This window comes from Homalodisca vitripennis, chromosome 5 (assembly GCF_021130785.1).
Source record: "Homalodisca vitripennis isolate AUS2020 chromosome 5, UT_GWSS_2.1, whole genome shotgun sequence".
Taxonomy (NCBI): domain Eukaryota; kingdom Metazoa; phylum Arthropoda; class Insecta; order Hemiptera; family Cicadellidae; genus Homalodisca; species Homalodisca vitripennis.
The window spans coordinates 54525929-54598017 of NC_060211.1; the positions used below are offsets into that span (position 1 = coordinate 54525929).

Genomic DNA, 72089 nt, shown 5'->3' on the forward strand with positions numbered 1-72089 from the left:
TACCCAGGCTGCCAGAGAGGGCTTCTTAGACCCAACTTCGCCTGGATTATTAAAACGCTCTTTAGGCTACATTTTTTTTATAATTTTCGGAATAAATCCTAAACAACGTTTCTATGTTTAGTTATATCTATGGTATGTCATATAAGTAACTTGATTCCACGTACTATTTGATTTGAGCTTTTTTATTTTAGAAAATTGTTTACCCTCTAAGGGATAAGAGAATAAAAATTATAATCGCCCAACTTCGTTAGCGTGAGTCAGTTCTTACTCCCAGCGATACATCATTCCTGCATTACATCTGCATGGAGGGGTCTGCTAACACCCCATTACCCAAAAATCTATCATTAGCTTACGGACCCCTTCCATTTCTATCCGACCCTCACGTTTGGCTTGATGGATGCCACGTCAATAACAAATACTCCACCAGTTCCCAGACAAAATGGCTTCCGGTAAACTGCCCCATTGGGTGCACAGAGCTTTACATGACAATGGACTGTCGCAGGGGTCGGTGCTGGCACCCTCGTTGTATCTAGGTCGCAAGCATTGTTTGCCCGAGCATTAGCCCTATCGAATGGCAGCTCTGTGCAGCATTAGTCATATCGAACGCGCTCGGCTACGCTCCCAATCGATTGTTTTTCAGTCGTTGGCCACGCATAATGGAGCCCTAACTTTCTTTAAAAGAGCCCATGTGGAAAAGTCAATTTATATCATGTATTTATAGTTGTCACTGTTTCATTATCGACAGAGCGATATATCGATATATGAATCAATAGTTGCACTGTTCCAAAAGTATGGGTTGTTCCGTTGATACTGTACTAAAATACGAGTTTTATAAGAGTTTTTAGGGTTATGGAGCTTTATTTTATTTTATTTTTCATGTAAAAATGATTTTATTCCGCAATATTAACAAAATTCACAAGATATTGACACAAACCACAAACAGTATAAAACCATCAATCATGAATTATTTACAAATTTCAAAATAATAATATAATGTCCGAAGAAACAAAATGTAAATTTGTAAATGAAAAACGAACTTACGGCCACAACAAAGGTCAATAATTGTGAAATAAATTGAAACATCTAATAGGCAAAAAACCCGATGAAGGGTGCTCATCACATAAAGCTAACATAGTAAAAAAACTCGAGAAGGATTGAATTGCTACATAAATAATATATTAATAAGAAATCTATACACGATATAAAAAACAAGTCATAGGTGTAAAAATAAAAAAAATATTAATTTGGATTAACTAGAAAAGGTAATAGAAAACGAACTAAAATATAGACTGTACTATATTATTCGTGATTTAATTCAACAATTCTCAGAAAGTAATAGCAATCATCCAATGATAATAATAACATTTAAAAACTGTTAAAAACGATTTAATGGTGCTAGATGATCTATTTGAACAGAAATAAGATTAAGGGGAGTCCGACTCCCATAAGAACGCAATGTTAACTATATATTGCATAACTTAAAAACTATTTAAGATAGCTTACTGCTTTTGGTTTTATTTTGAAGATCGTGTATTTTCCTAGTGCCCTAGGAAAGGTTTTTAGTTTTTTTCTTTTAATAAATAGATTATGAATTTTTAAAATTTTTGTGTTTAAAAATTTAAAATTTTAATATATAAATATTTTTAAATCAAATTAGGATAATTATATCTCAAAACCCTCTCCTAGGGCACTAGTATTTTAGCCAAGGAATGTGTGTTAAAAATTTCATTAAGATATCTCAATCGTTGTAGGTTTTATACAGTTACAGTTTTAAAAATTTAAGTTTCGGTAAACAGCAAAAAACAAAAAAATATGTAATAAATAAATTTTCTTACTTTTAATAATGTCCAGCACAGTAACTAGGATTGTCTGGATCATCTTCTGCCTCATAAAAGTACTCTAACTTCCTTTTGGCATCATTTCTTGACTGTCTAATTTTTTTTCCATATCGGAAACAGCTTTTTCAGCTTTGGAAACACGGTCGAAATCGAGACGTCTTGCAGTTTGAAGTAAATTCCTTCCAATTTGTAGGCCTAAGTGTTCCATTAATTTTACTTTAGCTAAGTGTCCACTGTTGAATGTCAAAACAGCTTCAAATACACCAAATTTCAGGGTTTCAAGATTTACAAATGTTCTTTTAGGTATTTTACTCCAGATAACATTGTTCAAAGATTCATTGGGGTTTTGGGATTTACCTCTGAGACATTTTTGCAACAGTTCTGGCTTGGCAAGATCCCTGAATATAGGTTTGATCTCTTGAAGTATCACCTCAGGCAAATGGAAGTGCTTGGTGTGGTCATAGGTATCATTTTCACAGGTTGCTTTTATGAGTCTGACTATAGTAGCGGGGCTGGATCGACTTTTTGGTGTGCAAGGTTATTTTAAATAATTTTTTTCACTTATTTAGAATTTTCTGTACCATATGTGTTATATATCATTAGAAAGAGGAGATTCCAAAGAAAAATAAAGTGTTATAAACTAAAAATCACACACAAAAATTTCTTCGGTCAGACTGCCCTTTTAAACAATCCTGGAGCATTAAAAGTAAACAAATGTTTTAAACAGTTTGGTTAGTATATGAAAAATAGTTTCAATACCTTATATATGTAAATATTTTGCAAAAGGAGCATTTTTAATTTAAAATAGTGGCCAGTAATGATCGGTATCATTTGATTTATGTGAATCATTAAAATTAATGTAAAGGATTTTTGAAATGTAATGAGAAAATAAAGCGTAAATATACACGTACCTCCCCAGCGTACAAATCCATAACTTGGAGTGTATTAAAGCGTGGTAAAAATTCAGCAGCAAGTTTGGAGGACATACACCAAGCAACGTATAAACACGTTTCAAACTTCTATAAAACTCTTTTTCAGTGAATTTACATACCTTTCCAAGATAAATGTGATTCAATGATCTGTCCAAGGTATTTGAATCTGTCCACTCTCTCAATATTTATACAACTGCAAACGTTACCTGCAGAGTACGTACAATGATCACGTAATTAAATCGTACGTACATCATATTCAAAGTTACTTGTACCTAGTAGGTTAAATATAATGAATTTAGTTTTATCACTTTGAAGCATTGCATTTTTACTAAACAAAAAGTGTAAAACTTTTAAATCTTCGTCCATTTGTCTACGAATAGTTTCTAAATTCTAATCAGAGTACGTCAGCGCTGTATCATCTGAAAAACAGTTGCCATTTAATCCTTCATTACATAGGTAATTAATGTAAACAAGGAAAAGAATTGGATCCAGAACTGTACCGTGATACACACAGTATTCAACTATTTTAAAATAACTATACTTTCCCTTTTATCACATGCTTTCTATCTTTAAAGTAACTTTCAAACCATTCATGGGGCACACCCCTCACATCCGCTAATCTTAACTTTTATAATAACATCTTATCATCAACTGTATCATAGGCCTTTGTTATGGCAATATGTTAGCTGCAAAGTTTTTGCCATCATTAATACATCATACATTAATTAATCATAAATATCCCCAAAAAAGCCAAAAAGCATCTTCTGTACCCATTCTTCTCTAAATATAAATTGTTTTGTGGTTAAATATGCATTAAAAAAATCAGTGAATTCGCTTTAGCAAAGAAATACATCTATAACAATTACTTTTTGTCTCTACTTCCACGTTTAAATGGAATTGCAACGGACAATTTTATGCAAAATGGTAATTCGGCTTCTAACATGCTTCGATTGAATAAATCTGTCAGAACTGGAAGTATATTTTTAGGAAATCTCTTTAAATTTAACTGCTTATGGTTTTTAAGACTTCAAATTCAGTGTCAGCGGTAAAAAATAAAGAATTTGGTATATTTTTACGTGGAAATAATTGACTATACATAACATGATTTTGAGTATTAATAATTACGATTTTAATGGTTTCGGTGAACTTATGAAAAAAGAGTTTAAATCTGATGCAATCTCATTTTAATCGGTAATTATGTACGAGTTATCCTCCTTTTAAATAATTCACTATTCTCCATTGTTCTCGAGAGTTCCCAGCACAATCTTCATTTTTTTCAAATAATAATCTTATCAATAAGCTTATTTTTTAATGATCTGTAGTAATCGTTTAATTTATAATAATAAGGTCTAGAAATTGTTAGTCTATATAAATCTTTTTCCTTCTATCAGCTCCTCTACATAAATATCAGTTATCCAAGGTATTTGTTTACACAAGCTTTTTTAATTGTGGTCTTCTCTTTGCATTTACTTATAGAATTTTGAAAAATATTAATAACAAATCAAATGTATTTGAGACTGAAATCCGATTAAAAACTTGTTCCCATTGTATACTCTCCAATTCCAATTCCAATTTACTATAAACGGCCTTTAAAGCAATGGTATCATCTGAAACTGTGTTTAACTTTTTGTTTTCAATATTTATTCTTAAAACAGTGAATGATCTGTAATGCCAAAATGCAACATTAAACCATCGTATTTAAAGTCATGTGTGATTTTATTAAATTTCACAAAACAGTGATCAATGCAGATTTTACCTTTGCCTACTATTCCAGTCGGTTCGTAGATAAGGAAACTTAGCCCATAGCTGGCCATTACACAGAAAATATTAATTATATTACAGTGAATATAAAGTATAATCGCAGAACCCCTTTTTTTATAAACATAAAGAGTTTTATTCGTTATATGTAGTGTTATTCGTATAGCTTATTTATATGTTGAAAATTAATGTTTATTGTGTTTCATTAGTTTAATTGTTATACATTTAGAATTTGTGAACTTCTACATGCAAATTTGACATTTTAGTTATATATGTTGTTTTGTCATTATTTATATATTATAATTTATAAAATGTTATGAATTAGTATTAGTTATTATTGATTTACAATAATTATTTATTAGCTTGCATACTATTGAATTTAGTTGAGACAATTATTGGTGTTTCCTTATAGACATAAGTTATTATAAATTTTTATTATTAATTTGTAAGATGTTAGTAATTAATATTTATTTATTAAGCATTGTTATTTTGGTATAGATGAGCATCGCTGGAGCTTATTTCAATTTGCATTTATTAAGCCATTCTTGTGCTGATATTTAGTGGTTTTGCTGTTAGAATGTAATAAATAAATCCGTAAACTACTCATTTAACCATTATTTAGGAAGTTCTGACATTATTCTTTATTTACCTACCTTGATAACGTGTATTGTACGTTAATTGTATTTTATAACGTGTATGTTTTAAAAATATTTTCAGCTTATATAGATGGCATTCCTTTACTATACATAATAGAAAATAGTTATACCTTTACCTTCATTAGTTATTGCATACATTTTCCTAATCATTGAATTGTATGAGTGACGCATGTACATGTTTACCGCTTTATAAAGTCGAGAAAAGTACGATTTGATAATGAGACATACAGGATATTTGCTACAAACCTAAAACAAGACTAAACACACTAAATAACTTTCTGATTTACTGATAAGGATGTGTTTCGTCAAAGCAGAAACTTACTTAATGGCGTCAGCAGTAGAAACGGTAAACTTATACTGCAGCGAACGTAAAAACTAATTATCTCACTCTAGCTTTTCTAAACAGTGAGTTTCACGCATAACGCCAGAAATAAAACTCTAAGAAATACTGTCATTATTTATCATAACAAACGATAGGCCGTTTTAAATTCATCTTCAAACCAGTTGTGCCAAATTAAATACATTTTTTTTCGAAGACAGTCATTTCACAGATGCATAACATTTTGTGTTACCCTTAAATTATCAACGTTCATACCATTTCTCATGCCAAAAGAGAGAAGATGTTCTATAAACTTACAAGAAGTTAAATGAAGTGGAATTTTGCTTAAAAGGACAGTACCTGACCTTAAGGAACTAAAAGAAATAAAATTGGATTTCTGAAATCCCTCTCCGGAGCAAAAGCTCCTAGACCTCCCTGCTCGTCATGGAAGCAACAATCGAGCTAAAGGCATCATGCACAATCGAGCATCAAAAGCGATCGCCGCCTGGGCTATGGAGCGTGTATTGTTGTTCGGTCACAAGCATGCCGTGAATGGCTAGTTATTGTGTAGGTGCTGTCAACAAGTGGACGGGCCATGCCAAATCTGGACCTCCGCAGAGCCCAGGATAACTGGCGTGACGTCTTTACAAAACTGAGGTCAGGACTCAGGATCCTTGCCCAGCTGCTGGCTTCTGGTAGATATCTGCCAAGGCCTTCAGATGTGCAGTGACCCACTGGCCATCATCAGGATCTACCCAAAATCGAGGTGCTCATAGATTTAAATATAATATATTTTATTTTGTAGAAATCAAAATGACATATTTGTGTCTTAGGTTGAAAAAAACACACAAACATACGATTTGCCTTAGAGAAATATTTGGCGACCAACTATTAAGTTGCTACTCAAGTAACGTGTTACGCGTATGTAGCTGTAACGTATCTTCCCACAAGTAACAGTTTTTAAACACCGTGTTCGTGCTGATACTATTTATTCGAACACCTTCCACCAATTCACTTACTAAAATTTAATTTTACTTCCTTCTACATTTCAGGCCCAATGATGATGAAAAGTCAGATAGAGTCAACAGAATTTTTAATATAAACATTGCTTTTTAACGTTTTATAATTGGAAGTTTTGAATTGCAATCTCATTTCAGCAACCAATAATCATTTAATATTAGAAAAAATACGAAGGTTTTAAAATACAAATAAGATTTGAAACTTTGCATTATTGGTAGAGAAAATGAGAAGCTTCCACATTGCTACGTTGTTTATGAATTTTTTGATACCTAATACACGTATTTTCAAGACATTTTCTCCTCGGATAACTAAGCACCAACTGGATTCTCATGATTTAACACGTTTCCACAATCAAGCTAAATATATATTCCATGATATACATGTGGAATACAAGCCACGGTATCCACTAATGACTATTAATTAATAGACTATGTGATTAACCACATTACTGTATTATTACATCTATTTCACTTCTAGAATTTGCATAAAATCCTAGCTAAATTGTGTCAGTTATTCACATTTACGCAGTCAATATATACGCAAACAATTTTAAATTGTATTCTTTTAAACAACCAGGGAAAAATTGTTTCTCTAATATTCTTAAGTGGAGGCTACCCTATAGTAAACGACCCTTAGTAAATTTTGAGCTTTAGTGTGAAAATTCCATATTAGGTTTTATTAGTTTATTCAAGAACAATTACTTCCATGAGCTATTACAATTTCAGATATAACGAAAACGTGATTCAAAACCCATGAGCCGAAAACTTGTATGAAGTAGGATAGTAACGTTCTAGATTATCCTAGTTCACTTACAAAAAAAATAAATAAAAAAAACATAATAATAATAAGGAAATGGACAAAATTGTTTACGATAAATATTGTATTTTACATTTTCCGCATTATCCGTCTTCGCATTTTCATAAAAATTTCATACTTATTTCAAACACCTTTAACATACTTACAACGCATCTAAATTGCAGCACATGATCCATTAAAGTAGCGTAGTCTGTTTTTAGATGTAAAAGTTCGTTATCTCAATCTTTATCGCCAAGCGCTGCCTGTGTCCCGTTATCTCCAGGAATATTGATTGGAGTTTGTTGGCTTTCGTTGTTTGATTTAGTTTGTAACATTGACTCAAACGAGAAAGTTACTTTGTGTAACTTTTTAAGTGGAAAAGTGTATTGCGACAGCTGTCATTAATGACTTTAACGGCATATTAGAACACATTTATCACAAAATATAATTTACCTATTACTTTTAATGCAATTTTAGTATTCACTCACATTTATGTTGAAACTATTGCAACCACCTTTAATACCTAACAAAACCGTAATTACGACAAGTTAACCTTTAGAGGGCACCTCGAACTAAGTATATTAAGTTGAAAATAATAATTATAATCATAACAGTATTACTCCGGCATTGCACATTGCACCAGGATGGAGCTCGATAACACATTACCGCTTCCTCGGCCGACCATTACCTTTCGCAATGACCGGCCTTCCCCGGTATGACTTGTATTTATCATCTGTTAGACCGCTTATCGGTCATCTAGATGCACCGCTCTGCCGTATCAGATGTACGTACAGCGCGGCGGCGGCGCGGCATAGCGTATAGCGCAATACAGCGGCGCGCTTCTCCCCCAGTGAAAGCGCTGATTGCACGTTATGTGCTTCTAATACTCACTCGCGCGAAAGTGCGCACAAATTATTGGTTTGCGCGTTTTCGTGAGCTTTGCGTTAAAGGCGCCTCCGCGTGCGGTGTGTTTTGGCAATTACACCACGCAGGCGTGTTATTACAGGGACGAATGTGTTTTTAAAACACTCCAGGTTTGTGTAAAACAACGGGAATTACAGATATTGGAGTTAATTTCAGAGTTGGGGGTTTTATCTCAAATTTGAGTTTTTACAATAGTACTTTCCCCCCATAACTGAGCTTTATTGTACTAAAGTTACATTATGGTTATTATTGTGTAGGATTGATTCTTACTGTACCGTAAAGTGATTTTTAGATCAAGGCTGTAATGCAATAAACTGTGAGGACAAAGATGGTGTATGGTTAAAGCTAATCTCAAGATAAACTACACCTTTTGACATTATGATGAAATTTGGGTAAGGTTTTCTCTGCACATCTAATTTATTCTTTATTTTTTAGTATTCATTCGTTTATTATGTACATAAAGTCGAGCTACATTTTTTCAAGGCAATATTGTTTAGTAGTTGTTTGTATAAGTATAATTCTAAAATTTGAATTTATACTTTTACTTCACTCATGGAAGTGAAACATTATTTTTATCGTTAAAATTATATTTAACACATAATATAGTTGATTTTCCATAACTTCTAATATTAAACATTTACCCTATTAATGTAAACGTACGTAATGTATAAGTATAGAAGTGGATAAAACACTTTAATAGCCCTTCTGATATTGATGTAGGGTACTGTAGTAAGAACTTATAGCACACTAATTTATTGACGAACTGTTAGTATTTCAATATGTAACTGCACAAAAAGAAAAGGTCTTAACACCAACTTTGATTGGTAAGCTCTAAAAAAAACCTGATAAATACTTTTCAAGATATTTATTTAATGTTTTCATTAACTGTTTTTAAATACAGTTCTTTGCTAACAAGGTTGATATATCCAACCCAACGTAGCAAATCCTATTAACATTTTATAAGTAGTTAAAATATTGGTAACAAATGTATCATATACTAATCTAAGTCTGACTGTATGTGAATGTGTAGAGTATTTGCTGTTTGAATATTCATATATTGACGACTGCTATATAATGTGATATATTATCAAAAAGCAACAAAGATATTATTATTACTATGACCGAATGTTAAAATAATTTAGTCATCCTGTATATTGAGTAAACAATTTGAAATAAAAATATTTATCCTTTGTTGTACATATGCGTGTACATCTGTTACTAAATAATACTATGAATTTAGTTTTGAAGAAAATAAATAAATAATATCGATTGTTATAGATAATGTAGTTGATGTTACAAGAACCTGTTAGTTGACTATAATGGGAAAGTATAGCAATTTTAGGAATAAGATATCTCCTTCTAATGAAAACTATTAAAGGAGCAAATAAAGAAAAATTAATTTGTTTAGCAAAACACAAATTCAAATAACTACAAATATAATTAAATCATGTACAGGCCTCATTGAGGAGAGACAATGAAAGCCCCCCCTATTATTTTGTACAATATCGTAATATAGAAAAAGGAAATTTGGAGAATACGAAAAGGAGGCACTCCAAATCAAACAACTCCCTATGTACTCGTATAACGCTAGATATTGCAGGACAAAATAAATTTTGATTGGAACATTAAAGAGTATTAACTTAAAAATCATAGGAGTTGCAAAGCCGTTTTCAACTGCAAGACACACATTTTATGTTAGCACCAAAAAAGCGGTCATTGAACTGCTGACAGAAAGTTGGAAATCATACATTTGATGTTGTAGTTTCCTTTCTATGTCTATCACTGAACTTTCATTCTAACTATTTCTTTCTTAAGTAATAGCAAAGTTAATATCATACTCTAAAACGCATAAGTCCAGATTATAACTTGATTTCCTTTCAAATTTTCTAGAATGAAATGCGGATAATTTATTTTCTTTACGTACATTTTTTCAAAATTAATGTTTAATTCCATCTAGTAATACCAAATCTAATTTTAATTAGAATACGCAGAACTTTTGAAGCTCATAAAATATTATTTCATGCAACGTAAAACGATAGTTATTTGAATTTGTTCTACTTCATATTTATTGTAGCCACAATTTACCAATCAATTTATTTATTGGCTACCCTTTCAGAATCTTTTGTGAATGACAGATTTCTTTGTTCAACACTCAATCTGATGAAGTATAGACATCATACATTAAAAATGTATACGAACTTTTTATTTAATTAATATCTGTTTAAGAATCCTGGAAAACAGAAAGGATTTTGTACTTTTTGTAAAAGTAGTTTGTTGTTCCATATTTACATACACTTCGCAATTTGGTCCCTCCGATCAGTGTAAATAAAAAATCTTTAATCCATTTTCAACAACGTATGGATGAATGAGAAAAGCGATGCAATTAGTATAAGAACCAGATATGGGAAAATGGGAGTACTAAATTAAAACCCTTTTGGGGTTCTTAACCGATACTAAAGAATATCGAAGAATACAGGTAAAATGCCATATGATTAACTTAACTATTTTATAAATTCTTATTTTTGTATAGTTTGACTCACTTTATTAACAATTATATGGAATATTAATTAAAATTCTTTTTAAGAATATTTAACTCCCTCTGAGATGCCCTTTTTTAGGAGATGAGGTCTCACAGGCGTTAGTAGTCCAATGTAGAGCTGTTGTGTATTGCACGATATATAATTAAACTATTCAAACATTAACAAGGCTTTCCGAGATTAATTTTTGGTATTTAATATGTAAATTTAATATCGTGTGAAACGGGTTAACCCCTATCAGCCCAGGTAATAAAGTAGGAGAATCACATTTGTGAATAAATACTGTACGTACTGTGTCCACATGGAATTTCTAGGGTATTACGCAATTTACTAGCTAGTATTTGCTGTGAATGTTGTGTTTAGCTCCAACCCACTTGCCTCTTAGTGCAGCGTTTGAAATCATACTCCATCACATAATTGACTTCTGGAATCTGGAGTCACATTCGTATGCGTCAGAGACACCCAGACAACAAAATAAATACCAGATAATAAGAATATTTCTTCCTAGAATAAACTGTAGTCTAAGTGTCTCTGATGTCGAAACGATGCAAAGTGATTATTTTGATCTATTATACTCGTATTTGGATCTTTTCAGACAAACATGACTCCAGGAGTCCGGTATTTGATAAAGTATTGTTTAATACGCTGGACTAAAATGAAAATGATGAACCCTTCCCACCGTAGCTACGTTATGTTTAGTACATTATTGTTATCAGTCCACGTAATGAAGAGGGAATCGCATTTGGGAATGAATATTGTACGTACTGGTATGTCCATATGGCAAGTTAAAATATAAAGAATCAAGATGTAATGGTTAAGGTTATTTATTTGTGCCAGGATTATCCGTGGGTTTTATATGACTTTTAGAGCTCACACCTAGTGGGCAATATGTGAATCTATTGTGTGAACATCCGAACTAACAGATTATCGTACACAATGGACACCGTGTGAAAGATACTTTACACACTTCTAATATTACTTGCCCGAAGTAACGGTGCAGGGCGGACTGCGAGAATGCCGGAAGACAGACTGACGGTCTGTCAGTGTGATAAAGTCATTTCCATACTCGGGCCCGACCAGCTGAGCTGGACCATGAATATGGTAATGTTGGGCGGCTCGTTGGTCGCTCAAAGATAACCTGCAATTTGGGTCCCATTGAGGTGCCGAAATCAATACCGTCCTTTAGCGTCCAGGCCCAGACACACGCTCATACACACGCACTCAGGGAGCTGGCCGTGTGATGGTGTCCTTAACAGAGCAAGGAAGGAAAGGATAACGTAAAACATCTGTTAGTTGCGCTCTAAACAGTGTATTTGCTATTAGTGTTTTTAGGGAAGACGGTTGCTGATATTTTCAAGAGAGTCTAAGTCTAATGTGAGGGCGCCTACCTAACATTAATAGTTATCCAGCCTCATTTATTAAAGACCCAACAGTTCCTTCTTAAAATCGTACCGCCCCTTGTCCGTCTGTACGATAACTTTTGATAGAACGGCACTAGAGACGCGAAATTTGGTCAAAAAAGTCCCATCCTCATCCAAAAAAGAGCCTTTTTGATATTGGAATCAGGAGGTCTAATGGCAGCAGTTTCCTTATGACCTTTTGGTTCTGTTAAATTTTTCTGGGTACTCCGATATTCCACTGAATGGTTTGAAGAATGATCACTTGTACTTTCTTTCTCGAACTGCTGCAGGAGAGCTGAAATCTTTTGGAGCTAAAAATTAACGAAATTTTTAATTAACTATGACGAGCTGCTGTCAACTGAGATGATTAAATAATCTAAGGAAAAACTGTATGATATAAATATGGTACAGTTAAGCAGTTTTTCAGAGCAAACCCTCCCTGTTGTTCTCTCTACATCAAAATCCAATTCAAGCTAACGTCTCTTCTTTACTGATTGAAGCCAATGACACAATTCCCAAAACATATCCCAATATGGCTTTCCAGGTTGCTGCATTAAACAAGGGTAAGTAATTCGATGTTTAGGATTTTATATGTAGCAAAGAATACAAGCATTATTTTTATTTAAGCATTTGCTCTAAATTTCAAGCAAATTAGGTTAACGTGATTATACCAACTAAGGAAAGCATCTATAATGAGACAAAGAACACAAACAGAGATTTTTTCAAGGAAATTGAAGTCATTAATAATTTATTACAGGAGTAATTTCAGTTTGAGTAACCTATAGACGAAAACTAACAACCATTTTCTTAGTTGGCAGATAGAGAAAGTTTTTGTGAAAACCATTACTGAAAAATGTCTTCCCTACTTTGGAACGGGTTAGTATCTAATATTTTTTAAGAAGCCAAAAGTTACAGACATCCAGGGAATGCAATTGAATAAAACTGTTGTAATTTTGTAGTACCATACCTGAACCGTGCTGAGTTCAGAATAATTTTTAACGTGGAATAGCATATATTTTTATTTTCCTCGTACCCTAGTTACTATTGGAAATTGATTTCCTCATGCGTAATTTAAATCCATCATTTAGCAATGCCGGAAGAATACACAGACAAAAATGAATTATTAAAAGTCTCTTTTTTTGCTCCGTCTTTCTAGTTGCTTTAGCCGCCATTTAAGTTGCGAGTATCATTAATCATTTAAATTCTTGTAGTATTTTTCCCTTGAATACTTCAATTTTAATCGCAATCCCAGTTGATAATCTAAGATTCTTGTAACTGAGAGTAATTTCCTGTCCGCATACTCACTCTTGGAGCCATTACCAGTACAGAGCATCCATACTATCCACCTGTTCTCCACCCACCTTACCATTGACCTCTGCCCGAGCTGTTGGCCGCCATAAAGCGGGGGACGCGGCGTCTATCGTGCGATCTGCGGCCGCGCGACACCCAGCCATGGCGGATCTAAGAGTGGCCCCCGGCTCAGATCGCATCTCGCCGTATCGCACCATCTCATCAGCGTAGACGTGCCGCCAGGACAACAATTCAATTCCGTGATCCGGCCGGTGACGTGCGCAAGCTTGAGTGAAACGTTAGATAAGCGCCTCTATCGGTGAAAAGCCGCACTTTTTCCCCAAAAACAAGATAAGGAACGTCTAAAAGTCGCAGTTATTCCAGTTAACAGCTGAAATGGGAACATAATAATTGTTCATCCCTTGTTGGAGTTTAGGAATTTAGTTTAAAACTTTATTATTATTATTTATTAAAGATTAAAAGGTAAAAGTCACCAAAGGTAAATAATTTTTAATCAAAGTCACGGCATTGTGCGTGTGGACTTTCACATTATTTCAAATAATATTAATAAAAACTGTTTTGTTCGCCGAATATATAATATATAACAATTAATGTTGTCATACTCGTATGTAAGTACGTAATTCAGAAAAGGGTTTGCTCCCTGTTTTCAGCTCCGCCACATTATTATTAAATGTATTCAAGATCCTCAGACTCCTAATGCTACCTAATAGGCTCTCTCTCCGAGCTTTGATCATTGAAAACTTCAACAGTTACTATTGAGACGTAGTTAACTATATAGCAATGGTTTAAATAACATCTGAAGTTGAATGTTTTATTGAGGTGAATAATATTCTCACCTCAAACAATTTTTGCGTATGAATGAATACTTCGTTGAATACATTGTTTAAATCTATCTAAACACCGATTTCGTGTAATGTGTGTAAAACCGAGTTATCAATGTTTGAAAACTTTACCGGAGTAAGCAATAAAAAATACCAGTTAAAATTATAGTGCTCATTTGAAACTAGACACTATGATTCTGAAACTTTTGGCTTGTACATTCCCCACCCACAAATGTTAGGTCTTATTAAGTACTTATTTAAAACAGTTTTTCTAATGAATATACAACCCACTCTTTAACCTTCGCACGCCGCCGCTCCGGTGTGATTTATTAAGTACCTGACCGATATTTTAGAAATTCGACTAAGGAACTAAAATGAAACGGAGGATGAGGTTCGTACCCGACGAGTTACTAAAACTATGAAAGGATTTTTCGAATGCTTTGTCATGTTGTCGATAGCAATATATATAGAGTTTTCTTTGAAATTCAAATATTTCTTCGTAACCCGAAAGGCTGCACTCTTGTGTACGAATTATTTTGTGGAAAACATTTAAAATCGATTAGAACTAATAACGGTTTTATTTTATAAGGCTGTTTTAGAATTAAAAAAAAATTGCATTAGTTTCTAGGAAAATTTAGATTATATTTCGTAATTTAAATTAGGCTAATGCTATCACATTTAAGAATCGGAATAAACAATGTGTTATTTTAGTAACCAGGGTATTTAGTCATTCTTTACCACAGTATTAAAAAAAAATTCAATTCAATTGGTTAACAGGCTAAAATTTCTTTATTTATTGTCTTGAATAATAGATCAAATAAAAAAATATTAATTTTAAAAGAAACCATAATCTTGTTACACTACAATTCAAAATTACACCAAATAAAGTTTATATATAAGTTGAAAGATTTCTTTTACGATGTAACAAAGTTGATAAAAAGGAAACATCTCCCATAAAATTTGAAAAATAGAGGTTATGTAAATTAATTATCATATGGGAACAGTATGAGTTATAAATTTAACACTATTCAATTTAATAAGGTTTTCGTTATTTAATAGTAGAAAAAAAATAGTAGGTAAGGTTAATATGTATTTCCTGCCTATGTTCAATTTACTATTCATAAAATGAGACATTAAATAAATAACCTGCCTATTTTACGTTGAACCGAGGTTCCCACAGGTGAGGTAGGGAGCCGAGGCCGCCCACCTGGGACGTGATCCATACATCAGCGGTGCGGACAGCGGGCCAGGGTGGTCCCACCCCACTTTGTCAGCCGCCACCTCGTGGTAGTCTATTACATCAGTGCAAACACGGGGCTGGTGGTCCTGAACATCTCGTAGAGGTGATCTGCGACTTCCTCAGAGTACGAACAGAACAAGTGGGTCGCGATCGTGATCGATTTTACATGGATGTAACCACGCGGAGTAGAAGGCTGCTTCTTTGTGGTCCGTTCAAAGTGACATAATGCAAAATATGAAATAATGCTAGGAACTGAAGCCTCACTTTAATAAATGGAAAGTGCTTCTATGTCGGTGCAACACAAGGGCATTCTGCACATGTTTTAGGCTAGAAGAATGAGACAAACTTATTTAATTGTTACTAGGAGTTTTCCTCGCAAAGAGTTCCGATAAAAGGTTGTGGTGAGAAATGCCGTCGACCGAATGAGAAGCTATTGTTTTTGCTATACAAGGCAATTTAATAGGCGTCATCTTCATTTAGGAAAGGAATCGTTTAGGTCTTTATTTAGTTCGATAAAAAGGTGATGGTATTCTATTTGTTTTTTTGTTTATTGGTTGCTCTGAAAATCGCCTATTAGGCAAATTACCTATCATCCACGTACCGTACTTCGCTACTGCAGAAATATCATCACAATCTTCTATCGAATTTTGTAATCATCAACAGTATGTTAACAAATATTTATAGCATAGGACACATCATGCAATAGCAGTTTGAGCTTGAACTAAGCAGCGCAAGTACAAACAAAGGGACTATTACATTTATAACATTACTAGATTATTTGTGATATGAAAAGTTTTCTGTTTAGATAATGGGAATTGTTAGAGTAAACGTACTTTTAAGCCGACTGTGTATTACTGAGTACAACAGTTGGACGAGGTAAAGAGGAATTATGTGCAGTTTCTATTACACCTATACTAAGATAATCACTGAAGATTTCTGCACCATTCAAGATATGAACTTGGCACTCCACAGATGGGAAATCGCACTACTAAATATGTGCAATCACGGCTTTCGTTTCATTAAAGGGCCTTTCCAAGAAGCCCTCGAACCGAACATACACAAAGACTCGATAATTTTAGTCACCTTTAAACGCTTCTAAAACATATAACATTACTTTCAGACCTCTAATTCCTTAGATACCTCCAGCAATTTATGATGCAGCGGGAGGGTATGATGAATGTGAAGTTTTTACTTAAATTAGTTTCAAATTCGTTAGCTCTCAGATGAAAATTTTACAATTCGTTACATCTTAAAGGTTTTAATACATCACACGAAGAAAAAACACTGCCTCTTATAGATTTACTCTCTACGAGAGAAACTTTACAGTTCAACGCAAATAAAATGATATTCTGCAAATAAAATATTACCAAGAGTTTATTTGCAGAAAATGTTCAAACCAGTCCAGTTATGCCATTCCCACTTACTGCCTAACCTGCTCCATTAGTTAGCTAGCACCCGTAATCCAGTTGCCACAAAGCCTAATATCCCAGCTTCTCGGGAGTCGCGACATGCTAATTCATTATAAGCCAAATTAAGTGTCTGTCAAAAACTGTCCAATAGTGGCTGTAAAGTTAAAGTGAGCTTCGTAAGCCTTCGTCATTTGTCGGGTGTAATCGGCTTATCCCCTTTGTACGCGGCAAGGCGGCAGATTATGTCCCAGCCCGTCGCGCCCCCCTCCCACCATCTTCTCTGTCACTCAGGGAGGCTATTAACACCCCTTCACTTTTGGGATTTGACTCCTTACCTTTTTGACTTTCTGGAAATCATCTAATTCGTTTAAAAATTGTAGCTGTATTTCTAATCTGTGATCAACGGGTGAATACGTCTCTTAGTTATAATAACGATTACGCCCGATTAAGTAACCGATATTCATGAAATTGTGCAGGAATGATCAACAGATTTTACGAAATTGTGCAAGAATGATCGACAGATTTTACGAAATTGTGCAAGAATGATCGACAGATTTCATGAAAATGTTCTGTCCAACTATTCTGCACGTCTTTAGTTGCACGGATTTCAATCTAAATTGGTATGGACATTTTGTTAAATCTATTACAACCGAGTATAGTTCTGAAGTGCATATGGGGTAAAGGGGCTAAATCCCAAAGACAAATCAAAGACTCTAGGGCCAGAAACGACTGATGAGGAAGAAGATCTTGTCACTATGTCTATGCATTTCAACCCATAATATTTGGCAGGCCGAGCAACTCCATTGAGTCATTCCAGTGGAACACAACTCCTTATGCCCTGTAACAACTCCGCCTTTGTTACATGGGAATCTTCGAAGACAAGAACAGTGTGAAGCAAGAAGCGTGACACCAATCTCATGGGAGCACATTTAAGATTTGTCATGCAAAATTTTATTAAGTGTTATTCTATGCACATATGTCTATTACGTTCTTTGTGCTCTTGTAGCTGATGCCCAGGTACGAGAGATGGATAGATATGCTGGTCTAAGACCGCTTAAAGGATATATGTCAGCAGGTTGGTAGATAGGACGATCTCAGACTTAGTACTCGAAGGCATTGTTTCGTTTTTTTATCCACATCAATAAGCTCACTTCTGAGAGACATTGGACATTGGATAAGATAACAATCAGGGTAAAAACTATCTTGTTCGCTGATTTTAAATGGGGTCATCAGATAAATGTGAATCATATATAAAGAGTGTTCAGTAAAGGTGTTCCAATAGTTTGGGATTTTGTTATAAAAATAAAAATGACCAAAAAAGTTCATATGAAGGTATGTCCTAAAACTTTTAGTTTTTCGTCTGTCTGTCTGTCTGTATGTGTTTTTTATCAAAAAATTATATCTTTTGAACCAGTTAAAGGTATAAAACCAGTTAGGTAGTTATGAAACTTGAGAATTGTATTAATATTTCGTAGCCCTTTTTAAAATTGAAATATTAAGAAACTCCTTTTAACAGTTTCGAAATGGCGGACGTTTAAATTATTCTATGAAAATAACTCAAAACCGACTAACGTCCGCAATTTTGGAACGTGTAAGGGATTTTGTTAATATTTTATTCACAGAAATGTCTACCAAAGGTTAATACAATTATTAAGTTTCATAACTGTACCTTAACTGGTTCAAAAGATATAATGTTTGGATAAAAACACACATACATACCTACGGGTAGACGGAAAACTAAAAGTTTTAGGACATATAACTTTCGTCATATGAACTTTTTTTTGCAGATTTTTATTTGTAGAGCACAATTCCAAAGTATTGGAACACTTTACTGAACACCCTGTATATATGCGGCGCGTGCTCAGGGCCGTGAGTATAACTCGGCTAAAGCCTTACTTACGTACAAATATCGTATTATTGTTCTATTACGGTAAGAACCATTACGTACCGACTGAAAATTGATTTACTCGGTTGATAAGAAAGCACAAAGAAATCGTAATCGCTCTTGGCATTGAGTTTATGGTTTATTAGCTTCGGTAAGAAGCAAAACACTGGACCCTGAACGTTCTGTAAATAGCACCGCGTCGCACTCTAGTATGACTGGACAGAGCCAGCGTTATTGTGGACTATACTCAGCCCACTGTTTACTCTTACACGATTCACTAATTCGTAACTTTGCATCGATTCTCTTGTCAGAAAAATTTTCTTGATCACCTGCGTAAGAACAATAGCTTGTTTTCTTACAGGCTAGAAGACGGTTAATGCAAGGTCTCTCTTATCATGTGTAGTGCAATCTAAATAAGGTGAGTTACGCAAAGAACCAGGCACGATCTTCATCTTTCTTTCAAAAAACAACTATAATTGTCATAAAAATCTCTATTTCAAATATTTGTGAGGATTGATATTTCCTGAATTACAAATATAATCAAATTTCAAATTTACGTCACAATACCTGAGTGTTCCTAACTGTACTTCTATATGATTGCGCCATGATTAAATAAACGACCTTCCTCGTAGCGTAAGGTCAAGGTTGCCGCTCTCTAACTGAGAGGTCACGGGTTCGATTTCCAGAGAGGTCAGTTGATTCGAACCAGCAAGTGGCTTTGGTTCGTTTTGTTCCCGTACATACGTATAGTATTAATCATCAATTAAAATGGCACTGACGTAGAGAGCATCCCCTTGAAAATACGAGCCGATTCTGAAGAGTTAAGAAACAACAAACGGCCACAAAGAAGGAAAAGAGTTTTCCTTAGATAGCTATGACAGTTATTACAATCTAATTTACAATTGGTTACTTGAATGTCCTGTGCAGACAGGATGAATCCTGCCCGGTGTTAGATGACTTGGCGTGGGCGGGGTGTTGCTTTTAGCATAATGATGCCACTCGCCGACACAAGACCCATTACGTGCAGTTTATACTGTATTGTATTGTGGCCGTCCGTTTGTCATCCTGTAATTGAATTGAAATGGTTCCATTTCCCCGAGCATTGCACTTGGGGTGTCATGACCTACGTATTTATATAAGAGACACAAGACATTTAAAAATTAATTACGTTGTAACATACCTGTAGAGTATTAAGAATAATATTCATTTGTTTAAGAACAATAGTTTCCTTACATTTTGTTCTACTTTATAGCGTACATTCTTAGGAATATGCATTTTATTTAGTTAATAAGAATATGGAATTGAATCGGTTATATTAAGAGTCTGTACTCGGAAATCATTTTAATTTTAAAAACAATTTTACGCTTTTATTTTTTGTCGTGGAACAACAAGAAATGTCTCTAATATATAATTAATAAGCATAAAAAATAATTTTAGAACTTTCTATATTGTACTGGTACTTTTCAGTACTTAAATATTCAAAAACTATACACCACAGCAAATTGAAAGCGTACTAATTATGTACTTCATACGACACATCTCCCGTAATGTTACCACCAAAAATAAGGGCGTAAATTGTTTGGTTTTTAACAATGATCTAATGGGGTTATAAGCAGAGTCGTTCCAATACAGTTGGCTCTTAAAAAGTTTGCACATACTGTATTTCATACCAGAAACAAACAAACTAAGATGGGATCTAGATTATGTTTAGACATATACACACTTGGCAACTACTATTTGGAATATATTTATATTCTTAGATTTTGTACTAAAGGAGGCATATATTTTAAATATACGGATATTTAGATGAACTGTAGCCTATTAGTATTTGGAGACATTATTAGCAGCCTTGATGGATTTGATATGTTAAAAAAGGGTAACACCCCTTTGTTGCCCTTATCTAAATACTCGGTGGACATAATAGGGTTGTAATATTAAACGTCGGAATAAGTAATACTTTACTGTTTTTGTTATAGTTTTTTAAATGTTATTTATAGATGATATTTCTAGACAAAATTTTTTTAAATATTTTTGCGAATTACACTGTTCTATTGATATTACCAGTAACGAATTGTTAACGCTTGTTATGTATACAGAGTGTCTATAAATTACTCAACCTTCGTCAAAAAAAGTCAAAATTAAAAAATGCATTTAAAGTATAGCTCTATCTTGTTTAGTGTAATGTGTGACCATTTATTCGTAGTTGAAGAAAAAAAGTATAATATTTAGTTTATTAAGACCCGTTTAAAAAATCTAATCTCAGGCTTAAAAATGGCGGCAGTACAAAATGTTCCAGATGTAGCTAAAACACGGGTTACCTTTAGGTGAAGGTTTTGATACCAGGTGTATTTTAATACTAAAATTAGTAACAGAGTAATGAAGGCTATAGTGAGCGCCCCCTCGAAATTTATGAAAAATACACTTTATTATTTTACTGTTGATCAATATATCGCTTGTTATTACACATAACAGAATAAATTAAGTTAAAATAGCTCACTTTTACTTATTTAATCCCCTGTAATTTTAAATACTTTTATATATTGGATGAAAATTATGTCATCTTGTTTGGTTGAATATTATGCCGATATTATGTTACTATAAAGAAGTGTGTATATTATACAATATGCTTGAATAAATTCAATCTATTGGAGGAGCGGTTTGAGAATAACCATTAGTTTTACGACTGGTAGCTTTGCTTGTATTAGTTACACAAGAGATAACTCAACCAATTCTACAAATTGAAGCTTGAACTGCCATCTGTAGAGTGAGAAGTCAAGTAGCAAATATGTGAACGATAACAATTAAGTTATGTGGCGCAGCCCTAGAAGTAAAGCAAAGTAAATACTTAATTTACAAGGCAAGTTAGGGCTAAGAAGCCCTCTTGAACAGTTAACCTGGGGTGAACAGCTTAAAGGTAACTTCCAAACCCCCACCAGGCAGGAGGGCTGTTGCAAGAACAAGATCGCTCAGCGATCACTCATCGAAGCAGCAGCCACGCTCGACATTGCTTGATTCGGTTATCTCGGGATAACCGCCGTGCCCGCTACACTTCGTCATTTGCAATTATGTCAGAACTAACTGAAATAATTGCCTGGATCTCAGGAGACCACGTCCTTACAGATGATCGATCATCTCAACTAACGCAATCAAAGACGGTACTGACCCCGGTTGTATTGCCATCTACACGAAACGGAAAATCTGACCACACAGCACCCAACACCGCCCACTCCCGTACCGAGGCCGGCTCATGTTGTGGCACCGGAGTAGATATTGATGCCACCTCATTAGTGCCTAAATGAAATCCCGTCCCGCGGTCCCGGACCACCGGCCTGCAGGCACAATTTGTGGCAGACAAATCGCCTCAGTCCCGATCGATCTTCCTTAGCGGTTACGTGTGAGCCAACAATGTTTATGTGCTGTCAAAACACGTACAAAGCCGTACTGCCATATATCCCGTGAGCAAATCGACGCGTGGTCCACTAGTCTCCGATTTCCTGTTTGGTTAGGATGTGGGAATCCAGGATAATCCCGGTTTCCTAGACGCGACACCTGTGCGCCGGGAGAGGCGCGGCGGCCACCTTTGATGTCCGAGAATGCCGGACATTATGTGAACTTTTTGCCCCGGTCACCCGCGCCGCGCCCCGCCGCTCGTGATTTATCGAATAAAGCGCGTTTTTTCGCGGCCATTCATACTGGATGGTTTACAAGGCCCCGGGTGGTCCCTCACTACTACACTTACATGGTGATTTAATAATCTGATAAACATTTCGCCTCTCGGTATTTATAACTGAGGAATTCAATAAGAGGATTACACCTAATGACTCTCTATCTGAGAGTTATGTCTGTCTGTCTGTCTGCCTTAGTTATTGGCCCCCGCCGAGCCGCGCCACTCCACGCTCGCACTGCCGTATTTATCTTTAATGAGCAACACGGCTTCTTATGAAATTTGATACCTGTTTCCGGAGAGAAATTCATGGGGAATTCAAATTTATCGTCGTTTATGTACTTTTATCTGAATATTTGACAAATATTTAAATTTTCCAACAGTTCGTTTATTGCGTTGACAGTACGTTATAGCTACAAAAATACTTTTAAATGTGAAATAAGTAGTTTGTGAACATAATTTTATGAACCGGTACACTACACGACAGTGACGTCACTACGGATGAAGTAATTGGTAACTTTACTAACTTGTCGCTTGATAACAGATTTAACAGTTCAGGTATAATACCTGTAGTAGTTCAGGAGTCGAGAGCCAATTTTTATAGGTATACAACAGAGTTTTTCTGAAAGTCGATAAGGAAATGTACCGTAAAAACTAAATCAACCGTTGGCTAATCCGGGTTTTCTGGAGGCCGAAATAGGATTGAGTCAAATATATATTTCATATTTAAAAATATGAAAGGACACTTTTCACAGATCATGCTTTTCCTAATTTGACACATTTAAAACCAGCCGTCACAAGCGAAAATAAAAGTATCTTTACCTAGTTGTCTGACAATAATATAAATATTCTTTACACGTCTATCGATCAGTCTAAAGTTTATCAACCCAGAAAAATAATATAATCTGAGAAAAAAATAACGTTTATTATTTTTAACTCTCTTGGTACCCTCCCATTTCGTCTTTTACCAAAGTGTGTGTCCATAGATTAAACATTGGCTCTCGGAACGTATTATTGTCTGGTAATTGTACTGTTTTATCAATAAATTCGCCCTCACCCATTATTTTGTTTGTATTGCTTTCATAAGTGTTAACTCTATATCCTAACTAATATTATAAATGTGAAGATGAATTTGTTTGTTTGTTACGCTTTCACACGAAAGGTATTCAATTATTCAAATTTTACATTGACATTCCTAGGATCTCTGGTTAACATATAGGTCTACTCTTATCTGGAAAATCTCTTCTGGCTACGCCCCACTGGTCTGTAAAGTTATGGAATATCCCATCTGGACTCTACAGTTGTATTACAGTAAACAAATATTAATTGAAATAGACTGTTAAATAATGTAATCAACAGTTCGGCGGAAACATTGTTTTATGGGAGCACAACCATACTCGTACGTCTAATTAATTGAACAACTAATTTCTATTTGTTTACATTTAGAGCCTTGAAAGCATATATTTAGCTTTGTAGTAACAACAATTCATATTTTAACTTTATACGCAACTGCTGATGAACACAAAGTAAGAAAATACCCAGATAAAAAAATAAAAGTTTTAGTAAAATATACATTTTTGCAAATATTAAGTATGCAATGCTTGGAAAAATCAACAATAACACAATAAATAATAAGACCGGAGTAAATGAAATTGGCCATATTTTACACTTTTTGATATATTTTTTGATAGTGGTAACAAGGCAAACTCAATATTAGTGTCGGAAATTGTATTCACTCGAATCAGAAGTGCTCATCGAATATAATTGCGTGCGATTCCGCGGGTAACTGCTAGCAGCAGTAGTTAGATATAGGAATCATATGTATTCATATTTTTATTTTAAATGCCACCCACAAATGCTTTTATAAATAATTTAAAGACAAGAAAAATCTTTGACACGTGATATATTCACGGACACGCAATTTCACATTACTTTTTGTTTGCATGAATAAATAACAACTGTTTTTGTGTGTTGCGTGTAGTAATGATAAATAGAATTATCTTTCGTTTCCAGCAGTGATGAATTCAAACAAATTAGTTTATTCTGGATTTTATTTAATGGACACAATCGTGAATATTAGAGAATTAAATATTGTTTCCTTAGACATTGTGGGATGGCAGATTTACAGTAGCTGAAGGAACAATAACGGAGGAATGGGCATTGACTATGATTCAGGAAATCATTCGCTCAACAAAGTAAACTTAAACTCAAGTACTCGTACACTTGCAAATCCTGCGAAATTGCGTGCAGAGCTGTGGGTAACTGCTAGTATATTATATATGCGAAAATTTGTGAAGATGGATGTTTGATACCCAATCACACAAATCCTAGTGGCCAAATTTTTTACGAAATTTGGCATGTACGTTACTTAAATAATAACAATGAAACATATAATATTTTTAATTTCGAAATATTACTAACAAATAATTTTAAAATTAGTAGAAAGAAATTTTGTTTGCTGTAAAGTTAGGCAATATTTTTTATCGTGGGGTCATAGACATGTAACATTATTTCATATTTGCGTGAATAAATGTAACATCAGCTACCGTTGTGTGATGCATATAGTAATGAGAAATAGTGTCATCTAACTTTTATTATAGATGGCAGCATTGACAAAATTAAACTAATTAGTTATTCTGGATTTGACATAAGAACGGAATAGTTGGGAATGTACGTATACATGTATGATAGTAAAATTAGACATTATGGGACGTAATATTTACAGGAGCTGAAGAAATCAAAACGAAGGGATCGGGAATTAACATGATGCAATGAACAACTCGATTCGTCCCTACAATTTATTGTATTCAACAACCGAGCGCAGTTGACCCAGATTTTGAACCCCATAACAATAATGAAACCACACCGCAATATCCCCAGACACTATATCAACATTTTATTACTAAAATAATCCAGGGGACATCGCATTCGTTTTTCACTGATGATATATTACTGATTAGGTATCTAAACATTGATATAATGCCTAGCATATAAGCCTCAGGTGATATGAAGGAAGATCATATACTGTACTGTATTAGGTTCAGAGATATTCAAAGCTTTAAAAAAAGTTTACCGAAGGCGAGCCTTGTGGCATACATTTAATTTTAGGGAATTAAAGTATCGTAATATTATTATTAGAAAATCGGGACGTGTCTTTGTGTGTATGCCCGTATTCATTTGTCTACACATCTTGAAACCGTATACAGAAGAGATTTAGCACCAATGTAAGTCTATTGAAGAGCAGGACACAACCAGAGTTGGGGGTTTCTCATCCTAAGTGGAATAAAAGCGTAAATATAGACGGTTTTTGATTGTAGTAAGCTTTTTAGTGTGTGTATATAATATTTCAATTTTGTTCCAAAAATTATACTGGCAAAACAATCACTATTTAAGAGTAAAAACAACTAATTTCACTTACGATTTGACATAACCAAAATCATTGCTTCAACTTAAAAGGAATTATTTGTATCTGAACTAATTTAACTTGAATAAATAAATGAGTGTTGCAGTTGCAAATTAGCCAATTAAAAAATCTATTCACCCAAACGATCTAAATATAAGATCGATCTATATTCCTCCTTTTTTTCTTATTTCTTTGTCGAAGCGTATAAATATTTTACATGACAGCTGATGGAAAATCGTTGTAGATTTTTCTGTTAAGTATTGACTTTACATGTAACATTACTTCAAAATTGTTATATATTGTTTGTTGGGATAAAAAGTTAAACTTAAATTTTCAGTCGGAAATATAATGAATTCGACCCAGAAGTGATTCTACAAGCGCAAAACCTGAAGTACCAGCCACTCGCGATTTCACTTAACCACAAAACTTAATAGCATGTATATTAGAAGCTCACGTTTATTTTGGCTGCTTACTATTATTTTATATTTTGTGCTTTGAAAATAGTATAAAAAATTTATTATTTTTCCAAGCATTAAATAACGTTGTATATTACTTCTTTAGTATTTTCAGGATGTTAAACTTACTCTGTTGTACATAACTAACAGAAAAGTATGTAGTTTTGTGTTCATAAGCCACGTATGTAGGAAAACATGTATTTAGACTTAGTTCTTTGTTAACAAGGTATTTTTAATTGAAATTAATTGAACTGAAAAATATTTCCTTGTTACATCCCTACTATCTTTTCATAGATCACAGGATTATGCACTTAAAATATCATAAGACTACCAGATATAATATCATAAGTGATTTCATTAAGAAAGCTAAGTGCTTCGACTTTAGGATTTCTGCACATTGGTAGGCTATTTACAAGGATGAAGTAACACCATGTGTTGTAACGTGCTCTGCTGAGATTGCATGGAAAATTTAAAATCCATAGTTCATTTCACTCTCGAGATATATTGCAGACAGACATACAGACAGAATTATACATAAAATAAGTTGATACAAAAATGACCCATCGTAGAACCCATTCGTACAAATGAAGTTTCATGCAAAGTCCCCATATGATATCTTTTTGACATATTTTACCACAAGGTACATTCAGATTTTTCAAAACTAAATTGGATTTCATACCAGTGTTTAAATAACAAAAGTATACGGACCATGTAACTATAAAATGACTGCGTTTGTTTAAACTCTGTTGTTTTCTCGTTGCCATCATGGTTACCAATAAGGCCAATGTAAAATTATTCGCTAACGCTCAGCCAAATCCTATGGAGTGATATGCACCATTATAGTTTAATGTTAGAAATTCCTCATGTAGAAATTCAGCTTCATGCTCAATTTCAAGTCTGTAGGTCAGTTCGTTTTCGAGATACTGTGCGGATAGACGGACAGACAGAAATTTCCAACCCCACGATAGGCTTCGCTATAGCACAGCCAATAAAATAGTATTGTTTAGACCTTTGCGCTAAAATTGAAATACGAGATAAGAACAATTTTTTTAAACATAATCGATTTAAATAATGAACTGACATAATCAATGCTCTTTAGGTATATAAAGAATGTGTTATTCCAGTCAGCATGACAGAAATCATGGAATGTGGAATGATTGCTAGTAAGCTGTGTACCTGATGTCACCACACCGGTTTGTGCACAGGCCATATTGATTATCTTGAATCCTAGAATTATGGGTGATGTATCTTTCCAAAGATATGATAATTTGTTTCAATATTTTCATAGGTTATTTGGAAAACACATTAAACCATTATTCCTAGTTTGAATAATAAAACACTAAAAAGCGTTTGAGTGCGTATTAATAAGCCATCTCCCATAACGACTATGTATAAGGGGGTAAAAGTGCATGGGGTTTATCATTAGTATTTATAGGCTCTAATATCGTTTCTCCACAACCGGCTCATAACAAAGGAGATGCCATTGAGTCGTCATGAAATTTTGTACAGGAATGCTAAAGAATTTTTGGTTCTTAAGAGGACCTTAGGAGTTGTGTCTAATACAATAGCCTATCAATAATATTTATATACGTAAAAAATTATCAATGCGAAAGTATGGAGTGTTAAGATAAAATTTTAAATATACGTTTTTATGTTGATATACGTTGATATTATGTTGTACATGGTGCCATTAAACAAATAAGTATTTTGATATAATCAATTTTACCAATGCGACAGTCTTCTTAAGATCTTCTTAAGTATTGTTGTCTGTCCGTCCGTCCGTGCAATAACTATTTATAGGTAGGACTTAAAGACTTGAAACTTGGTACGTCTTAGTATAAGAGATGCCTCTATTTATTCTGAAGTCAAAAAGGTTAAAGTGAAATATAAAATAAAAATTGAACATTCTTATATCGGGGTTGGTAACCGTGATGGAAAAGAGAGAATTGCAGAATAAACAGAAAAAGAGTCCAGGTATTATGACATTTTGTATTGCTTGACATTTCATTATGACTTAGTTACACATGTAGTGTGTAGTATTGCTGATTAAATTGGCCAGTAAGACTTCCGTAAACAAGTCGCGTTTATTCATAGATTTCAGACATTCCCAAAACTTAATTCACCAGAGACGTACTAGCGTAGTCAACAGTACAACGAGTCTGACGTATTGTTTTACGTAGTTTAGAATTTAGATTAACACTACGATTTCGTTCACATTACGTTAAACCACAGTAGTTGTGGAACCCGTTTCTCTGCATAAAATTATGGAAATTAGTATTTTTTTGTCAGTTCTAGGAATATTTGTAGAACACGCTTCATCCAAAGCTAACCAAATACTAACATGACAATTATTCATACAACGTTAACTGTATTATGTAGATAATCAAACGATATGAACCAATTTAAACAAACTAACCACGGTATAGATAAAGTTCAATAATCGGATTCAAAATAATAAGCACCAAAAAATAGTTTTAGAATAATATTTTAATTTGTGTGTTTAGTTGTATTTGAACATCTAAAACGGTTGTTTTACAACCACGCAGTTTAAATTGAAAATTATCTTTATTATTATATTGTCCTATATTATTATATTATGGCGCTTAAGAGGGTTCGAGGAGGTTGTATGAAAAATTAAACACCTATAGCCACATGCGAATGTTGAGATTCTAGACTCTGCACTAAGAGAAAAGGTGAAGTGGAGTTAAACTCAACATTAAAATCGAGTAAACATTTCCCACCGTAGCTACGTTATAAAGTTAGTTGTTATGCAGTAAAATTAATTTACTCTTTCAAAAAGAGCGAGAGTTTTGCCTCGTCCGATATCAAAATCGATTAACTTTAACACTAATTGAGTTTTTAAACATTATTAAAGTGGAATTTTGAAAGTAAATTACTTTAAAACACTTACTCTGATGCTGAAACGATGCAAAGGGTTCATTTTGAGTTATTTTAGGATCTCTTCAGACGAACGTGACTCCAGATTCCAGGAGTCAAGTATGTAACAACGTCAGATTTCACATATTGCACCAAGAGGAAGGTAGGTTAACCGTTAAAAAACATTCACATTAGCATTGAATCAACCACTCCCACCATAACTACGATATGTATAGCCACATGCAACAATGTGATATGAATGTACTCAGTTTGCGTAGAACCTATTTTTGAGTGATTTTGTCGTTGCAATCATGATTACTTAAAAGCCCATTATAAGAAATGTTCACTAACGCTCAGCCCAATTCCACGGAGGGACATGCATCATCATTGAACTTGGTGTCACCTATATAGAGTGTTTTTTCATGAGCCATTCCATTGGGATCATAGAACTCGTATATTGGACGGCAAAATGGGAATTCATTCCTTCTTAAAAGAGAGATTTAAACATGATTTTCAAACTTAAAAACACTGCGATTTTCCAATATGGTGGTAACTTAGTTTCTTATGGAACATACTGTATTTTATTATTCTTTACGATTGGAGGAATAATTTTAAAACTTTTTATTTGTGGTAATTTTATTTATCTCTTTTAATAAAAAATACACGAGAACTCAAAGTTTTGAGATTTGTTTTTGAGTTTAATATTCGAAATATTCTGAACTGTAAATCTAACTTCTTGTTTTGGAAAATTTTCTTGTTTTTAAGGTAATTCTAAACGCGAATTAAAAATCTATACGTGTTTTAAAAACACTATGTTATGGGATAGTTTTAAAGTAAATAAACACTTTAATTGGGCAGAGCATGATTTTTATATTCAGATACATTTAAAGAACGAATACGATATTAACAGAAATAAATCTTATTTCCTGGGTAAGCATTTACTTTATCTTAAAACCAAGGGGGTATACTCAAACTTATGATACTGTATTTATAACTTAGAGGATTGAAATGGGCGACCGGTATAAGAGCTGGTGGGCTCTATAAAATTCAAGCTTGTGGGAAATATCATGTTTTTGAAAGCCTAATTTTTCACAGGTTAGAAATTTGGTCATCAATGAAAACTAAAAGTTGTCATCATATGAGTAAAAGGGTTCTGCCTGACGGTTTATTTATTATAAATAAGTATATAGCTTGTGAGTATACAACAATATAACTTCACATAATAAACAAAATCTAATTTTCTAATCCAGAGACATAATAATATATCTAATTACGATCATAAAATATAATTTAAGCATGAGTTGTATAAACATTCTTTGGTTTTGAGTCCAATTATTATTTAAACAAAATCAAAAAGACTTGACTACTTTTGGCGTTAGATATTTAAATTAATTACGATATTTGTAGGATATAATTAACATTCAGATTTTGGCTGAGCGTTATCGATAACACTGGGCTTCTAGAGATTGAGTTGAGCTTAAGCTTGAAGTTTTGTGTAAACACAGTAAGAAAAAGTTCGACTGTAGCTACATTCGATCTCGAGTAATCAAGCGGAAATAGACAGAAAAACCGACAAAATTGGAATTATTGGAATTCTACGTAATTACCCAGGTAAAGGTATTTCATAACTTGTCAGTAGGAGTATAGTCATTACAGCCTGAGAGGAATAATTGTAGCAGCGATGAGGGTTCTTCTAATGTTATAACCGATCATAGAGAAGCTTGGATATATCAATGCAATAGAGTTCAGGATGACCGGTGATGGTTCTGATGATAGTTCTGGAGCCTCTGGATCTGTGAAAAGAGATGGTGAGAGACCAGTGTATGATCATCTCTCCAGATGATCATTATTAACCTTAATCATGTATGGATACTTCTCCAAATCCAGGTAAAGGTAACTATGACGTCTATGAGTTTCCATACTTGGTGGAGCGATAGAGGTGTTGCAGACATGAAGGTTTGAAATGCATTGCATTATTGTCTAGCTTCCCTGGTGATAGTGTTTGGTGTCATTCTTGTTTGGACACTCAATGCTTTGGGATCTGTATCAGAAAATTTATGGAGAACAATAAACTCTTCTGGTAAATCAGCATTCAAAATGAGCAATTAATATTGAATATAAGGTTCTTTATACGAGTATGTACGTGAAAGATATGCCAGATTAGTCACGTGAAGTCACATTGATTTTAAAGATACCAAGCTAGGAGCACGATTTGAGAAAGATATATTCCAACGCTTTTGATATCAATTCCCATTTTGATTCCCTTCAAAACTAACTTGGCTGATGATCAATCTGATGATCAATATTATTTTAAAGGTAAGTTCCTTAAACTGAATTAATGAGAAACTAGATTTTTGCTTATACAATGCAATTTGTTCTTGGTTTAATGGAAGAATTAAATATTCCGCATAAGTATCTATTCTGTTATTTTAATTTTATTTTTTTTTGTAGAAATAACACTATTGAAAATAATTTGTGTATTTTGACATATACAGCAATCTTAAAACGGGAACTATTTATAAAAAAATCAAAAATAAACGCAACTTTCTATTGTCTTAGTCCATTTTTGACACAACTGGATGTCAATGTTTGTACATGCATAGATATTCTTATCTTGAGTATGTAATGCAAGTAAGTTGCATAGAACTTACTTATTATTATGTCTTATTTATACCATGAAAAGCTACCGCTATAAAACAACCCAAAGCCATTAAGAAAAAATTGAAAATTGAATAAAAAACCAACAAATAAAATACGAACAGAGTGACAAAAACGTGTTGTGTCATATAACATTATTATGTTTTGAATCGTATATTCTTATGAAATTACATAACCGTGGGGAAAGACAATTCAAGACTAATAATTTTAAAGATTGATAGTAATAATAAAAAGATTAATAATTCTGTTACATTGCGCAAACAAAATTAAAAAAAAAAAAAAAAAAAAAAAAAAAAACAAGTAAAAGAAAAATTCAAAACTCAGTTTTATAACAAGACGATAAGGGCTGTAACACCAGCAGTTTAACCGGTTGAAGTAAGATAACAGGTCTTGCTAACGATGTTAATAGCAGTTTCCACTATCAAAATAATTAATAAAGGTTATTTTAAATTTGAAAATTAGTGAAATACGATACATTTTTTAATGTATGTAGTGGTTTTGCTATGCTTTTCATAGCGCCTTCTTCTACGTCTTCTGCAATTGCTACACACAAGTAACCTGCAAATAGCAGAAAACTAATTGTAGGCGTTAAAGCTAGTTTCATATCGTCAGCAGAAAGTATTACATCTATTTTATGCAGAGTGTTCAAAAAAGAGGGGAAATATTCTATTGTCTATTTATAAAAAAGTTTTTAAATTTATAAAATCATCTATCAAAACAGTCTATGTTTAATAGTTTCAAAACGTGGAGGTTTTAAAAATTGTAGAGCAGAATTTTATAATAACCGACGAGAAGAAAACAAATTGTCAAGGCATTCAGCGTGTAAAAAGCAAAAACTTACTTGTTATAAATAGATGATACATAACGGAAAAATATGCATTTATTACTCTTGTGAAATCCATTCCATTCTAATAATTTCCAGAATTAGAAAGAATTATACACTTGCATTATCAGCTGTTGTAGAGTGTAGCAACAGTAATGATAAATAGTACTATTATTTGTTTTTTTATTATTGATGGCAGTAATGATAAACCCATGCCAATTAGTTTATTGTGGGCTATTCTGGACTTTTACGTAGTGAATAAAATTGTGAGTGTGTACATGTAGGTTACTCGTAATTGGTTCCACTTTGACATTGTGGGACGGCATTTTTAAATTAGTTGAAGGATTGAAAACGAAGGAACCGAGAATACAACATGCTTTCCAAACTTAAACAGTATGTTCAGGATCCTATTCCTGACATGGATCTGGAGATTGAAATATTTTTTATTCACTACTTTATTCCTAGATTGTTTTCCTATGCTTTAAAAAATAAGCCTATGAAGTCCATATTATTTGGGAAAAAGTAAAGTACGAAGTCACAGGTACTGTAAGTGCTAGTCCATAAATAAGTTTTACAAATGATTTAAAAACTAAATTGAGGATTCGTATCAAATAATTATCAAAACATTTGAAAAAAGTCACATATCAGTCGTCAGAGTTGAATTTAATTTTATAGGGTCTACGGTGATAATCCAGTATGGTTGGATTTGTAGTATGGCTTCAAACTCTAAAAAAAACTAAATTTGCTTTAGGATATTAGTTTAACCCGTTAAACCAATTACTATTTTCCCTCTTAAAAATAACACTTAAAACATAACCCTTATATGTTGAAGCTATCATAAAAAGGTGAAGGTGGAAAATATTTAATATAAATATAACACCAATTTTAGTATTTTATTTTTAAATTTACCAATTAAAGATCTAAAATTTACCATTTCAGTTTAAGCGAAGATAATACAGTGCCTTAAGACCCAAGATATTTTTGATTTTAATCCCATAACAATGTTAATTTTTGGATGTTATTATTAGTTGTAGAATTTGGGATATGTCTCATTTTTGGGTATAGTTAATACGCATCCCAACGATTTTATAATTTTATTGAAGTAAGAAAAATCCAAATTTGTTTGTACATCATAACTTAAATATTAAAGAAGTATAAACTTTGCAAGGAAAATTAAAAGGCGTTTCGATGCGTACTAATAACGTATCCAAAATGAGGCCTCTTCCATAACACTGCGATCAAAATTAAGAGCGTAAAAGTTTTTTTTTTATTCTCTTTTAAGTCTCAGATCTTAGGCTTATGCTGGATTGTTTTTGGTCACTATGGCTATTATTCCTCTCTTGATTGGACGTCCCCGGGATTTGAACCCGTGATCTCTGAGATAGAGAGCCGTGACTTTATCCACTAGTCCTTTACTGTTCTGTGGGTTATACTCAAGGTTATTTTTCTATTGCTGGCTCCTTAATTAACATTGTCGGCATTGTAAGACCACAGATATATCAAAGTCCATAGCAAAAGCTCAATAGCTTTGTATATATAACTCTTAATATTGTAATAACTCATGGAGACAGCATGTACAGGACAGCGCCATGTAATAGAGCTTCTGTCACTCTAGATGGAAAATACAAGTCACTGTCTGTGTCGGTGAGTACGTGTGTGTGTGTGTGGGTGGCCTACACACCTCATTTAACTCAATGGTTCCGTGTTTTTATCGCAGTGACATGTCACCGAGTGTGGGTGTGTGGGCGTAACCTAGTTGGCATTACATTACGAGTTTGTGGCTTAGCCGTGTATGTATCGCAAGACTTATATATGGAACTGTGACAAGCCCATCACTATGTGGTTGGTACTGAAGGAATGGCTGGGGTTCCATATTACAAAACTTATGGTTCGAGTTTTCAACTTCTACAATGTTATTTATACTATGCATTATATGTTATTTATATGAACGTATGTTTATTAATTTATTCACTGTAATTGTATTGGTAAATTTGTAATTACATTACTTGATTCAGTGCTATGCCGAATAAAAAATCAACATATTACGTACGTTAAATGAGTTAAATTAAAATTGAAACAAAATGACCCGATATAATTGAGTATCGAACTCTACAAATACAATCAAACAAATAACTTTACACGTGTTACTGTATTATCGTCAGGAGATAAATTGTCTTATGGTCGCATACAGTTTTTTTTTTAGTTTGTTATTCTGAAATCTTTACGTTGCATCGTGGTTACTCATAACCAATGTAAATGTGTTCGCTAGCGCTCAGCCAAATCCCATGGAGTGACATGCACCATCATCGAAATTGATATTGTTTGTATAGATATTCAAGTCTATACGTTCTCGAGTATCGTGCGGATAGAGAGAAAAACAGAAATGAATTGTCCAGAACCTCGAGTGAAAGCCTTCACTAACGCTCTGCCAAAAATAATGTTCATTGCATTTTATAACGATATGCGTCACAATCGTAAAATCATTATAGATGTTTTGATCGTCCAGTCTATTTACACCTAGTTAGACTAACACTTACAGGCTACATATATTTGTTCTAAATAAATCACACTGACTTTTTATCGATCATGTTAACAATAAACCAACTGGTTCATCGTGAATTTATTAACAGAGTAGAACGCCTTAGAAACCGACGAAATGTTATTTTAAATAATTTAGGGTAATTTTAGGATATAATACAACATAAACAATAATTCTTTTGTAACTGGCATGCAATGTTTCAAATTCATTTTATGATGAGGTGCACAAATATTCGAATTCCTTGGAAGTGCCATTAAACTTCAATAAACTAAGTAAAGCTTTCAACGTAAAATTCCGTTATATTCACCAAAATATTTAACTTTTATCTAAAGACAAATAGCGATCTAAAACAATGTCATTTATCATATATGTGTTCTAAATACTGATTACTAAGAATAAATTTTATGGCAATACCAGTGAAACTATAAACTGTCTTATTACTATAAATATAATATTCCAAGAGTAGAGAGCTAATTTGCATTGTATAAACACGCAACTGGTTTTTCTTGAAATCAATAAAGGATTTTCCCCTAAGAAAAACATCAATCGTCAGTCATACTAATTTTGGTAGAGGTAAAAATGAGGGGGTATCAAAAAGGGTTAAAATATGTCATGATTATTTATTAGATAATATTTTTTAGACTGACATATTTAAAACCACCCGTGAGCCAAATAAATAAATGTTAAGTTAACGTTAGTTAACTCTATACAGACAATGTATTTTGCGACTTTGAGTCACTTAATATAGTTGTCTGGTGGTTATATGACTATTATTTATGTGAAGATTGGATTTAAGTATATAAAGCTATAAAAATATACTGTACGAAAAGAAGTGTTACCTCTTCTTAAACGCTGCCATGTATACCTCCGCCAAAGCCAACGCGGTCGACCATCAATTTATTTCTTAGTAGAAATTTCTCTACAGAGTTCAAGGAAAACAAGGTTGGGTACTTTGAGGATGCAAATTATCTCTGGACTCAGCCTAGAACCACGAGCGTACATAAGGTGGGGGTGGGCTCAAGCACCTATCCAACAAAATTTCGAAAAACAAACATAAAATAACTAGTAGTTCTAAGACGAATTTATGAGTTTTTAATGCTCAACAATGTCCTGGGGCAATGTCCCGACCACACATTTTTGAAGGTATTTTATACCTCCTAAACCACCAAGTGTGTCAGCCTCCTCCTCCTCCTGAAATATAATTCTCTATTAACATCACTGTCTAGAACGATTTACAACTGGTCAGCCGGGTCTAGAATTCCTATAGTATACATATATGCAGATGTGTTTATATTTGACAGCTCTCTCAAGTATTTATGATCCCTCTGATCAGAATAAAGGTTTAAATCCGTATAGCGAAATATGTACTTGAGGAGTGTTCTTTGTTTGCCACTATGCAATTATGCAATTATGCATTAAATGCATCTATCTATGCAGACTACGCGGTGCACTGTCGGTAAGCGTTAGTGTCACCCCGTTCGGTATCTAGAATTTTATAATATTGGTAAATCAACCATCAGTGTTTCTTGGTTTGAAATTTCAGCAGTCATAATTATTTATCTATAGTAAAATTTTTAGAATTGGGGTCACATAGTGGAATGTAACCATGCATTAACCTTATTGTTACTGTTAGGTTAATCGAGTAATGATTGTCCTATTTATCTTATGGTAGGATTCGAAATACAAAAATTATTATTACTCTTAAATCAGGGACTTAGGAATACGTTGGCATTCTTCAAACTCTGAAACGTCATCCTTAAGATGGAATTTCCCATGCTACGTCATACATAGGGTTTCCCTGCCACGCAAACCTCAAGTGTGTAACCGCCAAGTAATTCACTTAAGTCTAAAATAGCAGTGTGGAGTGATATTGGAAATATGTCAGGCTTCTCCAATTCTACGTCAGGCTTGAGAATATCAATTTCATTAACAACTTCATTAATTAGATAGATTTGGCATATTTCGAGCATATTACGATCTTATATTAAATTTAACGATGTGTGCGTTTAAATTTAATGGTTAACCAAGTACTGCAACTAGTAAAAAGTTTTAGATTTAAGAACCAACAATTTTATTGTAATCCAAGTTAAAAGAAAAAGTATCAGAAAAATGAGAATAAAAATATTTAAAATCAAGTACAGATATAATTATACTGCTTTCCTACAAAAGGGATTTTTAGTTTCTCGTTCAATAATGATTTTCATATCCGTTCATTTTAGAGACAATTAAATACAAAAACAAATTGAATATAATCACTGCAGTCCTGTTAGGCATTACATATTAAACTTCCTTTTAAAATTTGTTTCATTTTGATAAGAAAATTTAATCACATATTTTTAATAAATTAGACTTTTTAATTTGTCATTATCATTGTTGCTTACATTTTATCGCTCCACGTGTCCATGGGCATTGTTAAACATATGGTAGTAGTATCTTTATTTTTAAGATATAAAAGAAACGTGAAATAAAAATAAAATGTATTTGTAAACACAAATGTAAAATGTATGTTTGTATTTAGAAACAAAAAGGCTATACTGTTAAAGTTTTCAGAATAAATGTTTTTATTTACAGCGTACTGAGAATCTAACGTGTGCACTTTGCCGAGATTTCATTATTTAAATACAATTAATAATAGTTTATTCCGGACTGTGGATACCCAGACCAAATTCCACATCCCGTGTTGGATTCATAATCTTATACAACTTCAAAAATGAAGTTTTCTGATAGTTTAATTCGTATTTACACGTACTTTTCACTTAAAATCGTAAGTACACTCCTTAAAAAACCGTTTAAGAAGTTTTAAGTCTCTCACAATTCCACAACTTATTTATTTTTCTATACAATGGTTTAAAGTAAATTTTTACTCGGAAATAATTGTTAAAACTTTGAATTTCTTATGGAGGAGCGAACTGAGTACTTTATACAGCGATAGTCAACTAACTAAACCGTGTGTTGTTCACCATTACAGTGTCATAGTCACGTGTGGACTGCGAGGGACCTCTTTATAGTGTCAAGTAGCGTGTGACGTTGGCACTCAAGGCGTTACAAACAATTTTTATGGTTATAAATGGAAACACTTTAAACAAAATCCTAAGATCCATTTTATAAATAACGTTAAATAAAGATATGAATACCGTCTTACAAATAGTAGGCTAACTTTTTCTTTTTTAGTTATAATTTACACTTATCGAATTGTTTACTAGATGAAGCTTACATAAAATAACCCTATGAAATGAATCTACCTAGGATTCGAACCTCTACAAGTAAATCATATTGAAATGAGAACTGGCCGAAGATAAGCCCTGCAATAGTGAAGCTGCCAGCTTGATGATACTTACATATCAGTAAGTATTATCTGCGATTATTTTATTGGGGGCGTAACATTATTAAGTATGTTTGGTATGGTCCGGGAACCGGAAAAGTATTCTTACTAATTTGACGATGGTAGTTTCAGGAGACAGGCTTCTGGTACAATTATAGAACGTATCCAAATCCTCTCTGTGACTTGAGCGCTTTTTATCAGGCCTCTTGACGGTTCTGTACGAGTACTTTATCGATTTTCCGATTTTGATTACGTTCGATAAGATTGTAGAACAACATTGAGGCCCACGTAGCAGAATAATTGGCTGAGCTTTAGCGAAGCCTATTACTTGAAAGGCTGGAAAAAATTCATTTCTGCCTGTCTATCTATCCGCATGATGACGAAAGCGAAATGACTTATTGACTTGAAAGTTTGGGTGAAAACAAACTGTGGTTATTTTATACGAGCAGCACTGAGATACTGATGGCGAGAGAAAAGAAGAGACCTGGATTCTGGCCTATCTGAAAATTGTAGGCGCTACTACTAGTATGTAGTGTGGTAGTGTGTGTGGTATGTGGTGTATGTAGTGTGTGTAGTATGTTGCCGCGCCTTGTTTCGTAATTCCATTATTGTTTCACTGTTTTGATTGATTTGCGGCGTAATTGTTATGTTTTATAAGATAATTTAAATGACGGTACTGTTTTGATCAATTAAAATTGAGCAAAATGTATGTTACCTTACTGACTAACACAATATTGAATATACAGTAAACAAAAAACCTCTAACGCAAAAAAATAGGAACATTTGTAATTGGATAAAAAAAGTTTGCTTCAACAGCTTTACAAATACCACGTCAAAAGAAAATTATTACATTTTGCTAAAGTTGTAAATTGTTGAATATGAAACCGAGAGAACACAGTTTAATCCTCCAATGGCAAGCATGTTCGGAAGATAACATAAAAAACTTACTGTTAGTAATGTTGAAATTAACAACCCATTATTTTACATTTAAAATTAAACAAGTGTGTTCACATTCATTTAGAAAACATTTTGTTTTCTGTGCTTGTATCAGTGTCCATCGGCAATGGTACTGCTAATTCTTCATCAGACTCAGGGTCACTAGGGTCATCCGAACTGTCAGAGCTGGAACTATCATCGTCATCTGCTAGGATAAACAATTCGCAGGGCTGGCTGTGGGGCGAAGCGCCTGAAATTACCGCGCGGCAACACACTAGTACACAGCTGTGCGCCGGCACGGGCCAGGTCTCTTCTTTTCTCTCGCCATTAGTAGATGATGATGTATGTAACTCCTTGGGATCTGGCGTAGCATTAACGAATATTTTTACATTGGTCTTATCGCTAAAATATGATAATAACGAGAAAGTAGACCGATATAAACAAACAACAAACAAAATAGATGTAAACAAACTAAGTACAATCATATGACATTTGAACATCTGATAGTTTAATTCATAGAGTAAAGCGAAAAAAGTAATACAGGGAAAAGTCCATGTTAAAAGTCGGCGACAAGATTTGATATTACCGCACTCTTGCGTACCTTCCCCCGCTCACCGAAACTTTTATCATTTGAACACTGCTAAAAACTTAAATTAATGAATAAAAATTTGAATGTATCCAGTGACAAGGTATTCCGAGAAAAATTTCAGCCTTTGTCTTGAAATTTTGGATGAAACTTTAGATGTGCTCTGTAGTGGTGCATGTATAACCATGGAATTGTGGCTGAGCGTAATTTTTGTATTAATTTCTTTTCAGTATAATTGTAAGTCTGTCTGTCTGCTCACAGGACATCTTGAAAATTAAATGAGAAATTTTGCATGCAACCTTAACGCAGCCTGTTACACTTCAAGTGGCACTCCTCCATTTATTCCGCACGGAAACGAATAAAAATACTGGCTTTTCATAAAAAACCAACTAAACTTCAGATGAGTAGTTAATCTAAATGCAACTTCTTAAAACATTCTCGTAACATGTATCTGACTTCTGATGAGCTGTTCCAAAGTACTTTAGAATTAATAAGCGAAAGATGAATATTGATACAAGATGAAATAGTGAATAGTACAAATTATAATATTCAAAATTGTTGACGGCTACCATTACATTAAGAGACAATACGAACCTGTTCTTTAACTGGGGATGGATTTCTTACTTTAATTTTACCTGCGCTTGGTGTTTTACGAGGTGGAAGTTGGCATTCGAATCTTTTAGCCTCTATCTCACATACCCAATTTTAGTTATTTGGGTAAAAGGGTCGAAATAGAAAGCGAAGAAAACGAAAATTATCAAGTGTAATATTAAAGAAGTCAAAGGGAACGCCTTTTTAATATTATTTCTCGACTGTATTCATCTGGCATTGTTTCAGTTTAATTGTAAGGAATGTAAAAGTCACTGGTACTTTGCAATTCTAAATGTAATCGGTCACCATTTAGGAAAGAGTATATGATTAAAGGATCATTTAATTATTGTTTTTGACCATAAATTTTGCCAACAATTTTAAAAACGTATCTCTAAGCTAAAGTGGAAAAAGTAAAATTGATACTATATAGATTAAAAATAAGAAGTAGTTATTATTTTTAGTATACAACTGTTAGTTAAGAGAACGATTTTAGGTATACTAAAAAATATTAATTTAAGGTAAATTTTTTACATATTATTTTATATTTTATTACATCTCGTAATAACAAATGTTACCCAAATTAACACATTTATACATTTGCCAGTGTCAAATAACATTTGCTTTCTTGTGCAGATTTGTCTCCATAACAGTATACTTAATTGTTACATTTTCAAAATTGTATAAACATTACAAAAAAAATTACTTTTACAAGTAATCGAACAATAAATAACGATAAATGGTATAAGTATAAATGAAACAATTTTGTAGAATGATCAACAATTGTAGTGCTATTAATATTGTAAACTTGTAAACATTTTGTGAGATTTCATAACAATATTAAAAAAAAATGCAACAGGTGCTATGTAACAAATCAAAGTGTATAGCCAACCCTTCATGGTTTGTAAAGCATTAAATATAAGAAATACATAAATTTAAAAATTGAAACCGATTTGTTTCAACCACGCGAACTGCTTTACCGACATACCACTTGGACTGATCTGCTGTCTGGCGGAGATATCTACTACTATTAAGCCTTATACGGTATATGAAGTACAATTTCATCCGACACATTTTTACTGTTATTTTGTAGTAGTAATTAGGATTTTGTTAATAAAATTATACATTGCTTTTTAAGTGTGCTGATTGATTAACCATCTAAATTTTATGATAAAACGTAGAGAATGTTCCATCAGTCGACAATCCCGAATTAGATAAATTATGTTGGTTTTAAGTATTTAAGTAACAATTTGAAATACTTTGTTTGAAGGTTATTTTTGACGATGGAAGGATTGTGAAGGAAACAGGATTTTTCCGGACATTTGCCATCGTTAAGTGAAACAAGAAAACAGTAACACTACGTTTCGAGATCTGCAATCTGATCTCTTCTTCAGGTAAAGAACTAACCTAATACATAATTACAAACTAGGTTAAAATAAACAAATCTTACTAAAGCGTTGTGGCACGCCTGAGTCAGGAATCACAACCTACATGTTGTATGTCAACTTCACTAACACTAAAGACATGCACTTAAAAAAAAAAAAAAGTTTTTTTTTATTAAGTGCATGTCTTTAGTGTTAGTGAAGTTGACATACAACATGTAGGTTGTGATTCCTGACTCAGGCGTGCCACAACGCTTTAGTAAGATTTGTTTATTTTAACCTAGTTTGTAATTATGTATTAGGTTAGTTCTTTACCTGAAGAAGAGATCAGATTGCAGATCTCGAAACGTAGTGTTACTGTTTTCTTGTTTCACTTAACGATGGCAAATGTCCGGAAAAATCCTGTTTCCTTCAATTTGAAATAGTTATACTATTATTTTAAAACTAAGATAAATGATTAATTTATCAAATTTACAAAAAAGGCTTCAAATTGAATGTTTACCAACACCCGTTTTTATTTCATTTTCAGATTCTTCAAAATAATACCAAAGATTCATCCAATGATAAATCCAATGTTATAGGAGAATAAAAAAATATACACTTTACGTCACAATTACAAAGTATTGCACAGTAAGACAAAATAATCTAGTCTAGTGACTCCTCTTAAGTAAAATGTAATATTTATTTGACCTCATAATTTTTAAACTTGGCACACATATTACTTAGTATTAAAGCTAATTAGCCTGATAAACCCCAGTCTTATCAAATCGGAGGTGAGCCTGATAAGAAGTCAAGTATAAAGTTAATTACTTTATTGTTTGTCACAGCCATGACGAATTTACAAACTGTTACATTCAAGAGTGTTCTTAAATTCCTCAAATGGTTTTGTAAACCTAAACATTTCTAGACACGTAATTTGTTGACACATACTTGAGTGGGGTTCAAAATAATTTAAATGCCTATTCTCAACCTTCTCTTTCAAACAAGCAAATTAAACTGATACGTCAATTAAAGAAGTAAAAAATGTCCCACATCAGGGAAGATAAATTATGGTAGATTCAAATATACTGATAAAGGAGTCAATGCGAAGCATACGAATGTTTTACTGAAGACATAAACAAATTTTGTTTAGAAGGTTTGTACTAGAGGGACATCTTTTCTGAATCTACTGAATTTTAATTTTCACTCCAGAGTTTCCGCAAATAGACAGACTGTTCTCCAGGATAGATGTAGGCTGCTACCCCATAGTGGATTACCTCAGTTGTTACTTACCTTAAAGCATAGAGCATAGAATAACAAATATAGTGTTCATGTTGAAAGTCAGTTAAAAATATTGTTTATCACACGTCCTCGTAGTATCGTCAGTAACTCAATGGAAACAGGATGGGCCAAGCTTTCACCATATGGTAAAACTTCAAATAAATATACGTTATATTATTCTTATTCTGAAACTTAAAAATTCTGATGACATTTCTGTTAAAGTGATCAATGGTAGAACTACTCTGGAGAAAAGATGAATCTAACATCTATAGAATGTTTTGGATGATCAGGCACCTGTATGTTCTATGGCCCCAAAATTATTATTATTAACTTTTAAGGACAAGCAATCTAATCTTAGTAAAAAATAAGCGATGCTTTGTGAACCAGTGGACCAATTAAATTTTAAAATATCTTACCCTCTGAACTATCAACATAAATGTGTTAGGGATTGTAAATTAAAAACGAAATGCCTGCATATAAATTATTTAAAATTTTATTATAAAAAGTATTTCTACACTATTTTCTTAACTGTATGATTACATTTCTACAATACACTATCATAGTTAAATTTTTGTGTGTTTAAGTCATGAACAATATATAGTTGGCTATATACAAGTGTCAACAATATTTGCACATTATTGACGAATTTACTTATATGCTAAACAATAGTACCTTATCGCACATGTCCCTTTGCCAGTGAGTGTGCAGGTGTGATGTTAAGTAACTAAGCTTTCGTTTAAAGTAGTTGCCTTCTAGACATTTCCTGATTGTAGTGGCGAAGATAAAGGGAATTAAGGTGTTGATTATTGAGTTGGATTTGAGGGTTACGGGTTGGGTGATGGTGAGGGCGATGGAGAAGGCGATGGTGATGGAGATGGTGAGGGCGATGGCGAGGGAGATGGGGAAGGTGAGGGCGATGGCGATGGGGACGGCGAGGGTGATGGGGAAGGTGGTGATGGCGAGGGTGAGGGTGATGGAGAAGGCGAAGGTGATGGTGATGGAGATGGTGAGGGCGATGGCGAGGGAGATGGGGAAGGTGAGGGCGATGGCGATGGGGACGGCGAGGGTGATGGGGAAGGTGGTGATGGCGAGGGTGAGGGTGATGGAGAAGGCGAAGGCGATGGAGAAGGTGAGGGCGATGGTGATGGGGACGGCGAGGGTGATGGGGAAGGTGGTGATGGCGAGGGTGAGGGTGATGGAGAAGGCGAAGGCGATGGAGAAGGCGAAGGCGAAGGCGATGGAGAAGGTGAAGGTGAAGGAGAAGGCGATGGCGATGGCGATGGCGAGATGGCGATGGCGATGGTGATGGAGATGGAGAAGGCGAAGGCGATGGAGAAGGTGAAGGCGATGGGGAAGGAGACGGTGATGGGGATGGTGAGGGTGATGGGGAAGGGGAGGGTGATGGGGACGGGGACGGGGAGGGTGATGGGGACGGGGAGGGTGATGGGGACGGGGAGGGTGATGGGGAAGGTGAAGGTGATGGAGAAGGCGAAGGTGATGGGGAGGGACTAGGCGAAGGTGAAGGAGAAGGACTGGGCGAAGGTGAAGGGGAAGGACTGGGCGAAGGCGAAGGAGCAGGAGCCGGTGAAGGAGATGGAGAAGGTGAGGGTGATGGAGATGGCGAAGGCGAAGGCGATGGAGAAGGCGAAGGGGAAGGCGATGGAGAAGGCGAAGGCGAAGGCGATGGAGAAGGACTGGGCGAAGGTACACATGCAGTTGGCATGGTTGACACACAAGCTTGCTGATTTGTGTCACAATATGGTGTTGAGGCTGAGCAGGTTATATTCTGAACTATTCGAGTGACCCAAAAGTTTCGACATGTTTGAAGTGTCCTGCAGTCGACGCATCTCCTTCGGAAGGTACATCTAGTTTGGGATGTTCCCTCTTGAATAGCCTAAAACAAATAATACGTTTCAATAATCGTGGGTTGCCAGGTAATAGAAGAATATCAATACGTAATAAAGTTTTTAGTTCAGTCGTCTATCTGTATATTTGCACATATGTCCGGTAACTGATGGACGAAAGGTTCTAAAGACTTGAAACGTAGTATATAGGTTCCTGGTAGAACTGATAGAATTACTAAATTTTATTATATGACGTTATTATATGACGAGACGTCATTACTAAACAATACGTTATTATGTGTCGAGCTTCAATATTTAAAACATTTAATAACGATAGATAGGTACGTGTTAAAACCATTCCTCAATTCTATTTCAGAAAGTATAACAACAACCTTATACCTAAAAACGTCGAAGTTGTATTTTGGAAATTGACATGCTGACATTAACATTAAAGATAAAAATGTTTGAAATCAGTTAAAATATAATCGTATTGTATGGCCGATTCTATACATAGATAACTCACAATACAACAGCAAAATTTCGATCCTTCAGGTATAATGTTGAAACACAAACACTTACGATTATTAAAGGAAGAAAGCAAACAATTATAAATAGCATAAAACAAAAGATGATAAAGGCATATTCAGTTTTATTTTATTAATTTATTTTTCAGAATTGAGCGAGAAACCCGATTAATAACTCTTAATCATTGTGAGGATGAAATTTGTGACATTTCATGAGAGAACATTTAATTATTCTGTTTACGTATCTTTATATAACGTATACAGTACAAGACATAACAATGCAACCTGGGTTGTAGCGCGGTGTTGCCAGATGAAACGAAAGTGATATGATAATCGATTGAATTCGACAAAAAAACAATCGTTACTACCCATTTATATTTCTCATTTTTCTTCCTGAATCCTTGACGATGTAAATTTACACGTGTACACAATATGAAATAGAACGTGACAAAAAGTAATAATAAAATAAAAATCATGCAAAATGATCAAACGTTGAATAACAAAACGAATGTAAACAACCGGAACAAAGCGTGACGTCACTCGTTGCGTCGCGTCGCATCATACTGCGGATCAGCTGATATGACAATGTGGCAACGCCGCGTGGTGAGAGGGAAGTGGGGGAAGGGTAACTGCCCGTAAGACCAGGCTTATGATGATGTGTCCCGTAGCATAGTCATTATTAATTCATTAATGTATACCTAACACGTTTTAGAGTTGTTATAGGAGTGTTTTGATAACGTTGTGTTTCTGAACTATTTTAAGTTCTAGAAGATTTATTTAGATTTTCAATGTGGCAATAATGCATTGGATTTTATTTTAAACAATTCTAGAATATTTTGTGCCCCACATAGGAATGAGTCTCGGGATATCGCCTGAACATCGTTCATCCCGGGAGCTGCATATTATATTCTGTAAAACACACCCCATTGTCCTAACAGCATGCCGAAACATGTGATTTCAGGGAGAAGTCAAGGATTTTTAAAACAGTGGACTGTATTGTGTGAAATAGTATCAACTGTCCGCTTTAATGGAGAATAAAGCATAAATTGAGTCTGTAAAAAAATACAAATATAACGGAACTTAAACTGTGAGCAAGTAATAACTATTATGAAAGTGTTCGAGGTCGACACAGAATCAAATCCAAAACTTTCTATGGTAATTAGTTGACGTGATCAAACGTACAACCAATTGAAGCTAATAACTTTATAGTGTGGTTATAAATTTGAAAATTACAATTTAGTGGAGAATACCAGTTTGTTTATGCTATGTTGATGTAAAATTGTATTTTTGTATTTTATGTATGAAGCCTTTTTTTGTCGAATAATTTTTGATGCAGTGTATTATCCCTAACTTTCCCTAATAGTCCCTGTAAAGTTTTTACAGTCGGAAACATCATGTAAATGGTTTATTTAGATAATACTACACTTTATACAAATCTTTCCATTGCTAACACCTTCATAATATGTTTGCATTATTATCTCTTATGACCCTCACTTACCAAAACCACATACTTTCCAAAAATTTAAATATATGTACTATTTAACAAAGTTTCTAAATTAGATGGTTGCCGTTATTCTTAATAAATTTAAACGCATTCATATAGAACCTCATGAAATAAAAGGAGATGAAATCGGTTTTGTTTTCATAATACTACAATGTTTAAATCTTGGTGCTCATCGAACGTGATAAAAAATAAAATTTTTATAAACCTATGAGCGATTAAATAAAAAAAAAACTGTATATGTATTAATTTTTTTACTTTTTGGTATTTTAGGATAGTGATGGTTCTAGTTTTTGAAACGGAGTAGTTGTATATCAGCCATGAGGCAAAGACCGCAAACGAAAAGGATTTTAGTACCGTATTTAAAATGTAATTAAAACTTTTCTTTCATTCTGTGTTTTATAACTGTAATTTTTTTTTAAACAGCGACCTTACAAAGCTAAAAGTGCACTACACAAAAATCCGATTAGAAAACGAATCAAAACTTTTACAATATGACCGTTTTATTGCTTTAATATTACACTCGACGGGATTAACAGCTTTACTCTTTTTTAAGAGTGTAATTAATTTGAAATATGCTAATTAAACATTTATTTTTACATTATCAAGGGTGAAATTAAACTGAAGTCTCTTATGGTTCACGAATAAATTAAACGTATCCGAAAAGAAAAGTGCAACTTATATGGATAAAGTGTAAAAATACTTTAAAATCGATCAAGAAGAGCACTTTAATTATCAACCAGGTGTTGTAATTTTCCATTCAGTCGCTAGAGATTACGACTGAATATTGTAAATACAAGTTAGATTAGATAAGGAACAGTGATAAACTCAAAGTTACTTCTCAGTCCAAGTTGTTTGTATATCTTTCTTGGTTCCTTGGTGTTTATGTGTGTGCATAACAAGGATAAGATTTACAAGATTTTTATTAGTGATCAACCTCAGCATAGAAAACTGCATATACATAGTTTTGAAACAGAGCACTCTGCGACCGGCCCGGACCATCTCAGCCCGGCCCGGCCTATTTGTAAAGTCGAAATACAGGGCAGACTGGGGTGTTCCTGGCCGATCGTAGTTGACGGTTGCCCATTTTTTCGTGTATTTCGAGTTCACAAAAAGGCCGGGCCGGGTTGAGGTGGTGTGATCACAATGGGCGCCGTGCTTTAGCCATCGAAGTCGATCGTAAGGCACATTAAAAATATTGTAATGTGGATTTACACTAAAAGCTCAGGAGCCAAGAGCTAACTATATAAGCTTACAATCTTGTTTTTCTTGAAATCGATAGAGGAATTTCTTATGATAAAGAACACGATTGTCATCCACGCTAGTTTTGGTGGTCGAAATGGGAAGGTATCATAAGGGTTAAGAATATATAATAATATTATTTTTTAATATATATATATATATATATATATATATATATATATATATATTGTCTAGCTTTATACTATTACAAATAATAGTTTATAATTGTCAGATAATAGATGAAAATCGGTATTTTAAGGGCCTTGATGCTGTTTTAACATTTAACAAGCTATAAAAAAATGCATTCTTGAGAAAAAAAAACTCTGTTTATATTTTAACCTTTTTGATACCCTTCTATTTCAACAACGACCAAAATAAGCACGGTTTATAATTTCTTTCATTTGAGTATTTTGAAAAAATACTCCATCTATTGTAAGAAAATCATGTGGTGTGTTTTGGCAATGCACATTTTTTCTTGGCTCCTAGACCACAGAGTGTTTCTGGTATCAAATGAAATTTTAAAAATTCGTTGCTCCTATTTAGAGAATAAAAAAATTTGAGTTTAAAAATTTCACTTAGGTTTACGATTGTTCATGCAACTACAACTATTTTACTCTCACAGTCTTTGAACTTTAGTATGTCTTCTAATACTTTGGAGAATTTTCTTTACCTTTTTTCCATGTTGACTGCAAGTACTTACATCGTAACTGTATTTAAAGATGTTGCAAATTGGTATGTTCAACATTTTTGGTCGCTATTAGATTTTGCAACCAAATTACCAATAATTAGAAATATTTATTTATTGGGGTTTTCCTGAAAATGCTATGATATCCTTACAAGTTAGATGTTTCTATATTTAAAATAAATGTTACAGTTATTATTTATGTCATTGCTATGGCTTTATATTGTTGCAAATTTATGCAAAAATAAAAATTTCTTTTTGCATATATTTAAATAGATGTTTTAAGAAAAGGAATGCAAGCCATCGTTGTATCTAGATACAAAATGTTTAATTGTTAGAACTTTGTGAGGAAATACGTAACTTTAGAAAGACGAAATTAGCAAATACTATATTTAAATATGTTTTAAGAGATATACCTGATTAACAAGTTAAATAACATAGAATTATTAAGCTTTTGACACCTAATCTCATAGATAGAGGAACTTGTAAATCTGAATTCCAGTAACCATTGCATGTAAACATGGACATAGCGGTTCCAAAAAAAATAAAAACTTTGGACTACTTTGTACTCTAAGTATAAGTGAAAAACCTGTAACTAACCGAAGTAAATCGTTTACTTACATATAATGCAATAAGTATCAGTGCAAAATGTATCTTCATTCTTGTTAACAGACTTGAACTACTGATTCTCAAAGGCAATTCAGTTTTATATGCTTTGAGTGAATAGTTTCTCCTTGTACATTTCCTTGAAGGAATTATTGATGATTAATACTTATCATTATATCAAGTCAATATTTATTGTAAGGGATTTGAAGATAATAATTTCCCGCTTAAATGTCTCACCAATAAAACGTTGAAGGTTGATTAGATTTGTTAAGTCCACTTGAGAGATTTAAACAATTATAGCCTGTAGTATAATACAGTAGGCTTAAGATAGCCAAGATTATTTTTTATTTTAAGGTTATTTCATCGATTAAGCCATGTTTACTCTTTCCTGGTCGCTTCTTCTAGTACGTAGTTTCTGTTAAGGATTTTTGCATACCTCTCTTTCACTTGAAGGTAAATCAAATTTTTCTCTTGGTGGAATCTCTTGACAATATTTTCATAATTAGGACTATTTTATTAACCAAATTTAAACACACGAATATAACACCAATGAGCACAATATACGGTTAGTAGCCTCATACTGAAATTTGGTCCAGAAAAGGGTTAAAATCGGAAGCTTTTGTGAAATCTGGTTATAGGTAGCTGCAGAACCTAAAGAGGAAAATGCACTACAATCACCCTTGGGCCACAAAGAAAAAAAACTACATTTCGGCCATTAATTTATTTTAATCAATGTTACATTTCATAGATTTTGCATTGGATGCAAATAAGGATATATAGTTAAATATAAACACGCTAACTATATAAACTTGGCAGCGACAATATTTTAAGTATGTTGTACAACATTTTTGTTTATGTAAAACTGAATGGCTTCAATACTTTATTCGTCCTGTACTATTTCAATGTTTTGTTTTTAAAATTATTTCCCAAACGGTCACTGCACATTGCGGAACTTCCAAGACTGCTTTCAAAGTTTCTTACTGTAATTGCAGCGGAGGTTGCATGAAGGTTTCTACCGCGGGGAGTAATATAGTTAATGTTGCAACGCATATCTCATAAGAAGTATAAATCACATTTAACGCTTTTACAAATTGTATTTGTACTGTGTACATTTCAGATTCGAATAATCCATCTTTAGGTACACCTGTAGGCTAATGCAAATACAATAAAGTAAAAGAATTATGACAAAGCTGTGTTAACAATAGAATAATTATTTTATAGACTTGAGTATAGATTAAATGCAAAATTTATTCAAACTACATGTTAATTTGGTCCAATTATTTGTTTACTTTATTTTATTTCCATTGACCTACAGTTATGCCTGGAGATGGATTCTTAGAATCTGAAATGTACCTAGTAAAAATAAAACTAAAAAGGTGATTTCTTCTTCTTACTTATATTAAACCCTTTTTGAGGATACATTACTAATGTACATCTCATATAGGTAACACTCATACTATCTACTCTCCATCCCCCTTCGTTGTTGCTTTAGTGTTTCCATGGTTTGCTTAAACTTGGTGGTCAATCTCAAGACAAATAAGTTGATGCAGTAACAAATCTGAAGTTTCATAAAGTTTTGTACACATATTATTTCTATAAAACCATTACAGCCAACCTGGTTTGGTCATTCACAAAATAGACTTAATTATCTGTAATAAGTCACAACTATTATAAGGCTTATTAGCACTACTTGGCCTATGATAGTACAATTAATCCTTTTCTGCTTCAATCCAGATTTAATTTTTTTTGTTATAGGGCACCAATGGCACAAACCTGAAATTTCCCTTTCTGATGTTCAGGGTAATGCTATTGGTCAGATCATTGTATCAGATAATTCTGTACAGAGACAATAACAAATTTAGTTTAAACACACGTTAATTTAGTTAAATTATTTTTTACTTTAATTTATTTACATTAACCTACAGTTGTAAATTGAAGATGGATTCTTCGAATCTGAAATGTATCTAGTAAGAATAAACCTATAAGAGTGTTAAAAGATGATTTCTTCTTCTTACTTATATTAAACCCCTTTTGAGGCTACATTACTAAATATATATATCTCGTCTTCTACTCTCCATCCCCTTTCGTTGTTGTTTTAGTGTTACCATGGTTTGTTAACACTTGGTGGTAAATTCCAAGACTAATAAGTTGCTGCAGCAATACAACTGAAGTTTCATAAAGTTTAATGTTTCCATATATTATTTACACTCCAGCCAACTTGGTTTTTATCATTCACAAATAGGCTCGATAATCTATAATAAGTCACAATTATTATATGGTATATCAGCACGACTTGGTTGACAATAGTATGATCAAACCCTTTTTGCTTTATTCTAGTTTTCAGTTTTTTTTTTTTATCGTAGGGAAATAATAGCACAAACCCGATATTTCCTTTTCTAAAGTACAGGTTATTAGTCAGATCATTGTATCAGATCATTCTGTTCAAAGATAATGTTCAGTGGCATGTAGAGAATTGTCTACTGCAGTACGTAAGATCACTCATTGTATCCCTCCCATTACGTAAGATGTGACTTGGCTGTCCTCAGTTCGGGTATTGTAATCAGCGTTGTCAAATAAGAGCTTCGTAAATCCAGTGCTCTCAACCTCTGAGTAAGCATGTAATATTAACGTGGATCCGTATTGTACAGTATAAGAATCAGACTCTCCCATACGATGCTCCAGTGGTCTATCTAGTAAGTTAAGTTTTTTGATCTGAAGTTGTAGTGTCCAATAGGTCGATGAAACAAAACAAAACAATTGGTATTGCTCATTTTGGAGGTAATTTTTTAAGCCCTTAGGATTGGAATTAATTTATATTGCATGAATTAATGTATATTTCATACATACGTGCAATATGCATATGTATAAAATAAATATGCATATATTAACGCGCTGTAAAATTAATTACTATTCCTTCAGTTGAGTGTTTCATTATTAAAAATTACATTTATTTTCCAACCTGAAAAGTGCATATTCCAAATTCCACCTTATAAGGATCCTCATTTTTCGATCGCTCCTCATTTAAATATAAAGTAAGTACTGACAGTAATTTACTGAAATAAACAATTAGAGGTTTACACCTTTAAACTAAAAATAAATTAAACCAGTTTTTAAACATATTGTTTATTTGACATCGATTTATCTTTGGTACAAGACTCACAAAAGTACTACAGTATTAGTTTAACTAATAACGTTCAATTACGTTTTTTACAGTGTAAAAAAGGTTTATATCTATTTTCTAAGACATGCTAATATCTTCTAACTAAAGTGTCAGGGAATCTTCTTTAGCCGATGTTTTGCCATATGATGGTGGTTGGTTTTGCAAAGCCAATGTTGTATGTGGTATTGAAGAATGGCTAGATGATGTTGGTGGAAATTGTTCAGTTTGACAGGGTACAGGTAGTGAAGTCGGCGAAGAAGGAGGTTTTGGTGCTGGATCCGACGAAGGTTGTTGTGGTGAAGGTGATGGAGGCTGTTACGGAGGCGGTCATGGAAATTGCTGTGCCGGATGTGATGGAGACTGTTTTGTCGGTGTTGAGATGTTGGAGCTGATGGAGGTTTTTGTGGCACAGATGAATGAGGTTGTGGAGCCGGAGGTGGAGATTGTTTTGTTCAAGGTTATGGAGTTCTTGGCGTTGGAGGCGCTGGTGATTTCGGCTCCATTGGTGGATTATTTTAAGGAAATGATTTCTTTCGTTCTACAAGTGATTAGTCTGTAGTTTGTACTCTTAAAGATGGCTGTCATTGGACGACCTGGCCTGTCTCTTCGGATTCCACTGCCGGTGCTGGTGCCGCTGCTGTTGTTGTTTTTGCTGTTGTTGTCGTACATGACATTGTGGGAGTTCTTACACATGTAAGTCCTGATGGATCGCAATATGGAGCAGAATAAGAGCATGTCACATTTTGTATGATGTGAGTATTCATGAAGTTTCTACAGGTCTGTAGAGTACTGCAGTTGATACACTTCTTGTGAAATGCGCATCTTTGACAGACTCCTTCGTGAATCACCTTAAAAAATAGTATAACATTAGAAAAGTGTTTGATCCAATACTTAAAAGATAAATAAAAGTTTTATATTATTTTTAATAGCAACACTATGCGTGTCACCTTCTTTCCTTTCAAATTACATTTTTTACGCCAAAATCGATACTATAGTGTGTGTATTTTTGTATTCTTAAGAGTGAGCGTGTGTCTGGAACTTCGGTGATTTTCTGGTGATAAGTAGACTGTGCGCAAGTAGGATGGTTAAATCACAAGTTAACAGTTATTTGGTACAAATGTTTAGGAACAAATTTAGTATAAAAACGTTGAACTGTAATGTATAAAGTAAATTTACTCTAGTTTTTTTAATCTAAATTTAATCTAATGTAAACCATTCGCAGCGCTATTCCGGTACAAATATTACAATTAAGACAGTTTCGCTATTCTATGATCACTTCCTGTGTACTCAGTTTTCAATTAATCATAATATGAAACAATTGTAATCGAATTTCCTAATGAAAATTAAGTCAGTTCAGTGGTCTCACGTAATCCTTATATTGAATGCGAGATGAAAAGAGAACCGATATTAGTCCTTTGATAATGGTTTGAGAGTATTGAAGCTTTGATGTATTTATATACCAACAGAAGTGTAAAACACATAGAAATATATAGCGTGTATGCGTTTGGAAGTTATATAAGATATTTCATTAAATCAAACAGATTTTTTTCAAAGTTTGACAAATATTTATCTTCTGAACTTTGATGAAGGGACGTTTTGGTGGGTATCATATAACTTATGATGTGTGTGTGTGTGTGTGTGTGTGTGTGTGTGTGTGCGTGTAAGTAAAGGTCTTAATGAAAATATGTTTAATTATGAAAGACATATATTTATGCAGACAGAATACAAAAACTAATTCAAAATAACCCATACCAAAATACAACTATAATTATAAATGTGTTTTCTATACCCTAGGAGAGATAGGGGACCGAAAAGGGTTCTGATATACCCTGTATATATAATGAATAAATGAATAAATGATTTATTTCCATCAATAAAATAATTTTTAAAGTAACACTTTTATAACCCAGGAAATAATGCTGGTCAGTATCAAGTAAGCGACCAGCATGAAAAAAATATACATCTATTTAAAAAGAAATTAACAAATTTGAGTCCCAGTTCTACTTTAAAAACTAAGAACTAAGAGCTCTCCGCAGCGTCCAAATAACACCATGCATCTAATATAACTAAAAAAAGAAAACAAACTAAATAAAAAATAAAAATACAAAGCATTTCTTCTTAAACTAAATAGGTCTTTTCCAAAGTATTATCTTCTTATACAAAATAATATATATGTGTATATTTGTAATGTTTTTTACATAGACTTTGTAGTTGGTTATAATTAAAAAAAAAGAGAGAATAAATAAATAATAAAATGATAACTATGAGAATACTATTATTATTGTTGGGTTTTTTTTTTTTTTTTTTTTTTTTTTTATTATATATATACATACATATTATAAGTACAAAACTAGACTAAAAAGGAGTTTAAGAACTCAATGCACTTATTTTGAAAAAAGCCATTCTTTTAATTTTTTTTTAAAAATAATTTAACATTGCTAATTTGTTTTATTTTAAGCGGCAATTGGTTGAAATACTTGGGTCCATTATAAAGAAATGATTGTCTGAGCACAGTTTTGTTGACCTTTGGAATTCTATAAGTTATTTTTTGAGTGTTTCTTGTAGAGTAAATAAAGGTTGTTTGTCCCCTGATTTCCGCTTCTAATGTAAAATAATCTTAGGACTTATGGAATACAAAAAGATTGTTGAACAGGTAGAATATTTAATGTAACGAATAACGGAAATGAACTTTCTTGTTTTTGTTTGTTTAAGATTATTCGCAAATAATGGTTTTGTGTTATTCTCAGTCTATTTAACAGGTATTTTGAAGCATTTTCCCCAGCAAATTATTCCGTATTGGATACGTGACTGAATTAACCCAAAATAAAGTGATCGTAAAAGAGATTCATTACAAAAATTCCTTAAAAAATAAAATTTTCGAATACTGATGGAAATAGATTTATGTAATGCAATAATATGATGTTGCCAAGTTATTTTTTCATCTAAAGTTATTCCCAACATATTTGACAAATTTGACTTTTTCTATAGATTGACAGTTACAATCGATTAATCGATTTGTACATGTGTAATCGTGATATAAAATATTTTTTTTCAAAGTCAAAGCCTCTTAAATCGAAATTTACATACTTTGTTTTGCTGACATTTAAATTCCATTTTATTTAATGTACAAACCAATTTCTCAAAGTTTTCAGTCTGTGTTTAACTGTAACTGTTTTCCCAAATTACATTAATGTTGCTATGCGAATAGAATAGCGCAATGTCATCCGCAAAAGCGTTTACTTGTCCAAGAAAAATTTTGAGAGATGAGATCATTTATAAAGATCAGGAACAGATTTGCTGAAAGTACAGCTCCTTGAGGCACACCTACAGTGACCGGTAGTGGCGGGCTAAGGCTGTTGCCGACCTTCACCCTCTGAGTGCGGCCTGTAAGGTAACTTCGAAACCAGTCCAAAGCCACACCTCTTACACCCATCGCTCTCTCATCATTTCTAATAATGTGTCATGGCTTACTAAATCAAATGCTTTTTTGAAATCAATAAAAACACCTGTTATTTTATTATTTTGATCTAATACTACTATAAATGCTATCAGTTACTTTTATTAGTGCGTCCTCCGTGGATTTTTCCTTTTATGAAACCAAATTGGTTGTTACTTAATAATGAATTTTTTGCTTATGTAATTAATTAATCTGATTCTCATGGCTTTTTCAATTATTTTAGAAAATACTGATAACAGGCTTATGGGTCTTAGATTATTTACATTGTGAACATTTTCCTTTTTTAATAATGGCACAACTATACTAAGCTTTAATTTGTTTGGAAATACTCCTGTGGTAAAGCTCAAGTTGATAATATAGGAGAGTAATGGAGCAATTTCATCTGCAATACGTTTTGACTAAAACTATATTGAAGCTATCATATCCCGAGGATTTTTTATTCTTTAAACTGCTAATTATATTTCTTACTTCATTTGTTGTTACTGGGCTTAAAAATAAAGAGTTCAAACTGGATTGGGGATACTTATATTGTGTACGTGGAACGATATTGTTTGTGCCTATTTGTGATTGTATGTTTACAAAATGTTTATTAGCCTCTTCAGCAATCATTTCCGGATTTACAAGAAATGTACCGTCTTCAAGTATTAGCTTGTCCACGGTTTTTACCACCCGGCCTCCAGTTAAGTTGTTTATTATTTTCCATTGTTGTTGAAGCGTCTCCATTACAATTGGAGAGTTTATTAGAATAATATTCATTTTTTGTTAAATCAATTTTGTTTTTTAAATGTTTACAAAATGTACTATAGTAAGTATAAAAAATGTGGTATCGTATGGCCTTTTTTTTGATATTTTATACAACTTTCTTCTTTTTTCTATGTTTTTTTAACAAATTGTTAGTTTATCCAAGGACTTCTAGTTCTAGCTTTATCTATCTTGTTTTCACATTTACTTTGAGACTTTGTATTATTGTTAACAATATTGCTTAGTGTTTCGTGAAACTTATCGTAACATTCATTAACATTATTCATTGTGTAAAACTCATCCCAATTAACATTTTTTAACTGAAGGCTAATACTATCATAGTCAACTACTGTTTTTGTTTGCAAGCTGAGATTTTTATTTGTTTTTTCAATAAGCTAACTTCTTTTTTGTTCCATGATTAGTCCTATAATGTAGTGATCTGTGATATTTATATCAAAAGTTGCATATTTAAATGTGTTTATATTTCTGTGTTTTATAAAAATGTGGTCAATACAAGACTGTGTTGTTTGCGTAATTCTAGTCGGAGTGTTAATTATAGATGCAAAAACCGTTATTATTCATTATACTTAAATAGTGTTGTGTGTGTGTGGATGATAGGTCTAACAAGTTAATGTTAATATCTCCAATAATAATAGCGTTTTTGTTTATATTTGACAATATGACTTCTAGTTCCGTGTTAAAAGTATTTTCTGAGAATTCATGTAACCTATACATACATAATAAAATTGAAGTATATTTTGTTAAGTTTTATTTCAAGTAAAAGTACGTCAGCCGTTTGCATATTTACGTTGTAAATTTGTGTAACATTAATATTATTTTTTACAAAACAGACAACGCCTCCAGCCCTGTAAATTGTCATTTGCAGTGATAAAACATGTCGTAGCCCTCAATTGTGTATAAACTAGTTTCATTACTAACTGATCCATACTTCACTTAATACTATAAAATCAATTTTATTTTCTTAATTGGCATAATTCTAATAAGAAGTTGTTAAAATTTTTTCTCATGCTTCTAATGTTGGCATATATGAAAAAAATAAGTTATCTTCATTACTGTGAGACGAAAAGAAATCGCATCATTTTAGAGAATTAAAAAATTTGTGTGTTTTTCAGTACTCATAAGGGGAGCCAAAAAATATAGGATAAAACTAAAACTTTTTCCAGTAAATTTTATATGGTACTATATAAATTAGTTATAAATATAATATTAGTTATCCCAATAATATTATTAATGCAAAGTGCCTTTGTTTGTTTTGTTTTGACGTAAAAAACAACTGATTGTTCTGAAATTTGACAAGGACATTCCTGAGGTCCTTAGAATGAACATAGGCCTACTGTTATTTCGTAAATCCTTCCGGGCTACGCCCCGCTGGTCTTCAAGGTAACCAAAATATCCCATCTTTGCTCTCGAAAAGACGTGTAATGTAAATTCAAAGAGCAAATATTCTACTGTCATGCGTAAACAATTTCTCATGACAGCACGACCATATATTCAATGATTTTAATCAATATTTTCAATTTGGTTACATTCATAGAGTGAAAGAATAAGAAAAGTAACAACACTTCTTATTTCAACATCTTGGTAACAAAGCAAACAAATTTAATTATTCTTGGTCACAAAGTAATACACGTGACACAAAATGTAACTTTTTTTACAGAAAATCGTCGAGGTGACATTGTATCCATTTCTCACTAATGAGGTATACGATATGGTTAGGTATATAAATACTGATATAATTCCTAAACTGGACCAAAGAAATAGTATGATATAGTGAACATGGATTAGGGAAGAAATTTATTCTATTGGGTATCATCTTTACATATAGATGGCAACTGTTATAATGTAATTATTGAATTGTGTTACTATTATTGATGCTGATTTTAGTTTTTTAATGTTAAATAACAATATCTAAAACTTTACTGTTTTGAAACAACCTCATTACAAAATTATATATGTCTATTTATTTTGTTTCATGGAGCAAAATAGCAAACTTTAATTTTGCGTTGTAAACATAATTAATTTAAACTAGAAGTGCGAAAGTTGAAATAAGAATTACTCATACTTTTGCTTAATCTCTGGTCCTCTTAATCACGAACACTGTAAAATGGGTACGATAAATAACTAATTCCACCTTAAAAATATCATAGGATCTTCCCCCATACAGATATATTCTTTAATAGGATTACTTAACACCCTGAAAGATCTCTAACAAGTGAATAAATCACTGTCTAAAACTGACGTTTACTGTTAATACAAATGTAATTGAAAATACGATAGGAGTGATTAAAAGTTATTTATATAAATAGTCAGCGTATAAAAGTTATAAAGTATAAAAAATGAATGGTAATTAAATTATTATTTATGTCTTTAATCAGCATAGAATATACATACTTAATTGTTTGTATATGTTAGCGCACTAGTAAAATAGGTTCACGATTAGAATCGTGGTGAAATTTGCGTATTTAGTAAATATGTACATTTAAAGTATTTTACAAAGCGGAGTTTTCCGACAAGACAAAATTACTTACAAGAGATAAAAGTAGAACTGATGCAAGTAATAATTTCATTGTATACGGAATTGCTGCTGTCTGGCGGGATTACTGTTTAATAAACGTTTTACTGGCTTTATATACCAGTAACATAAGTAACGGGTTTTCCAAAACTCAAGGTTTAATCTTTATCTTAGTTTTAAAACAAAATCAACCGATAGTACAGCACGTTAATCTTGTGTTCGGGTTCACTAGGTATTAAACAGGAATTAGAACACACGAGAGTACTGCAGTAAGCTGTTTACTCGCGAGGAGAAAACAAAGGATAACATCTTATTAATGCTCTTGATATTTCTAGAGCAACTTATAAGTAAGAAACTTTAAACCAGTGTGCCATTAGTGACACATATACTTTACATACCAATCACTTTTAAAGAAATATTTTAATGGTTTTCTTTTGTACATTTAGTGTAGAAACTCGCAGAAACCCAGTAATTAAGGTTAATGTAAGTAAATGCAACATTTTCTTTGAATCAGTACTAAACTTGAAAGCTGTTTAGGTTCCTGGAAATATTTATAAATGTAATTAACTTGTATAACTCATCGTTCTATCTACGTATTAGATCCAAATAAACACATCTGTTAAAAACTCCTTTGTCCTAAACCCAATGTTTGAGTACACTACGCGTGAATTTTGAAAGGAATCTTTGATTACATTTGACTTTTGACAAATTTATACTCTAGACTTGTACTCTAAGGCAAAAGTTGAATTAAAATCAATGTTATATACTGTTGTAGTTTCCTTATTGACGGATAAATTTATCGCATACGATAAGAATTGTATTATTCATATCTGAGGTTTATTGGTTGATTTTTAACTATACACTTACACAGTAACTAATTTTTGCAAACTATATTTTCGTGTAACAAACAAATTAATTTATATTGAGATTACTAACCCTATGTTGTATTACTTTGGTTGTATTAGTTACGTAGGAGATACATAATTCTTACAAACATACGAGGTGTGCTGAGGTCCGGGGGATTGTTTAAATTAGTACTGAGGTCCGACGCTAGAGCTGCGCCACTTAACATTAATACTTTCCGTTTAAATACTTACTACCTGACCTCTTATTCTACAGATGGCAGTCCGAGCACCCACTTTTTCCATGCCTCAATTTATAGCGTTATATGAGTTATCTATTGTATAATATCTAAATAATGCAATGAAAGCTAGTATTACGTCAAATAATAACTAGCACATTCTTATAAAAAAACAAAAGGAAACAATTACGTGTCTGTACACAAACTAAATACAGTACTAAATTATACCGAAAGGTCGGTATAAAATGAATTACGTAATGGACTTTTACTTGCTAAAAGAAAAAATAGAAAATTCTTCTGGAAATAAAAGGTTTTTATTATAATAAAAATTAAACTAAAAATTTAACACTTCCAAGTTTTTTAATGATCAAAATAAAAATGAAATTAAAAGATCTTTTCAAAAATGATTTATTAAATTAAAATAAACTAAAATATATATCCTTTCACTCAAATTTAGAAACTTCTAATAGATTTCTGATCTCCTCACTTACTTGTTTGGTGCTTCGATATATTTATATATTACCATATATCGATTCGTTCTCACTTTACTTTATTGAGTATATTTTAACTTTATACTCCTGCAACAAAATGTTTCTTGAAAGTACTCGGTAAGCTTCAGTACAGTCAAGATACGTGAGTGTAGTCGTATAGGGCACAAGTCTTCGGTTCGTAGGTTAACTCTGAACTGGTCGCTAGTCACAGTCTACTCCCTTACCGAGCAAGCAGAAACCCGACAAACAGGTTACGTATGTAGTAATGTTTGATTTAACTGACAAAACCAAGACGTCACCCCCGGTCTCCCTTAAGCCACGCGCCGCGGTCACGTGATTCGAGAGTACCGACGGTGAGCGAATACAAAATTAACAAATTTTGTACATTGTCTCCGGAGCCTGTTTTCCACGGGTAATTGCAGTAAAAGAAAATAACAAAATATGCCCCCACTAGTTACTCTACTGTTATAATCGGTACAAAATAATAGCCCTATGGCGTCCATTTATTAACTAAGTGTTATTAAAGTCTATCACTTGAGAGATTGGAAAAATTTAATTTCTGTCGGTGTGTGTATATGTGTCTGTCCGCACGATATCTCGAAAATGATCAAAACTGAATAGTTGAATTTTTGCAAGAAGCTTCATTTCTACATAAGAATCACTGAGTGTGATGGTAGGCATGGCTCTATGGGACTTGGCTGAGAGTTGCAAATATTTTTTCATTGGTCTCATGGGTAACTATGATGGCATGAGAAAATATGAGAATTTATAATTTTGTAAACAATCATATGAGTTTTTAACATATAAGATATTAACACATGTACTTATTCGTTCTGTAAAAAGAAAATATACGGTGTAAAATTTAGGTTGGACAAGTTTATTTTTTAAATTTGGAGGTTTACGAAATATTACTCTAGATGATTTAGCCATAAAATTTGGGTATCTGGAGAGGAAAGTAAGACATTATGGAGGGCAATTTTCATAATACTGTTAATTTTGTGTAGTCCAGGAAAAATTTATGTAATTAACTTTGGTTGTGATTAATAATTGAAGGTACTTGGTAGATGTTTTACTTTGTTTATTTGATTTAAAAAGATTTTTCTGGGTAATTTAAATGTTTAACACTGTTACTTAGTTTTTCAACGTTATTCAATAAGTCTATATCATTGCTGCATATAGTTTCTTGGCTCATATACAACTTTTTGTAATAGACAATTTTACATACAATGGATGGCAACTTGCAAAACTTAGTTTTTTGTGTTTAACATATGGTTTGTTTTTATGTAGCCTGATTCGAAAAACAATTCTAAACGTAAAAACCATTACTTTACAATGATTCTATGTAAATTTCAAAGGAGAAAACTATTGAACATTTTTTTGAAATCATGCAAAGATTCCATGCCATGATGCCATATGAAAAATATATCATTAAAAAACCTACCCATTTCAGTGGTTGAAGTTTTCTGAGGCTAGAGATGTCTTCTCAAATTTATCCACGAATAGGTTAGCTTATGATGGAGCCATCCTGGCGCCCATAGCAGTCCAATAAATTTGTAGATATTTTTTGTCGTTAAATTTAAAATTGTTCATTGTGAGGACGAATAAATTGAATTTATTCGAAAACTTTTTCGACGGAATAACATATTTTATGGTATTTAGAACACTCTAAACAGCCTTCAGACCATCTTATGTCGTAAGTTCTTTTATAGAGCATTTACATCTACTGTTAGAAGAATTGGATTTTCTGGAATTGGTTGCTGTATTGTACGATCCTCTTCCAGTGGCTTGTATGTATTTGTGTCAGATAACTGTCTATGTAACAATGGTGGTTACGATTACAATTCGCCTGATATTTTTCATTGGAGCTTTTAGTACGTTTTAGCACTTTACAGCTCTTAACCAGTTTTATGTCCCAGAATATGTCATGAAAATATTCTGTAACATTGGGTTGCTGGAGGGATGAGCTGGGGGAGAGGTTGGCATCCTGAATCAATCAGCTGTTGCTGTCTTCAATGACTTTGGTTCCGAAAGAGATTGCAGGATAGATACATTTTATCATCCACGTGACTGGTAAATTCTGATATCTACAATAACTGACCAAATATTTTTATCTATTGTAACCTACTTTTCAAAACTACTAGCAGTTTCCTGCAGCTTCGCACTCATATTTGTAGGTTTTGCACTCGTATGAGCACTTCGAGTGAAATATATTTCCAACGCTAATATTGAGTTTGTCTTGTTAGTTCAAAAGCACAATCCAGCAAACTTTCACCTAGAATAGTTCTTGCCGACCGCTTTCAAGGGAGTCTTTGGAGTCAAATTCTGACCATCGTATGTTTCAAGACATTTTACAATGTAGATGAGTACTTAATCACCGAAACCTTAAAATGGTTCGAAAACTATTGGTTATTACTTAGAGAATTTACAAAATACAAATAATGTAAACAAATTTTAAATGTTGTTTTCATTAATTTAACATACGGTTTTGCTGTCATAAAACAATGTTTACACAGAACAGTTGATTACATTTTATAGCCATTCTTTAGAGGCCAACATGGGATTATTCGTTACTTTAAAGAGTGGGTGTATCCCTGTGGGATTTTCGAAATAAGAATAGGCCTATATTCTTCCCAGGGTCCTTAAGAATATCCATATAACATTTAAGTACAATCGATTGTATAATTTATGCTTAAAAACAGGACAAAAAAAAAAAACGGAGGCAATTTAGCATTTATAATATTATATTATACGTGAACTATACAACTCAGCTACATTTCTCATTGACTTACATTCTCCTGTTGCTCTGTATCTCTAGAGTCGTACAGCCAGTGGTTCATGGGATTTATTGTATTTCAAAATATTTAATAGTTAATTACCAAAATATGCTGTAAATGTTTATAATGAACACAGTTTTTAAAAATAATATGATTATTGTCAGATGACATCAAAATCCAAATTAACATAATTAAACATAATATAGAATATGTGTTTAATAACAAAAATATAATAAAATATGCTTATGGTTTCCCTTGTATCTTAAGGGCAGTAACTCCTATAGTTCATTACCAATACATGCCGTATACAATGTTTATAATGAACATAGTTTAAAAAAATAATATAATTATTGCCAGATGACATCAAAATACAAATTAACATAATTAAACATAATATAAAATATGTGTTTAATAACAAAAATATAATAAAATATGCTTATGTCTTTCCCATGTATCTTAAGGGCAGTAACTCCTATGGTTCATTACCAATATGTGCCGTATACAATATTTATAATGAACATAGTTTTAAAAAATAATATAATTATTGTCAGATGACACCAAAATCCAAATTAACGTAATTAAACATAATATAGAATAAGTGTTTAATAACAAAAATATAATAAAATATGCTTATGTCTTTCCCTTGTGTCGTAAGGATAGTAACTCCTAGTGACGCTGATTCAGCTGCTCTTGTTATTATATATATATATATATTATTTGCATATAAGCGAAATATTCTTTATAAGTTTAATGGAAAATTTAAAAACAGTTACTATTTTTTCACTTCATCATTTATATATTTAAATCGTTGTTGGACAAATTTACCACAAACAGTGACAAAAGTAGATGAAAAGGAAAACGATATCTAAATAAGGATTTTAAGCTTTTCTAGAGCATTACCATTGCGAGATCAATGAAATCTTAATTTTTGTGCTGCAAAATTGGAACCATATAATTATGAACAACATTTAGCACTTATTTTGTAGACCTATACAACAATATAATGCAGTATCATGATGAAAACAAATATTTTTATACATTTTTATGTACCAGGATTGTAAACTAGATATTTACCCAAATATAACTTCAGATGTAGGATTGTAGTGAAGAAGAAACTTGAGAAGTATTTGTCGCTGTTAAGCCCAGTAGATTATTGTGCGAGAAAAGAGGAACACACAGCACAGCGCACACGGTGGGGTGGCACCATCTGTAGCGCAGTAACAGGTGTGACACCTAAGCCGGGCTCAACTGAGACAGGTAATTCCGGCGTGAAACTACATCAACTTTCACTCTGCGTCTTCTCTCTTTGATCACCATGTGTGTTTTACCCGGGCCACGCTAACAATTATTTTCTCGATGTAAATATAGAAATAAGAAATAATTATATACCAGCCCTATGTTAGAATTTCAATTTGTGTTCTTGTTGTAATGTAAATACTTCACACATCAGTGGCTCATACAAAACCGCATAGTAAGGAGTTATAAAACTTCATTGGCTTTGATTTCTTTTTACTAATCTGACATTTGAAACTGTCTTTAAGCTTTGTAGTACATTTTCGGGGTTTCTATTGGGACTGTAAGCGCAGTCCAGAGGATTCACTTCTGGCTGGTTTATACCTTCCAGTTGAACCAACACTGGGTTCAGCAAAAGTCGATGTGTCATTTAAATCTGGGCAACCTTATGGACGTTGCACATCACTAACCTCAAGTGTTGAGATTCTGGGGCGCAAGGATAATTCGATAGGTCTAGTCTACTGCGGGAGGTGGCTGTTGGAGTTGGTAGGGTTCGTTCCCTAAAAGCCAAAGGTTCTTGCCAGCCTAGACATAAGGGTGTGTTACCCCTTGCCTGCTTTGACTCGAGAGGCTGAATCAGTGCAAGCTTTCTTTTCTTTTTAGGATACACGACGTGAATTTAGTATTTTTCTCATGAATCTCGATAGGACGCAGCCCCTTCCCCAAACCATGCCCATTCATAATACCCTATCACTCCGAAAGCAGCTCAAAGGTCCTTTGAGGACTACGTGAAACTTTCTAAGCTTCTTGTCCTAAGAGAACAAAAAATAAATAAATAAAAATGCTCAGTATAACAAAGTACTGAACGCGTTGCTAAAACAGTGCAAAACGTAAACCATATACTATGTTTTATACAGGGAAGGCGTTCAGGGCAGAGTTTAACTCCCCTTCTCGTACCAAGCAGAGTTGGTTCACCTTTTGAACTACAATTAGATGTTGCTTGAACTTTATAGTCAATATGTGCCAAATCGGATTGCATGCTTCCTTTACATACGAAATATTCTATAGACTAGTACCTCATTGAATACTTCCCTAACACTGCTATCCATAAACACAAATTTAAGATCCATCTCTGTTATTATCGAGACAGAGTATATGGTGAATTATTATAACTTTTCTAACACCGTTGGTATAGTTCTTGATCTAAAGTATCTCATAAGTAGCAGATCTCTCGCCGTAATAACCAATTCACGTATTCATATTTAATTTAAGAAATCAATACTCCAAGTAGAAGAGAAGGAAATAACATTAAAATCTAGTTAATAATTTTGAATTATAGATGATTCGACGAATCGATTAATTTGTAACTGAAATTTAAGGGTAGACAAAGCAATTGAAGCAATGGTAAAAATTATAACAAAAGGTCCAGTTAATTATATACTCATGTGTGTACAGGAATCTCGTATGTAGGCCTACCGTAGTACAAATCAATAATGTCTTGTTTTAAGTGTTTATTTCAGTTCAGGTTAAAACAGTTTCTATTGTCTTTTATAAGACTAAAAAAGTTCATCGATTTCATTTTAAAGAAACTTATCTCTTATATATAGAGCCCAAAAATGTTACAACTATTGTTTGCCTGAATGTGTAGTATTTATTATATGCTCGATTAAATAACTAATTAGGGGTTTTCATATGTTTCTTAATTTCATTTTAAACTCAGTCGTTTTATATTGCCATCTGGATAGCTAAGTTAGTAATTCCAAACTAAAGATTTAGCACACAACGACCCTTCATTTAATCTTAACTTTCATGTTACAGCACATTGGAGCCCAAAATAATGGGATGCAGGGATATCTGCTTCTTAAATTTTTTAATCAATATCTAATTACACAAAATGATTAGATATAAATATAGCCGGCAATATAACTTGTTGAATATTTCAATTGCTTTGAAAAAGAATTCTCCTTAACACAATAAGTAAGAATCTCAGGTAGTTTCAAAATTCCAAAAATATATTCTGTTCTATTTAATTCCTATAACCCTATTTTTACAAGTATAGAATAGTAACCTTTATTTATTTAATCCTATAAGTACTAATTCATATACCGGGGAGATCCATAGAAGAGACCTCTCCCACGATTCATATACACCCTGTATAACTTAAAAGCATAACTCACACTCGTAAAAATGGATGAATTAAAAATACTACATAATCATTATATTTAATCAAAGACGTAACAAAAACAGTAGAATAGACGGAGTATCTCCAGTCTACCCAGTAGCAGTGGCGTTTAAGAGAGTCTGGCAGATGGGTGTAAGAGTGGCTTCACACCTCTGTGAGTAAGGGTTGCAGTACGGGGCGGAGGCGGGGCAGGGGTACCACCACCGGTACAACCAGGTACTGGTCACCTTCACACAGAACTCGTAGCTGACACAGTCCTTGCACTGGCGGAACATTTGGCAACTGTGGGCTTCGTCAAACGGATCATTCTGGGACGCTGCTAGCGTCACCTGCACATACGTTGAGAGTGGAATCACAACTACATACTGTTGTTGAATTTGTGTTGTAGATGACAATAGTGTAACATTGATAGGGTAGATGATGTACCTTTGGCATCGCTAATGTTAAAAAAGTACAATGCAGCGTTTCGAGGATTGGAATCTAACCTCTTCATCAGGTACCAAAAATACCTTAAGACGTAAGATTAAGCATTGAGAAAACTATGAAATATAGTCAAAAGTCATGGATAATGCTTTTGAATTTAAAGCAATTGGAGGAAGTACCTAACTTGTTTAATTGCCTTGGGCTCTCAGACATATGCTTGAATTAAAGTATAACTTTTTTAGTTGTCATACATGACTTTGGTGAGTTCATCGTTCTATATTTACAAGATTTTCCAAATTTGTGTGTTTGCTTAACATCATGTCCTAAAGATATTTTTACAACTGAAGATGAAGATAGAAACAAGTTATCGAAACTTAGAGTCCAATTTTTTTGTATCATATAACGACAGCGAATGTCCCAAAACCTGTTATACTATCAAATCCAACATTGTTAGTAAATTAACTTTAAACAATGAAGTATAAACTGTTCTACAACTTAAGGCTCATAAGCTACTGGCCCAGGGAATTAGTAAGTGTAAAGAATTTTGTTTCACAATTTTAATGTATAGTTTTTATTTGTGGGGAAATAATCTTCTGCATAACCGTACTTTAGACACTTGAAGAAGAAGATAGATATTAATCGTTGAAACGTTGTGTTCTGTTTCTGTAATGTACAACGGTAACAAACCATCACAGCTATTTCTCCTTTACAAAGTATCCATCGTAAATATAAACTTTAAGAAAGAAGTAGAGCTAGTTATATGAATTGAACTTTTAGAGATGGTGTGCTTGGAGGTTATACGTAACACGTGTATTGAGATTTCTGACTTGCGTGTCGTAACGTACCAGTGTGGTATGTTCAGTTTAAAACTAGTTTGCAGTCTATAAATCCATATATTACGTAATATATCCACTCGAGGAAGTGATCAGATTGCAGGACTCAAAAGGTTGTGTTACTGTTTCACGTAAAATTCTCAATAAAAGTCTCAAAATTTCTATTAACACAACGAACTAATGTAAAAACTTGTAACTGTACGGAATACCAGTAATTGATATTAATTTTGCAGGAATTACTCGAACTAAAGTATTTGTCTTTAACGACTAAGTTGGTATAGTTTAAAAGTGCTTTAAAAGACGAACTTGTCTAACAAGCTAATGTCTTCCCTTTAATTGGAAGTTTTATAGATATTTCGTAGGAGAAAGAAATAAAACCTTTTAATGTATAAAGGAAGAATAACACTGTAATTGGTTTTCAATCCTTCATTCAATTACTATTTTTTCAAAAAACTAAGTGTTTATAGGTGAAATCCAAAACATTTTATTGGTTTCATGTCTTTATACGCGTTGAATAACTTTGTATAGTTAATTTTTGAGATAATTTCCTTGTATCTTGCTAATGTATAATAACGACTAGTTTTACGTGACGTGATAACACTGCTGAACAGCCTCAATGACATGTTGAAGGGTTTTGTCTAAACATTTAATCAAAATCTAACTCACTCACAGTAGTTATAAAATACCCGGGATATAGCGTATTGGTTATTTGAACTTTAAATGTGGTCAAGTAAATAATAATATAAAATAATAAATAAAATAAGACGTTGCAATGATCCTTATCCCCCAAATGAGTTGGATCTATTTTATGAAAAGCGAGAATTTAATTGAATAATTTGGAAGTCTCAATCTACCAAAAAAATGCACGGGATTGATATATATGCATAGTGAATTTGGTAATTTTCAAGAAATCTTATCTAATAATTGTTACGTTTCTGGTCTTTAAAACAAACAAAGAAATATAGGAAACCACAGATTTTAAAATTTTTTAGTTCGTATACATTTTGTAGATAAAAAGGTCACTTTTATGCATTTATCTTCTCCACCATATGTTTTCAGTGATAAAATCTAGTGTCGGTGTTGTCAGTATATATAAGCTATCCAAATAATACATCTCGATCCTTATTTGTTTTATCAGTACGTGTTATAAAGCATTGTGCGTTAATATACTCAAGTTCAAAACTAGAATTTAAATTAGTAATATCTTACCAAAAACAAGACCACAACAATAATAAAACACAAGTGATTTGACATCCTCTTCACTTTTGTTGAGTACTGGGGAACTACTGTGGTGTTCTAAATCCCAAAATATATATTTCAAGATGGAGGTCGGGTCTTAGCGACGTTATCTCCGCACACACAAACATTGCAATGTCGCGAACAAGGAAAACAAACAATTCTCAGAGGATTTAAACCGTGTTTTTTCAACCTTCATTTCTTTGTTTTCATTTTGTTTACTTAATATGCAGTCTTTGTTATTTGATAAGCAATTTTGTCAGTGACAGTCAGAAATTGAAATATGTAGATGCAAGGATAGTTACAGATTTGTAACGATAATAATAATATTTAAATACACGGTTTACATGGTTATTATTTGAAGCAGACCTACTTATTATTGAGCTATTCATAATAAAAACTTTACCCATTTAATCTTCGCTGTATCATTTATAGTTTCCCAGATTCTTTTAGTGTTCTTAAAATTTGGAACACACTATACAAATAAATTTGTATTGATTACATAAAATATAGGTATGGTGAAATGAATTTATTTCTGCATTAGCTTTGGATTTCTAGTTGAGAAGTCGTGGTGGGTTCTAAGATCCATTCAGTGTGCATAAACTTTGGAACACCTGTATATACAGTATATATACTTGGTACGAAAAGGTAATCCAACATTTTTCGCTCATTTTTGTGAACTTTGTTTGGATTAATCTATTGGATATTAATTTTCTTTGAAATTAAAGTGAAACGGTAATCTATACATAACGTAGTTATAGTAGGATAGGTTGATTAAGCGGACATGTGAATGCTGAGTTTAGTTCCAGTTAGCTCACAATGAGTTTCTGATATCGTCACAATTCAAAGAGGGTTTATTTTGAGCTTCTTCGTCGCCGACTTTTTTGGATATTTTCAACCAAACATAACTCCAGATTCCAGAAGTAAAGTCTGTGACAGCGTCAAATTCCAGGCGCTCCACTAAGAGGAGGTGAACTGGAGCTAAACTCAACATTCGCCTTGAAGTGGTAATGTATGAAAAGAAAGCAAGCAAAGCTACCACTATAATAGTACCATTAATTTTACGATTACCACTTGACATCTCAGTATAAACTAAACATTTGGTACCGGCAATGGTAAATTTAATATAAAACGATGACTTTTAAAGATATTAGATGAAATAACATGTATTAATTATTTAAATTGTGACAGGAACACGCTGATGTGATTTTAAGTTCCACCCTATAAAAACAATGTTAGATTTGAAACACTATACTCCTTGGTTTTTCTTGTTTTAAAATATGATCTATACGCACTCAAACATTGCTTAGTTCTTACGCGTAGTTAATCGGTGAAATACTAAATTGTTTTTAGGGTAAACTAGTAAAAGTTTTGGAAAACCTACATGCATATTTTGCGTATTAATAACTTTTTAAATGAGACTTATGCCTGAGTTCTGCAATTACAAAAGGTCATAAAAGTGTAGTATTCTTCTTAAAGGGTTAAAATAAAGATGGCCATCAGTAAGGGTGATCTTATCCTGGCACTTTATACGCGTTCCACGTTTTACTTTTTTTCTGAAATGATATACCAAGAATTATTTGGATCTTAGATAGAGATGATGCGGGTTCAAATCCTGTAGGAGATCATTGCAATTTTATCAGTACTATCAACCTTGTACTGTATCGAGTCACCCTTTTATTCTGTTTAATAAGATCCTCGCACAGGCCAGTGGCCATGAGGAAGGTCAGAATAAGCCTTCAAAGGAAATGGGCCTCACCTTAAAACATTTTTTAATTCTGGCGATCGAAGATGTGTTGAGTTTAATGCTACATTGTAATTAGACTAAGGAGGTACGGATTTTAGGATAAATGGTTTTATTACAAAAATAAGTTAGAGAATTCAAATGCAGAGCTATTGAAGTAATTCCTCCTTCGGTAATGTTTTTACTCATGTAACCGTTCTAGGAACACGAGACTCACATAGTTTCTGTATATTTTTTGTTAAAAACTTTTGAAGGAGAAGTAAACAAAAACGTAATGTTCCTATTTCCGAGTAAAACATGTTCATACAAGTACAGTTTAGCTTCTCTTTGTTTCACAAATTTATGAAAACCCTTTTATAATTAAATTAATGCGAGATTGTACGTTTGTGGTTAAATACGCCTTAGCAAGACTTGATGTTTTGTAAAATAGCTCATTGAAGTATTGAATATATTGTACTCATTAT

General features: G+C 33.0%; 2 protein-coding genes across 2 annotated transcripts; one reads left to right on the forward strand and one right to left on the reverse strand.

Moving 5' to 3' along the window:
- The first annotated feature begins 34297 nt into the window (after positions 1-34297).
- Positions 34298-44850, forward strand: LOC124363474 (glycine-rich cell wall structural protein 2-like). The gene is made up of 2 exons (XM_046818722.1): positions 34298-34369; positions 44161-44850. The coding sequence occupies exons 1-2, from the start codon at positions 34298-34300 to the stop codon at positions 44848-44850; spliced, it is 762 nt and encodes a 253-aa protein (XP_046674678.1).
- An 8005-nt stretch (positions 44851-52855) lies between these two features.
- LOC124363834 lies at positions 52856-59704 on the reverse strand. The gene is made up of 2 exons (XM_046819099.1): positions 59645-59704; positions 52856-53745 (listed from the first exon to the last, which is right to left on the reverse strand). The coding sequence occupies exons 1-2, from the start codon at positions 59681-59683 to the stop codon at positions 53479-53481; spliced, it is 306 nt and encodes a 101-aa protein (XP_046675055.1). The 5' UTR covers positions 59684-59704; the 3' UTR covers positions 52856-53478.
- Positions 59705-72089: the final 12385 nt, after the last annotated feature.

Coding starts and splice junctions, on each gene's coding strand:
- LOC124363474 (XM_046818722.1), top strand. CDS start 34,298: ATGTACAGGACAGCGCCATGTAATAGAGCTTCTGTCACTCTAGATGGA. Junction 34,370..44,160: donor ACAAGTCACTGTCTGTGTCG/GTGAGTACGTGT, acceptor GTTGGATTTGAG/GGTTACGGGTTGGGTGATGG.
- LOC124363834 (XM_046819099.1), bottom strand. CDS start 59,683: ATGAAATTATTACTTGCATCAGTTCTACTTTTATCTCTT. Junction 53,746..59,644: donor CAGTTCTACTTTTATCTCTT/GTAAGTAATTTT, acceptor CTATTTTTTAAG/GTGATTCACGAAGGAGTCTG.